The 60948-nt window shown below is 39.7% G+C and overlaps 2 protein-coding genes and 5 long non-coding RNA genes across 8 annotated transcripts; 5 read left to right on the plus strand and 2 right to left on the minus strand.

Annotated features, from left to right (window-relative positions):
- Window positions 1-4810: 4810 nt before the first annotated feature.
- On the minus strand, window positions 4811-5977 carry LOC121712296. Its single transcript, XR_006032577.1, has 2 exons — window positions 5883-5977; window positions 4811-5264 (listed from the first exon to the last, which is right to left on the minus strand). It is a non-coding gene; the product is annotated as an uncharacterized LOC121712296 (long non-coding RNA).
- A 10664-nt stretch (window positions 5978-16641) lies between these two features.
- Window positions 16642-18334, plus strand: LOC121712297. Its single transcript, XR_006032578.1, has 3 exons — window positions 16642-16698; window positions 16838-16890; window positions 18049-18334. It is a non-coding gene; the product is annotated as an uncharacterized LOC121712297 (long non-coding RNA).
- A 2163-nt stretch (window positions 18335-20497) lies between these two features.
- On the plus strand, window positions 20498-25556 carry kcnk13b (potassium channel, subfamily K, member 13b). Its single transcript, XM_042096436.1, has 2 exons — window positions 20498-21173; window positions 23253-25556. The coding sequence occupies exons 1-2, from the start codon at window positions 20837-20839 to the stop codon at window positions 24185-24187; spliced, it is 1272 nt and encodes a 423-aa protein (XP_041952370.1). The 5' UTR covers window positions 20498-20836; the 3' UTR covers window positions 24188-25556.
- A 6585-nt stretch (window positions 25557-32141) lies between these two features.
- LOC121711071 lies at window positions 32142-32884 on the plus strand. The gene is made up of 2 exons (XR_006032239.1): window positions 32142-32457; window positions 32792-32884. It is a non-coding gene; the product is annotated as an uncharacterized LOC121711071 (long non-coding RNA).
- Window positions 32885-34886: 2002 nt separating this feature from the next.
- Window positions 34887-47718, plus strand: psmc1b (proteasome 26S subunit, ATPase 1b). The gene is made up of 11 exons (XM_042094318.1): window positions 34887-34967; window positions 35866-35919; window positions 36342-36438; window positions 36566-36690; window positions 37117-37302; window positions 38431-38559; window positions 38731-38827; window positions 39515-39704; window positions 40822-40973; window positions 45424-45578; window positions 47391-47718. The coding sequence occupies exons 1-11, from the start codon at window positions 34965-34967 to the stop codon at window positions 47523-47525; spliced, it is 1323 nt and encodes a 440-aa protein (XP_041950252.1). The 5' UTR covers window positions 34887-34964; the 3' UTR covers window positions 47526-47718.
- A 1741-nt stretch (window positions 47719-49459) lies between these two features.
- On the minus strand, window positions 49460-59600 carry LOC121711064. The gene is made up of 3 exons (XR_006032231.1): window positions 59497-59600; window positions 58128-58323; window positions 49460-50468 (listed from the first exon to the last, which is right to left on the minus strand). It is a non-coding gene; the product is annotated as an uncharacterized LOC121711064 (long non-coding RNA).
- Window positions 54988-56944, plus strand: LOC121711066. Of its 2 annotated transcripts, XR_006032233.1 has the most exons (3): window positions 54988-55268; window positions 56002-56061; window positions 56649-56944. It is a non-coding gene; the product is annotated as an uncharacterized LOC121711066 (long non-coding RNA). The 2 variants fall into 2 exon arrangements; XR_006032234.1 differs by lacking the exon at window positions 54988-55268 and having other exon boundaries at window positions 55926-56061.
- Window positions 59601-60948: the final 1348 nt, after the last annotated feature.

Genomic DNA, 60948 nt, shown 5'->3' on the forward strand with positions numbered 1-60948 from the left:
TGTGAAGTTTATAGATACATGGGTGATTCCTGTTATCTATAAGAGTCTTACACTGCAAGAATTAGTTTTAATCACAGCTGATGAATTTTGTTTGTTTTGATAAGAATTTAAATTTCCCACTGATTGCCTCAAACTAAATTGGAATTTAGAGGAAATTTGTAGTTAAATTTAGCAGCGGTGCTTGCACCACTCAAACAGAGAACACACCTTGAGGAGAGGCAGAGCACTTTCGTGGACACATCACCCCCCCACCCCCGCTCAGTGTTTTAAGTCGCATCTGTATTCATGAGGTGTGTCTAATTTCAGCGGAATATCACAACATAGCCAGAGTTTCTGCCACAAATGAAATTTTACGCTCGTATTGAATTCTCAATTCCATCTAAGCAAACAGAGAATGCCTGATGCATGCCGTAAGTCCTCAGTCAGAGGCACGCCATGAGGGACAAAACAGGATTTTCCACATGGAAACCAAATGAGATTATTTTACTATCTAAATTATTCAGTGAACTCACAAAAAAAAGTTGCTTAACCCTTGCAAGTATTTCTAAGATGACTTCTGAGCTATAACAGAGAGTTTTCTTGATCCTGTTCCTTATCTGTGACAGAGTGCATCACTGACAGTTTGAGACTGTCATGTGTGTATGATGTATATGACAGCCTGGACTTAGAGAGCTGTGCTGGGATGTTAGCCTGGGAATACCCAGAAGAACCTTTGGCATATTTGGGATTTGCGCTGCAAGTCCGTCTGGCCAAAAGGCCATTGAAGCCCATTTCCAATGTCCCTAAAATATGGGCACAGAAATACAATCGCTAATCAGGCATGGACGTGTATTTTTTTGGAATTGAGTAAACAACTGCATTTAAAATCTTTGTTTATGAGATTGCTACACTTCTGAAACGATTTGGTAAGAGTTAAATGCACCAATTTAAGTTTAATTTCACTGCTAGTTACGCCCTGGAAGTAGTAAGTCAATGAACCTTTTCCAGACCCACTCTCGATTACAATTGAGAAGGTCTGCTAACTAGGTTACTGGGATGTAGGAAGTCATAAAAAAATTTGTTGTTTCTCTAGATTTTTTGGATGAATTCTGAGGATGAAAAATATAGCACAACCTCTTTTTTGTTTTTCCATTACATTCTGGTTCCCAATAAAATGTAATGTTCACTAAAACTCAAAATTCACTCAGTGTGTGCATTGTGATATGAAGTGATAACATACCATCAAGTCAACTCAGGCAGGCTCTGCATGCAGTGTCTAATAGGCCAAGCCAACCTGGCTCCAAACCCTCCTGCTGGATGCTCCCAGGAACTTGAGATACAAGTGTGCCTCAGACAAAACAACAATACCCAGCCAGCCAAAGCAGTTCACACTGATATCAAACCCTCTTTGATGTGTAATGCATTACTGTGAAAAGGTTTTGTCTGAATGCAAGCTGCCACAAGGGCAATTTTTGTGGCTGATGTCTATCATATTAGAATAGCGATTGAATGCTTTTGTTGTAAGTTTTATCATAGGCTGTTAACTTAGTCCTATTAGTGAAGCCATAAAAAAGTTCTCTACATGACTAAAAAATGCAAAAGAGCAAAGACCTGTTTTAGTCAGCCTCTTGGCCAGTAGCCTCTTCCTTAAATAACATCCTTGTGTTTTTATATATTATGATAATAATACAATAACATATTAAATAGGAAACTGAGGTTAGTAAAACTATTATGCTTTGTGTTTACTTCTATATTACTTCAATAAACCAAGAATGTCTATTCAGAGAGAGAGAGAAATGGAGTGAAAGAAATGGAGATGTGTGCAACACTGGATGAATGTATGCCACTGGAACCTGTAGCCAACTGTGCAAAAGGCAAAATGACAAAGAAGATGAAACAGCGATAACATTATTCATGAGTGAATTTCCCTCATTGCTCCAGTTCCCCGAAGCCTCACCCTCTAAATAAATTTGAGAGATAAGATCTTAATCTTCTCACAGCTGGTTTGTCATTTAGGCTTCTAACAACAACACAGAGGGGAGAATGCAGAGAAGTGCTTGGAATCTCACTCAAATTCTTTTCACCTTCAAGTTGAGTGTGCCACCTACTGGTTATTTACAGGACCAGCCACTAACAGCCATGGAGTCGTGACATCACGCGGAGGGACATTATACTGGTGCAATTCTGGGAGGTTTAATTAAATGTTTGTTGCATTTTATGGTATTTTAAAGAGGGTGGAGGCTAAAATTGATGAACCTGAGGGGAATCAATTCTCAATTAAGCACTGACTCAACTCTAGGAGTCACTGAAATACAAAAGCCTCAAGACATCAATAGCAGGAGATTAATTAAAGGAGGAGATGTAAGATTATTTATCTTGAGCAGAGGGTAATGATGTCCTTTTTGGATCAATTGTAAATACAGAGGACAAGAGCAATACAACAATACCATTCAACAAGGTCTTCCTAATGCTCTTCTCCAGCAGCGGCCATGACCCTGATGTCTTAATCACAATTGACCCCAAGATGGTGAGATTGCCAAGAAGATATCACATGGTCAGCAGATTTGGAGTACCCACTTATAAGGTCCAGTCTCTGTGCTGACTAAGTGAAGTTGGTGAGGCTGGGTCGTGATGGTTTATAATAGACACAGACATGCAGATTATTCAAACTGATTACACAAACAGCAGTTTGGCTGAGTTTACAGTAATGAAGACGTTAGTCATTCATCAACAACAAAAAAGCAAATGTCAACACAATTTTCAGAAGATTAATTCAAATATTTGAATTGCACCAATATGTTTAGGTATTAAATATGTATAAAAATTGCCATATTTCATCACATATTTTTGCATACACACTACCATTTAGAAGTCTAAATAATTTAGGTGTTAGGATTAAGCTTGACCAGCAGATGGCGCAATCTGTGCTTTGCTCTTGTAAAGATGTTCAAACTTCAGTGTGCCTCCCACAGATCTGTCTCAGACCTAGTCTGCCATACACTTACCCAGACCAGATTTAACATATGCAGCTTTTCACAATGTATATGTATATATTAAAAATATTTGTAGCCTAGACCTTTAACAACAGGGTCACAAAGTAAGCCAAGCAAGGCCTTATTGTGAAGTATAGTGAAACACACCATGCATATGAAATATGATGTGGTGAAGTAAGAATGAAATAGAATAGAAAACCAAGGGAAAGAAAGGAAAGGAAAGGAAATAAGATACTACGTAACATACATAACATTGAGAACACTTTATGGCCTAATAACCTCTTCATCTACCTCTTCACCTAGGAAGAATGGATATATCTGTAACAGATGAAACAGTCAAGGAAAAACCCCTTACTGTCTGGCAGCTCGTTCCATGTGCAATTCAATTTCTATGAGAGCCATTTTGTTAAATGGATCCTCTGCCAACAACTGAATTAAGATCAAAAGGCAAACTGGATTAAAGGAAAATACATTCAGACTCAGCAGCCCTCTAGACAACACAAGTGCAAGGTATGATCTTCAAGAGCGTTTGTCCATCCTGTGGTAGTACGTGTTCAATCACTGGAAGAGTATAACAATTGCTAATGAAAGACATTTGACTTCTTTGCTATTGCAATGTTAAACCCATTTTGCAAGTGGTCATAAGAAGTGTGAAACGGAATGGAATTTATTGATCTGTAATGGATTTGTAGCATGGGCACAAAACCCAGAGGTTTTATTTTATCCATCAATTCAGTTTAGAGTGTTAACAGTTCTATCTCTGATATGCATTAACCATACAAATGGGTCTTGTGCAAAATGAGAACATGCATCTTTGTGTCACGCGTCTTTTGGAACTCTGCTGTGCGACTGGATCAGTATATTAAGTAGATTCATCATCCTGGTCCCCGTTTCCGCATGGCTCAAATGGCTCTGCTGCACTGGCTTCCCACTGGAGGATGAAGCTACTCTCATACTGCTCTTTGGGGTGCATGAGTGAGGTCTGTGATTTTACTTATTTGTGTGTGTGTGTGTGTGTGGTGTGCGTGCGTGCGTGTGTGTGTGTGTGTGTGTGTGTCCTGTGACCACATATGCACACACACGGATGAACCTCTGGCTATTCCTGCTGGCCAGGTTCCGTTGTCCATCTCGCACCCTTACAGCAGGCCAAGCATATTCACCATTTTTCAGAGAGGGACAAATCAATATGTCAATATGTCAAGGATCCGAGCAAAAAAAAAAGCAACAACAACTGGAATAGTAATATCTAAGCTCAGCAACAGGCCACAGTGAGGGGGCTCACAACAGCATATCTCCATAAAATGTCCTGTTTTTTTGTTACAAAACACAATCATTTGTATGTGTTTGAAATGCATTTAAAATTATTTCTTTTTAATTTTGCTCCTTGGGAGAAGATTTGTTTCTTGGTGTTTTAAGCCCCCAAAGTTGTCTTTAAGGCAGCGCTGCCTGGAATGCGTGTTAGGCATGGGTTAAGGTTAGGATTAGGGTTAGGGTTAGGATTAGTCTTAGGCCTACAATGTCAAAGTGTATCAATTTACAACTGCCACAATCGATCGTAGACTAGTTAATTCACCAAGGGATTTCCGATTTTTTTATTGGTTTATGTTGGTTTGTGTATGTTATTAGGTTATTTGCCATGTTGATATGAACCTAACCAATGAAGTTGCACGTCTTTATTACGTCAGACGTAATTTCAATCCACTATTGAAAGAAATGAGTTTGGGGGTCAGTTCTACTCATATACTAAGAGCTAATCTTGTCAAAATAATCAATAACTGGGAAACTAGTTGAGTGAACTTAAAACGTTTGTGGTGCCTGCACAATATGGCAGCTTTGAGTACAGCTCTGCAATTTTATTGAGTTTACAACACTGTTGGGGAATACAGTGCAAACAAGGGAATAGATAAGATGGGCAGATTGTCTTCCCTCCCCCCAAGGGTGAGCACTGTCCTCACCCTTCTTTATCCATAGGTCCCTCTTCACGGTGGCGTTCCCCAGGCAACATGGGCAGAGAGTGGCTCAGACACGGCGCATCCTCCTCATGTGACCCTCATTGGGTGATCCCTTGTTTGTGTGCGTTCATGTGATAAAAGACCATACTCACTCACACTTCACTCTGCTATTATCTTGTGGCTGCTATGGCAACAGTGCTGTAGAAATGTATTGCTGATCTATACTGTAGATCTGAGGTTTTGCCGTTGATTGGTGTTTTGTGGTCTACAGAGAGAGCATCCACATTTGGTCACATGTCCGACTCCCTAACCAGTAGGCCACGGATGCCCAGGATTGGACCTGTGAAGACAAATCATGAATGGATAACATCAGATATGAATAGCCTAAGAAGGACGGCTGAGGCCGTGGGGTTGATGGGGGCATGGTGAGGTCTTCAAGAGCTTGAGCTGCTAGGGGAGTTGAGTGCACAGGTGCTCTGATTGCCTCTCCTCAGCTCATCAAGGTCTTGAAAAGGCTCCCAAAATATCATGTTACAGTGAAGCTGTGTCTATTTTTGTAAATTTCAACTGGGTCATTTTCCAAGGATGTCCATTTTCCATGACACTCTCCACATGACATGACGTTTGTGTAGAAGAAGCATTTACATGCATTCAAGCCAGTATGGACACACTCTGAGATTATAGTATGTGACTACAGCTGTTATGTTAAAGCTTTGTGTATTTTTGGGGGTTGACTCTTAGCAAAAACCCATTTTTTCTTTCAAAAATATGTGCTCATTCATGTGTATTACTTCCACCAACAAATCAAAGTATTCTCGTAGAATCTGCCATTCAAAATGGACACAAAGGGGAATCCCTACATCAAGTTATTTTAAATGGGTGCCGTTTTAGAAGGACTAGCAACACAATGGTTTTTAGTTTTACTACACATCACAATCACAATCACATTTTACTGAACTGTTGCAGAGGATATCTTCTGCTCGATGGTGTTTTAAGCCTCCAACGTCGTCTTCCAGGCAGCGCTGCCACCGTTGACTTAAAGGCACCTAATCCTAATTGTTTGCAAGGACTGCTGCGCACCCGGATGTAAGCAGGCAAGCTGCAAACAATCAGTGAGATGATCCATCAATCATCATCAGACTGCAAGCCTTATAGCCTCTATCAAACAAAGGTAAGAACGCGCCATATTTATTTGTGTACCGTCTTCCAGCGGGCAGACCTCAGCTAAAATGTAGGCTATGTAAGAGAGACCTTTTGCGGGCTAGCTGCATGTTTTAGCGAGTTAACTAAAGTTTGTTGTCTGAGCTGTCAGCCAGCCAGCCAGCCAGCCTGTTGTTGCACTACTTTAGTGGAAACTGGACAGACAAACAGTATGGTTTAGCATTACCAAAGATCATTTTATCAACCGTTTCTGGTGTGGCCTACTTTGGCCGCGCAGGTTAGACACCAAAGCAACGTTTCATAAGTGGGAAATCAAACATATGACACGCACAAACAGGCAGCGCACTTTTAAAATTTTTATTGGTAGCCTACCTAGCTGCCATAAGCTATATGGTTCGCATTAGCGGCTAGATGTAATGCAAAGTAACACTGCAGGGTAATTCTTCAACTATGATACTTTTCTTGTCCTTGGAAGAAATAAGAAAAATTAAAAAATATTTAGGCTACTTTTGTTTTTGGTGGTGGAAATGGCATTGCCCTAAAAACACAGTTTATTTGCTTCATAGTAGGCCTACTAAAGAATCTAGTAGAAAAAAAACATCAGAATTACATAACATATGGCAGGGACACATTTTTTTTGTTTGTTTTAAATCTTATTGCTTTTAAATCTTAAATTTGTCTATGTATGTCATGTCATCTCCACCACACTTTGTCATTTCCATCACAACACATATGTTAAGTTAAACATGTAAAAATAATACAACATACAACATTTCTGGAAAATTAATAAATTGAATATTTTGGCTGATATGTGTAATATTTAATAAAATACATGTTATTTTTGCTTGAAAACGTTTTGTTGTGTTTTGGAAACATGTGATTGGGCAGTCGTGGCCTACTGGTTAGGGCTTCGGATTTGTAACCGGAGGGTTGCTGGTTCGAACCCCGACCAGTAGGAACGGCTGAAGTGCCCTTGAGCAAGGCACCTAACCCCTCACTGCTCCCCGAGCGTGGCTGTAGCAGGCAGCTCACTGCATTAGGATTAGTGTGTGCTTCACCTCACTGTGTGTTCACTGTGTGTTCACTGTGTGCTGAGTGTGTTTCACTAATTCACGGATTGGGATAAATGCAGAGACCAAATTTCCCTCACGGGATCAAAAGAGTATATATACTTACTTACTACTGGAAATGACAAAATAAAATATATATTATTCAAGTGAAATCTTTACAGCCACTATTAGGGCAAGTTTCTAGAAAGAGTAGATAATTAAACCATGCAAAAAGATTTTTACTGAAAGATGTTACATCTGTCTATTTACTGATTGCTTAGTAAAGATATGGAGACAGCTGGTGTTCCACTATGCTCATAATGAGCAGAGAGCTGGTGTCGGATGCCTGTGGGAATACATCTAACTGGTGAATATATCAGCAGCTCATGAGATGCACGCTGGCTCTCTAAATGGGATTCTCAGAGCACGCCTTTGACTGTACTGCAACAACTAACCTGATGGATTAACAGACAGGACAACTTGATCATTCCTCAGTCGACAGAGAAGCGAGCGAGGTTATTGATATGTATGGTGATGTGATTTGGCTCGAGCTAATTGTGCAGCAAGTCAATGAGACTGTGGCAGCCAGGACAATTAGAGGATGAGAGAGGATAATGGCTCAGACATGGACAAGTCAGGAAAATCTTTTCGATTACAGAACATTTTCACAGAACTACCCGTCCACACAGTACTGGTGGTAGTAATGTAAACACTGTTTCAGATATGCAACACACATGATTCCATTGTCTACCTACTCTAATGTGCACATAAGAATTTGTGTGCACATGTGTATGTGTGTGCTGCTTCTACACAGCTTGATTAGCAGCAGAGCATATTGATTTTCCCATATTTTGGTGTGATTCTTATATTGCTTTGGAGTAATGCATTTGGTGGGTTATGTTATGTGTGTGTGTGTGTGTGAGTATACACACCCGTGTCAATCCATAACAATTTGGCACTGGAAAGAACAACAGAGGATCAGGCTGGCAGAAATGGCCCTGGCACACAGTCAGCATGAGTGAGCTGAATTGATTGAATCTGTTTGGACCACACATATCAACCTGTGGGTCTGCAATCACCCCCCCCCCCCCCCCCCCCCCCCACACACACACACACACTACCCCCCTCCTCTGAACTGCTCCTTTGAGGAGACGGACCATCATCTTCAGTAATTGCCTTCCAAGGACACCATCTCTCTCAGCTCTCCTGTTTCCCAGGCTGTGCTTGTTGAGGCCTCTCCTTGGCAACAGCCTCAAAAGGCTGCCTTACGTAATCAGAAACATAAACAGCAAAATATGTTTTAACTTTGAAACACAACCATATTACACTGCCATGGAAGGAAATGGGGACCCTCAAGAATATAATATTGACCTCACCTCCCAATAATATTAATAATGTTCAAAATGTTCTCATTCAAATATGGACCCACCTTGTCTATCCATTCCCCCCATACCCTGGCCCTAATTCATCCACATCAATATTTCATGACGTACACAAAGCACATACATATAAATTGTTTAATCATGAACATTAAGGACTGGTTTCACATACATGGACATACAAGAACATTTTAATCTGTTGTGTGCCTTCCAGCAATTGTGACCACACATCTTCGACGCTCGCAAATGTGCACCATTGTCAGCATTGTAAAATGCAAATATAGACTGCACCACAGATAGACAGGTCATCTGCTGGAAACATTAGGCCTAGTTTTTGGTAAAAGTTTTCTCCATGGATTCCTGGTCAGAACCCCTATTGGAACAAATTAAAACTTGGGGCATGTTGAATTTTGTCCAAAAATACATTATGGCCGCTGTATTCCAGAATGGCACATTTTAACACACTTTTTCCTATGCTATGGAGATATTTCCAGTAGAAACAGTGTCATTTTAGCAAAAAAAACTGCCCTTTTCTATCAAATACATATTTACAGAGGTTAATTGATGATTTTAAAACCCTAAGTATTTTTCTAACAATTTTGAATCATTAAAAAAAATCATAATTTTGTCAGATATTTGTCAAATATCAGAAATAATCAAATTTCCTTCAAACATAAGCCTCTTACAGGTTAAATACAGTTCAAATAAATTGGGTACCTTAAATTAAACATTAACAATGGCATTTAGACATTTTCCCAAAAACTCAATATAAATTCAATAATATCCCCAAAATGGTGAATTTTTGGGTCAACACTTTTGGCTAAGCTAGAGGTTTTTTTCTATTAATGTTATGTTCTATTATTTTTTCTATTAATGTTAATTGATATAAGAAACAAGATGGGTCCATAAAGGTGATGGAATTACAAAAAATACTATTTTATCACTCGGCTAGATATATTGTTACTATTACTATATTAATGATAGTAATACTTAGAGCTGCTGAGAGAAAATGACGTAAATCCAGAGATGGAAATGGTCTTAGCTACCAGTCTTTGCTATCATCTTTTTCATTCACTGTTACACTTGCAAAAAAGACATTCTATCAGAGCAAGATTGAGAGCGCAACTGACAGTAGAAAACTTTTTCAACTTTCAAGTCTCTTCTCAACCACTGCCATCAGCTACTTCACTGTCAGCAGATGACTTTGCAACATTTTCACTGAAAGTTGCTTCACCTTCCTGTTGTGTTCATTTTATGTTTACTAGTTTTGTGTTCCCGGTCAAAAATGACAGCTGCATTATAACTTGTTATAAATACACAGTAACACACATATTATTATCTAATGTTGTGATAGACCTTTGTATCAACTTGTGTTCTATTGGATATAACCAGTTTTAAACTTCCATTTGGTATTTATGGCCTGCAGGCCTCACTGACCTGAGCTCATGCAAGTAAGAAAGGGGAAGATTCCATTGGGGAAAGGTTCCAATGGGGGCTGGCATAGAAGCAAAGAGGGGGAGTGAGGGTGTGTTTGTGTGTGTGTTTTAATGCACAGAAGTGTATACAGTCCATCTGATCAATAAGTATGTGCCTGGACTCAATTTTATACACTGACCATTTTTTTCACCCATTAATTTCTAATGGGTAGTCATTTTTGAGCGAAAATACACATGGGTGTTCTATAAAACAGTTAAACAAGTTAAATAAAACACTCATTGTTGTACAAAACACCGGCTCTCTGCTCATCCGACACCAGCTCTCTGCTCATTATGAGCATAGTGGAACACCAGCTGTCTCCATCTCTTTACTAAGCAATCAGTAAATAGACAGATGTAACATCTTTCAGTAAAAATCTTTTTGCATGGTTTAATTATCTACTCTTTCTAGAAACTTGCCCTAATAGTGGCTGTAAAGATTTCACTTGAATAATATATATTTTTGACATTTTATTCCAAAAGTCTAACTGTCATTTCCAGTATAAGTAGGTATATACAGTATACTCTTTTGATCCCGTGAGGGAAATTTGGTCTCTGCATTTATCCCAATCCGTGAATTAGTGAAACACACTCAGTACACGGTGAACACACAGTGAGGTGAAGCACACACTAATTCCAATGCAGTGAGCTGCCTGCTACAGCCACGCTCGGGGAGCAGTGAGGGGTTAGGTGCCTTGCTCAAGGGCACTTCAGCCGTTCCTACTGGTCGGGGTTCGAACCAGCAACCCTCTGGTTACAAATCCGAAGCCCTAACCAGTAGGCCACGACTGCCCAATCACATGTTTCCAAAACACAACAAAACGTTTTCAAGCAAAAATAACATGTATTTTATTAAATATTACACATATCAGCCAAAATATTCAATTTATTATTTTTCCAGAAATGTATGTTGTATTATTTTTACATGTTTAACTTCCAATGGGGGCTGGCATAGAAGCAAAGAGGAGGAGTGAGGGTGTGTTTGTGTGTGTGTTTTAATGCACAGAAGTGTATACAGTCCATCTGATCAATAAGTATGTGCCTGGACTCAATTTTATACACTGACCATTTTTTTCACCCATTAATTTCTAATGGGTAGTCATTTTTGACCGAAAATACACATGGGTGTTCTATAAAACAGTTAAACAAGTTAAATAAAACACTCATTGTTGTACAAAATATCAAAATTTGTTTTGTGTGTTCAGATGCCCTGTGTTAACAAAGCCAAGAAGCCTCATGGTAGTGAGAATAAGTTAACAATATTTTTTAGAGAGAAGAATTATCAATCGGTCATATTTGACTGAAAACACAACAGGATAAGTGCTCAGTTTGATGAGCCCATTAGGAGAGCTTTGCCTGTGAATTGTTGGACTCTTTCTCTCCTCGTCCAACAACATGCCCTTTGGATCCTGTCCTGTCTATCTATCCTGTCCCGTCACCTACAAGTATCTGGGTCTCCACCTGGACAATAAACTGGACTGGTCAGCCAACACTGATGCACTCTACAAGAAAGGACAGAGCAGGCTGTACTTCCTGAGGAGGCTGCGGTCCTTCAATGTGTGCAGCAAGCTCCTCAGGATGTTCTATCAGTCTGTTGTGGCCAGCGCCCTCTTCTATGCAGTGGTATGCTGGGGAGGAAGCACAAAGAAGAAGGATGCGACTTGACAGGCTGGTAAGGAAGGCTGGCTCTGTAGTGGGAGCTGAACTGGAGTGCATCACTTCAATATCTGACAAAAGGACCCTAAACAAACTGATCAACATCTTGGACAATGAATGTCATCCGCTCTACAGCACTATCAAAAACCAAAAGAGCTTGATCAGCTGGAGACTTCGCTCACTGCCATGCACAACTGAAAGGCTGAGGAAGTCATTTGTTCCTAGGGCCATTGAACTGTTCAATGCCTCACTAAAGTGAAGAGGAGAGATTCTGCTTAGTCTGTCTGCCTCTCCATGTTTTGAGTACTGACTGCCCACTACTGCTTTACTACTGTTTTACTAATGTACACAGCCTAATGTTTTCACTACTGTTTTACTGCTACACTGTTTTTCATGCTATATTAGCACACATGATCAATGGCTGCGGTCAGGCTTCTGCTACAATACTGAATGAATGAATGGCTATAACCCTATTACCTCAACCTGCACTGAAATAGTTTTTTTTATTTTACTTTGTCTACATTATACTTTACTCTCCTATTTGTCCATATTATTTATGCTGGTCTCTAGACCTTACTCTTGCACTGTTGCACTGTTAGACTAATGTTGGACTACTTTTTGCACCTTCACCATGACACTCACTCCCTTTAGCACCTTACCAGTCCCGGCCCTGTCACTACAAGCGTCTTATGCTTGATCACCCTCAAGTACATTGGACTTTCTTATTTAATTTATATAGTGTATTTAGTTTTGTTAGTTTTCTTATCTTTCTTATCTTCTACTGTCTTTATTGTACAGTGGAGTTTAGTTATATGTTTACTTATGTTTACCATTTCTGCTGTAAGTGCATGTTGTGTGTGATGTCTGTATGTTACTGAGACCCTTGAATTTCCCCTTGGGGATCAATAAAGTATCTATCTATCTATCTATCGATCTATCGATCGATCGATCGATCGTCTGTCACACCTGCTGTTCTGCCAGCAGTCATGCATGTGTTTAATAGTTCCTTATTCTTTTAAACAGGCAAGGGTTATGTCTTTGCTAAAAAAAAGTACACTTCATATTGATTCAATTGATGAAGAACTACAGACCTGTCTCCCTTCTTCCTTTCTTGTTGGCTTTGGAGGAAGTGTTCTTCAAGCAAGTCTATGACTTCCTGTATCAGAACAAACTGCTAGACCGTATATGCAGTCTGGTTTCAAGTGTGGTCATTCTACTGAAATTGCTCTGTCTGTGACTGAAGCATTGAGAGTAGCTAATGTAACCTATTTACATTTACTGTTACTGTTTAACCTGCGTGGTTCAGCCCTGCACACGCCCGGACTCAAACCCGTAAACAGCAGCACCTCATCAGGAGTCTGCTCAGTCATAATTCTACTAGACTTACCTGCAGCCTTTAATACTGTAAACCATGACATTCTCCTTTCTACACTGTCTGAACTGGGAATTTCTGGGAAAGATCTTGGTTTGAATCCTACCTTAAAAGGCGTTCTTTCAGTGTGTCTTGTATCAAAGTATCATGACCTCACCACACATTTGATGATTTCTGATATTTGACAAATATCTGACAAAATTATAATTTTTTTAATGATTTAAAATTCTTAGAAAAATACTTAGGGTTTTAAAATCATCAGTTAACCTCTGTAAATATGTATTTGATAGAAAAGAACAGTTTTTTGCTAAAATGACACTGTTTTTACCGGAAACGTCCCCATAGCATAGCAAAAAGTGTGTAAAAATGTGCCATTTTGGAATACAGCGGCCATATTGGATTTTTGGACAAAATTCAACATGCCCCAAGTTTTAATCTGTTCCAATAGGGGTTCTGACCAGGAATCCATGGAGAAAACTTTGACCAAAAACTAGGCCTAATGTTTCCAGCAGATGACCTGTCTAATATGCTACAGTACCAAAGACCGCAAGGCCAGTAAAGGTTGCACTTCAGTCTCCAAGTTGCATTCACCACTGGCAGGCTAGTAGTGGAAGTGAGTCATGGAGAGAAACAAATCAGACTGACAAGGTCTAAGGGAACATGCATTTGGTTTTCTACATCATTAGGTGGGTTTCTACATCATTGGGTGGGTTTCTACATCATTGTTTTCGGATGTTTCTGATTCGCTGTCCACTTAATCATATAAAGCAAAGCCAGAGTTTTCAAATGAAAACGGGACTGACAGCGTTTTCAAATCGTTTTGTTTCAGAAACTCAAAAATGCTCAAGTAGTGTTGATAGGAGGCAAAAACTTAACAAAGGTGTTTCAGATTTGAATGAAAATGGAATGGTGTGGATGTAACAGAGGTTTATTCCATGTACAGGAATATGTCCATCATTTTTTCCCACTCCTTTCACTCCTCCCTCTCTCTTTTAGCTTATTTGATTCTGTCACATCTGCCTACAGTCTTTCTGCCGTTGACTCCACTAATGATCACAGTGTCAATCACTAACAATGGATAGAGTCAGTGGAGAGAAATGTAGAATACTGTATCAAGGCAGGATCTGCACAGTGGATCTGCTTCAACCCCCTCTGGTCTGCACCGTTAAACCGTTAAATATGTATGGTGCCACTGTTCTTTTTCCGCTCTATCATATGATTTATTGTATGCTGTATTTGTTTGTCACATGCCTTGTTTGCATCCTATTGTTAGGGCTTCAGGGTCTGCTTGTTTATGTAGCATGGTTTTAATGCTTTGCAGTACTGTATGGGTGCCATAGTAAAAAACAGTAACTACATGTATGACATCCGTGAAAACCATGGCAACCGTAATCCACTCGGTCCTAGCAGGACTCCTCACCTCCCCCTGTTTAATAATGCATTTCAGAATCAGGCAATAGGAGCGGGCTCTTTTCATTGTGTTGTGACCTGGAGTACATTTTAACAGTCACAGACAACATGGCATAACCAATGAATAAAAAAAAATATTCCTAATCAAATGAACAAGGGACATAATTGTCTCTTAACTCCAATTACTGCTAATGCAGACCTTTTGCCATAATAACTGCATTAGCTTGTTGAACCGCTAAAGTGGATAGGCCTAAGCTAAATACTGTACATAGAAATGAGTGAGTAAGTGACAGGGTATTGTAACCGCACTTTGAATGCAATTGATTTTTCAGAGGCGGAGTAGTCGAGGCTTGCAAGGAGAGAACTGTAATAACAAAAAAAGAGCAATACGCTACTAAAGCGTCTGCGTCCGAGACCTTGCTTGGCAGAGAATAGCCTAACTGACCGTGTAAATGCGTACGTTTAGGATAGCCTATTTAATGTCAAAAGCACAATTAAATAATTCAGTGGACATCACGTATTGTATTGACTGCTTTGAATGATGCTTTCTTAAACTAGCCTACCTTGTCACAGATTGAGTGGGCCATAGAATTCTTTGAGAATCACAAATGTAATTTTCTATTTTAACGCGGGTTCTGCAGCTGTGGGCCAAGTTAAACTTTTGCGCTCCATCATCGGAAGGGTGAATGTCGGAAGGCATGGGTAGTCTATTGGAATCATTTCGGTGCACATTTGGAAAATTGAATAAGTGATGCTGACCTGCAGTTGGTGAAACTACACTTGAATGATCCTCGTGGGTTTGTGTCCAGGAAAACGAATGAAGTTGCGCAGGAACTGCTTTGCGCAAGGCAAACACGCACCGACCGACCCGATATGCTCTGCGTGTCCAACGCTACAAAAACTCCAGTCGGAGAGCGTGTGTAGCCTATTAAAAAAATATTTTATCCCAAATGCCATCAGCATTCTTAACCAAACTTAGTGACAACATGCATACCCGGCTGAGCTTTACAGCTATATTTAAACTTATTTATTAGTTGTCTATAGGCTATGTTTAGATTGATTACCCTTTTTTGTACTGTACTTGTTTTAATTATATCTTCAATGTGTCTGAGATGTTGTTTGTCCATCTGTCTGGTGAGCCAAACACAAATGTCTATGGTGTAGGCTAGCTAGCCTACATTAAATATTTATTTTATTCTATTCTAATCCACCATGCGTAATGTAGGGATGGAGAATGTTTTTCAAGTAGGCCTAGCCTATATTTAGGATTCAGCTGAAAAACTCTAGAGCTCTTGAAAAACTCGTTTGGAAAAGAATGGATAGGCTATCGTGTGATGTCGTGGTCTTATCGCCCTCTCACGGTGAATTGTACGGATGAATATTACATGATTTTGTGCTTCTTTGTCAATCGGACCTTCGTCAAAATGAAACGCCATTGTATGACAAGTGTAAAAATAGCGGCCTGATTGAACATGCACTGAAATAACCGAACATAATTAAACATAACCTGAACAAAACCTACCCCCTACCAGGTTAAGTTCATAGCCTATGTTACCATAGTTACTTACATATCCTAGCCTGATCATTTTTGAGCTTTCTGGAACTGAAATCCCATGTTTACCGTTTACTCTGGGTTTACATACCCAGTTCAGTTCAGAGCCTATGTTACCATAGTTACTTACATAGCCTGATCATATTTGAGGATTCTGGAACTGAAATCCCAGGTTTACCGCTAACTCTGGGTTAACATACCCAGTTAAGCCAGTAAACCTGCTTTCTGGAATACCCTATTATACAGTATGTCATGTTTTTGTGTTTATGGTAATTATTATTATTCTGTTAAATTCTAGTCTATTGCTAATATTGATATATGTCATGTTTTTGTGTTTATGGTAATTATTATTATTCTGTTAAATTCTAGTCTATTGCTAATATTGATATTTTTGTTTAGGCTATATGATTTTACTTTACACTGTTAATTTTAATGTAAATGCAATGTTTATTGATGTCATTGTAAGTGGCTTTGGACAAACATAAGTGAGCATTGACATTTGACCTTCCTCATCATTTAAAGTATCTATCTATCTATCTAAATGAAGACCCATTACTTTGAATTTATAGACTTGGATTTTGGCAGAAATGCAGGATAGCTATGTTAACAATGGTCATAATTGGCATGCACAAATTCTGAATTCATCACCTTCATTAGGCTATGCAGTCGGAGATCACACGGGGGCCATATTTCGGTCATTTGGTAGAAGACATGAGTCAGGTAAAGCATCCAGTCTGTCCAAATAACTCCCACTTCAGCAACATCCACAACTGCACACATGCATACTCTCATTTGTCATTCAATATCTTCCTATGACATAATTTTCACTGTTTCGTTGTTCAACCTCACCCTTTAACAGCAAAGCAACAGCGTTTTCCCCCATATGGAGAGTGACAGATGGCACCATTTCATGTTTGTATTCATTTGCATTACTGTAACTTCCGCTTTGTATCTCTATTGCTAGGGGAGAGCCTGGACAATTGAAACACGGGACGAATGAAACAATCCAGTTTTCTCCGAGTGTAATGATGATAGACCGATGTCCTTCGGTCAAAACATAGAGCATGTTAACCTCCTTCTATCAGCCAAATATCTTCCTGCTATGTCATTTTATCACGGAGTTACTGGCGATAAACGAGTTTTGATGCGCAGAAGTAAACTTCGCGGTTACATTTTTTCGATTATCAATGAGTGTTTTTCATGTAAAGGTTTGACTTAATGCTTATTCAGTAGACCATTTAGTGTTCTCCACAATCCCAGACTTTCACATCGCATGCTTGTTTACATGGAAATCAAAACAAGCTAAAGTGACATATGTCTGTGTCGGGACAGTTGAATATTTAAACAATCATTTATGGAGGTAAGACATAGAAAAACAGTTTTAGGAAGATGCAAATACATTTGGGCCCACCAGGTAGGGGGTTGAGTTTTCCTATGTTATCCTATGGAGACTGACAGCCGGTGGGTCGTTAAGCCTACTTATTTGGATGTGCATTGGCCTAACCCACGTAAAAACCTAGTGAAACGACATTTTCAACAATTTAAACATGATATAAATGGGAAAGCTTACCGTTCTAGCTATAAACATGGCAGAATCATCCACAGGGCGACATTTCAAAAACCGCTTACACGCTTCATGATGATGGCAATGAGTTGTAACAGACATGCACAAAGACGTATAGCCCTGCAACAATCTATCTAAAATAAAACCTTTTGGGAGTACCATTCATGATATGTAGTAAAATTTCGAAGTTGTTGGACGTTTATATGGCTTAAACTGTATGTTTCATTCCCCTTATGTTGTTTCAACTGTCCCGACCAGGAGGGACGAATGAAACATTATGCACGTCCCACTTTTGTTGTAATAATTCCTGAACGGTTTTGTTCAAAGCTGAAAATGCATCTGTATTTGACAGAGGACAGGTGTAGGTTACTAGTGACCAAATATTAGCTTTCAGTGTGGTACGATCGCTTTGTAAATTACGTTTAATTAAAAAGTGTTTCAACTGTCCCGGCTCTCCCCTTTAACATTTGAGCAGATAATTTTACTTTTTCTCTATTTTGCATAAGGCCTCCATAAGTCCACAAGGCGAAATGGACTGTGACGCAGCTTCTTCACAGCCAATTTCAGCTGGCTCATATCGGCAAGAACCCCCCCCCCCCCCCCCCCCAAAAAAACAAACAAAAAAAAAAAACAATAGCACCCTGACTATTGACAACAATTCTGACAACAGCTCTTGAGTGATGACGATAAATTACTCAAGAACAGGCCAAGACTGACAGAACAGAAGGTTGGAACAAATGGCCACATCATCTATTGTCATAAAGGCACAGTAAATAGTCACTGCGTCTGAATCATTTTAATGGGGAAATATTCATTTTAGTCTTTACAAGGACCACAGAAGCCAAACGATCTACTCTGACGACAGTAACCTCATTCAAATGGATTGCCATAGTAAACACACTGGTACCACTTTCACTTAATTAATAGAAATTTTAGCCCAACATCATAATTTATTGATAAGCTTGCAGTATATGTGCATGGTGGAAGTTTAGAGCTTTGTTTAATAATAGGTACTTAGACGAGCATACCCTATGCACTCTGCACACATAAAGTGAGACTTATATTTCAATGCAGTGACCATGTGAAATTAGGCTACATCTCTGATCTCTAGGATCTGAATCTAGGATCTCATTTATATTCCAGCTAAACAGACGTTCAAGCTATCAATAGCTCCTTTTCAATGTCACATACATAATTCAATTTCTGTTTTGACACCAGCTGTGACATTTGCCAAAAGTTTCGTAGAGTGTCTCAGGACAAATTCAGCAATCCTCTAACCAAATCTGAAAGGTCAGGCCTTATTGATCACTGCGTCTGACAATGTCTGCTCCCCTCCCAAGGCACCAAACGCCAAGCGTTACCAAATGTTGGAATCATGCTTAGCATTCCTGTTGCTCAGATCACAGTGGTCACACCCTGTAGCATGGGCTTCAATATGTCTCTGTGAAATAGGATGTATTGTCACTGTCATTGCACAAACATTACCATCAATTGAAATGAGAAGAGTTCATTGTCTTGTATTGTGCAAACCGTCTGACAGAACATACATTATGTGGATAGGCTTTCCAGTCCTCACTTGGCTTCAAATGTTTAAAACAATTGTGCCTTAGGCCTTGCATTTTTGTGCTTTGGACCTAGTGGACTGATGAGAACCGGTCTTCATTGAAACAGTCAAATGATTGTGCCAAAATGTATGGTCGTGTGGCAGTGATTTTAACACTTTTTTGATTTCTAGTTCCAAAAACTGATAAGGTTGTATAAGTCACAATGTCGTGCCACAGCAAATTGATACTGTCACGATACTTTGCACAATAACAATAATATCACAACACATCAACTCTGCAATACTCGATACATTGCAAAAGATGAATATATGATACGTCACAATATCTGTGTAAATAAAGATGGAATTATGTATTTATTCATTGGATTTCACCACCGATTTGAAACAAGGATACAAGGAAGTTTATTGTCACATGCATATAGTTACTGGAAGTAAGAAATGCAGTGAAATTATGTCTGGTGTCAGCCTATTTGTGCAAAGTGGGGGGGGGGGGGGGGGGTAAAAAGTGCAGTAGAAGAGGGGTTTAGTAGATTAAGTGGCAAGGGCTGCATAAGAAAGGTGGTGGAGGATTGGAATTGGGGGGGAGGGGGGGGGGCACCAACAAGGAGCACCCAAGAGCAACAGGGCAAGGAAAAACTCCCTTACCAAGGAGGAAACCTTGGGCAGATCCACGGCTCAAGGGGTTAACCCAACTGCCAGGGGTCTTGGTGTGTGTGTTGGGGGGATGACAGGGGAGATGTGATAGTGTGCTGTGTATGTGGGGAGAGGGCAGTGTGCAATATGTGTGTTAGAGAAGCTTCCTCATGAGACAATCAAGAAACTGTGTACAAAGTGAATTTTAGCTTAGTGCCTCTTAAAAATCTACAGATATATATTATTTTTAATGAGCAAAATATTTATTTCTGAAGAAATAAACAGATTTTAAAGCATATTTCAGTGTTTCTAGACACAGTGTTTGTGCTTAGGTTTATGCATGAATTTGATATTAGCAAAGAAAAATGTATCGATATTTGTTGGTAGCGTATAGATATTGCAAAAAAGTTATAGAATATACAGCCCTGCTGTGTCCTTATTTTGTCCCACCCCATTCTATCTACTTCAACTAGCCATGTCATGCTGTCCAATTTTTCAGTTTCATGTAATATCTTTAAACAGTAGTCTACTGTTAGCCTATAATCTTTTTGTTTCCACTGAAAAAGTTAAGTTGTATTAGGCTACATCTACATTAGGTGATACCTGAAAGATTGTAGGAGACAGTCAGAGACAATGATTTGTTTTTTGTTTCTTGTGAAAAGTAAATGGAGAGTCGAGCAAGGTGTAGGCAGGTCTTCAACCCATCCTGAGGAGAACTCTTCTCTTGAATCCTCATTCGCAGGGGTAAGGTTGGTATCTCTCTGAGGCTTCGAGGTTCGATGGAATATTGAAGAGGAGGAGACCAACCAGGAGATCGAATATAAGTAGCCTACAAATTCCCTGAACAGTCTGCGCGATCTCCAGCACGAAGTGCGTCACGCACACGCACTCAAATGGTTTATTCAACTATGGATCAATTCTGACATATCGCACCAGATTGGAAGTCCACGGTTTAGGGGCGAAGAGTAATCAACCACGACGGGGAAGAATGTGAAGCGAATGAATTTTTTGTGAACATCTTTGTTTCAACTCGCTGGTGTAGAACCTGCGAGGATGTGGAGACGCTTCAAACACACCTGTTTGACAGTCACCACATAATGGCTTGTCGGAGTGGCTGCTGCTGCAGCTTCGGTCCACTGAATGAAGACAACGCGAGATTCCTTCTGTTGGCAGTGTTAATAGTTATTTATCTTTTGTGCGGCGCCGCTGTCTTTTCAGCCCTGGAGCATCCGAAAGAGAAACTGGCGAAGGAACGGTGGGTGCAACGGTTTGAGCACTTCAGCCAAAAGTACAACCTAAGTAAGAAGGAGCTGGGCAACTTTTTGAGGAACTATGAAGAGGCAAATGTTGCAGGTATCCGGGTGGACACCACGCGACCGCGGTGGGATTTCACCGGTGCATTCTACTTCGTCTGCACGGTGGTGTCAACCATAGGTAAGAATGGGTCATTTATTTATTTTTTTGTCTTGTGTTCACAGTCATGACTTGGTCTTGCACTTGGAAATTAAATCTTTAAGAGTGATTTTTGGTTTCTTATCCCAATTTATTGGGCATAGTGTTGATGGTGTTTTTGCATCCGATTGCCATAATACGATTCGATTGTCCTGGCCCTTTTTATTTTAGATAAATAAATCACCTTTAGTGGCGCACTGATTTTTATTCAGTGATGCCAATAGTGGAACATCAGTCTGCAATTAGCTTCTGACATCCCCTCCCCCCCATAGCCATAGCCTATGACTAGATCATTTAAGCAGCAATTATCAAGAGAAATATTATATCCTTCCAGTTGGTCTTCAAAAAGATTCAATAGAACGAGTTGAAGTGTTGTTTAGTGGTGAACACTGCCGATGATTTGCTTTTATTTTCACTCACAACAATAAGTGTAACCATGTAACAAAATAATGAGATGGTGATGATGGTGAAATGTATAGAAACTAAATGGAAATAATAAGGTATGTCATCCCCATAATTAAGCCTAAACTTAGATATAATTGCAGGATGCAGCCATTGATTTGGAAATGGTGATGTTGCTTGGTCTTAAACACTTAGATCTTCAATAGTCATGTCCCTCAATCAAGGGGTTATCTCATTCACAGACACATCTCCACTCCTTCAACATACTACTCATTTGTATGCGTAGCGTGAGATCAAGAATCCCCTCTCACCAAGACATAGGCTTTGAATTTATTACATCACAGGGAAAACAAACTGGCCAGAGATTACGGATTAGAGATTAAGAAGATAATTTCATGCAAGCATCCAGTGTGATGTAAACCACCAAGTCCCCCAGCTATCCTGATACATTTTTGAGGTGGTCGTGACACATGCACCCACAGTGATCCTGTATACAATGCATTCAGACATCAGAGCACACTGGTCATGCATCCGAAGCACTTAGCATCCATTAGCTCAAACTCCGTCTCAGGCCCAGGACATGGTAGAATACACAGGACCACCTCTCTGCGGAGAGATCACAGAGCAAAGACACACACACACACACACACACACATATATATATACACGCACACACTTACACACCCTGTTTAGGTGCTGAGGTGCAGAGCTAAAATAAAGAGACAGACAGTCAAAGATCTGGGTGTCGTCACCAATGGCAACCCGGCTCCCGTGGTGCGTTTGAAGCACGACCTGAAGTAGGAGGGGTGTTTACACGGGGGGGGGGGGGGTGGAAGTGGTTCACATGTGGCTCACATGTGGCTCATTAAGGGGCAATTAAGAATTGGACTCTAATGAGCCCCGGAGCCTTATCTCCCAGAGTGAAGCACCAAGCCAGAGCAGCTGGAAGGGGATTGCCCAATATAAACTCACGGCAGGGCACGGCTGCGTGAGTGTGTGGGTGGACGGTGGAGGTCTTCGGGGGCTGTGCATGCTGCTCTGCATGAATCAGTGAGTGGATATTGCTCTTTTGAGGTGTCATGGCATGGCTCATGACATGAATTACAAGGGAATTTGTATATTATGAACAAATGTGGCATTGAATGTATATACAGTAATGTGATGTGTTAAAAAATCATGTGAGGTATAAGTTTAAGTATAGTATATATACATATATAGTATATATTTTTTGATCCCGTGAGGGGAATTTTGGTCTCTGCATTTAACCCAATCGGTGAATTAGTGAAACACAAACAGCACACAGTGAACACACACTAATCCCGGCGCAGTGAGCTGCCTGCTACAACGGCGGCGCTCGGGGAGCAGTGAGGGGTTAGATGCCTTGCTCAAGGGCACTTCAGCCGCGGCCCACTGGTCGGGGCTCGAACCGGCAACCCTCCGGTTACAAGTCCAGAGTGCTAACCAGTGGGCCACGGCTGCCCCTGCACCAGGAGCTGTAGAGCAAAGAATTGACCATCTGTTCATATTTATGACCATCTGTACATATTTTTTAGAGGTTTAATATTCCTTTTATCAATGGTATCAGCAAAAAAGTATCCGGCATTGTAGATTATTCTGAAATAATTGTTTTAAAAACCGTTATTTCTTTTGCTGTCACAGGGTTTGGGATGACAACCCCTGCCACCATAGGAGGAAAGGTGTTCCTTATCTTCTACGGGCTCATAGGCTGCGCAGCCACCATTTTGTTCTTCAACCTCTTCCTGGAGCGCGTCATCACCGTGATTGCCTTTGTCCTGAAACTCTGCCACGAACACCGCCACCGCCGTAAAGCCGTTCTTCCCCAAATCGGCCGGCCGCCCCATGGCTTCGCCCACGGCCACAGCCGCACAGGGCTGGACGGCTCGGCTGGGTGGAAGCCCTCGGTGTACTGCGTGATGTTGATCCTGGGCGCGGCGGCCATCTTGGTGTCCTGTTGCGCCTCGGCCATGTACTCGTCGGTGGAGGGCTGGGGCTACCTGGACGCCGTCTACTTCTGCTTCGTGGCGTTCAGCACCATTGGCTTCGGCGACATGGTGAGCGGTCAGCGCGAGGCCTACGAGTCGCAGGGCGCCTACCGCCTGGGCAACTTCCTCTGCATCCTCACCGGTGTCTGCTGCATCTACTCGCTCTTCAACGTCATCTCCATCGTCATCAAGCAGGTGCTCAACTGGCTGCTGTGGAGGCTGAAGGCGCTGTGCAGCCCGGCCGCGTGCCAAGGGACAGCGGCCGTCATGAGGGGCGCGCACCACTCGCGCCGGAACGCTGTGGGCCCAGGGCGCAGTGGCCCACGTCACCGCGACCCCTCCGTCGACACTGATGGCGCCAACGAGAGCGAGACGGACGGGCGGCGCATGTCCGGCGAGATGATCTCCATGAGGGACTTTCTGGCTGCCAACAAGGTCAACCTGGCCATCATGCAGAAGCAGCTGTCCGAGATGGCCAATGGGCATCCCCGGCAGACGGGCTCCGGCTCGCGACACAACGGCTTCTCTGGAGGGGTCGGGGCACTCGGCATCATGAACAACCGTCTGGCAGAGACCAGTGTGGACCGGTAAACAGGAATATATCTGACAGTTGTTTGAAGTGACCTATTTGGGTTGATGTGCTATCCCGAGAGAGAGCGAATCCTCACTTGTGTCTAGTGATTTCTTCCACCCCTCACAACACAGAAAGGAGAAATGCGTTGCAGAAATGTGCGACTCCCAAAGCATTCCCTGCAGTCTCCCTGTGGCTCACACACAAAGCAGAACTTGTTTGCTTTAATGAAGCCTCGGGTGAGAGCAACAAAGAAAACACCTTTGAGAAAGAGATAAATCTGTCTCCAGACATGGCTTCTTTTTCATATGTGTTCTTTTTCAACATTACAGCTCCATCACAGAGGTGCCATTCTCATTATACCATTATATGTTCACATCCTGCAGAAAGACATCCTCTTCAGACAATTGCTTTTTCTTTTTCTAGAATCCAAAAGGGTAGACTTCCAATGTGTACAAAGGACGAACAGCTCTGAAATACCACCTGAGGGGAAAAAAGTGGGATTTAACAAGCCAGAGGCACTTTGAAATTGTGCAGCACAAGCAAGGCACTTTTAAGAGTATGAGTCGAGGTTTGGTGTCAGTGTTATGACAGTCAGTGCTTCGCATCGGCTTCTATTTGTAGTACAGACACAAAGATGTAGATACGATACTTCCCTGCGTAGTTGCTAACTCCAACCCCAGGTACGGCCCATATGCTACCCACATCTGGCCCAGATTCTGCCATCAGGGGCTTTTTGACCTTCTCCCAGGTGTTCCAGTCTCTCTGTCTACAACCAGGCAGCTCCAAACGATCAGCTCCGTGAAAGGATGCCAAGTGGAGAACCGAGAGCTGACTACTCTGTAATAGAAGCTGTGAGGATACCTCTGTCTGAGCCAGGTACAGTTTGGCACGTGGCCCCATTCTTTCCCCAAGGCACAATGTCACAAGAGCCGTGACGATCATGTCTTCCCAACCTCGTCACACACTACCATTCACACGTTACTGTTATGATGATTGCACAATGAGTGTTGCACATGAATAGGCGAAGAGATTGCTGATATATTTTTGTACAAATCAGTATGCTCTACTGAGGATTTTAAATCACAGTATATTCTGCCACAAGCTGGGTTTTCTTTTCTGTCTATAAGGTATTGTTAACACAGTTCATTGTATATTGCTTTTAGTTGACCTTCAATCTCCCTGGAACAATAAATAATTCAAAATAGTTAAGGTATAACACTATATTATGTGAGGATTCCTTCATAACATTGATGAAAGGCAGTCAACATGTATGAAGCAGTAACTACAAGAGTTATTGGTTTATTCATGTTATAATTATGCATTGAATTATGTTATTTGGGAAGCTTTTGTAAATCATAATGTATGAGTGAACTGAAAGAAAACAGGTTTGGCACTTTACTTCATAAATAATGTTTAAGATAATGTTTTGCTGTTAAGTGAATGCATTAGTGTTACTTACATCTCAATGTAAAGTGTTATAACATTGTGTCAATAAAACAAATAAACATTGAATGAAACATTCTATCATTGTTTTGTTCATTTTAATTGCATATTTATGATTATATTATTAGACCATGCATTCAATCTTGTTTTAAGCTCCCACTTAAATGAGTAAAATGGTACATTTTATTGTCAAAAATAAAATAAATTGTACTGTCACAGATAAAATCTTGGCTTATACTGCCCTACAAAGCCAAAGTGCAGTATCTACGAAAATTCCAAACTGAAAAAAACAGCATTGTTGTTTGTCTTTCACACTGTATTTTAGCAGATACTGTAAAATAAAAATCCCTATATCTTCAGGAAATGTTTCGGGTAGAAGTGTTTCTCCACGTTTAAAATATCTTAATTCTCTGTTGGTAACAAAGGAATTGGATACAACAGGAGAAAAATACTTGAACCAGAATGATATTTTTGCAAGCCTAGAAATGTGTTTTTGTTTTGACAGGGAAAGCTATGTGTTGCATCTAAAACAATCTCATAAATAGTACTGCAGGTATTTATATCATGCTAATTGTTCAACAGTAACATTGACGAAAACAATACATAATCAACCTCATTAGTGCTTTGTGTTGCAAAGTTGTCATGGTAACAGCAACACTTTTACAGTAGCCTAGGCACACATGAAACCAGCTGGCACAGAGAAACAATGCATCAGAGTTGTTGTAGGCCTAATAGAGTGGTAGGGTGAGCTCTGGAAGATGAAGACTTAGGGACTTGTCTGTGTCAGGGCTGCCACAATTAATGGATTAATCGTTAGTTGTCAACTATGAAATGAATTCATTCATTTTGGAAATTGGTTAATTAGTTTGGGTAATTTTTATGGAAATTTGCTGAATTTGCTGGTTGCTGCTTCTTAAACTTTAATATTTTCTGCTTTAGGCCTACTTACTCCTGTGACAGTGAACTATTTACATTTGGCGTGTGGACAACAGAAGGCATTTCAGGGCAAAATCTTGCTTTCAACATTTTTTCACCATTTATTGACATTTTATAGGTTGAACAACTATTGATAACAAACAATTGATCAATCAAGAAAATAATCAAGAGATTAATCAACTATGATGAAAACTGTTTGATTTGATTGGCAGCTGTAAGGAGCAGTGGTGAGGGTTTTTACAGAGTCACGACTCTTTTATCCCCATATATTACTGAGTGCACTTGTGGAGATCTGCACTCCATTTGGGGGGTATTTGGCTCTAGAGGTATTTCTTAGTAAAAGTTGGAAACAGGACTTTTTATCATAATTAGCATGTTCTGAATCCAACTAGCCCTGTTCCCAAGCCGAATCTTGAGTTTTTGACCATCTAATTAGCATAAACAAAATGGCTGCCAAAATGGTGATTTGGGGCACTTTCTTCAGACTGGCATCATTATACCATGTAAATACATTAATATTGTTCATGTGTGCATCTCAGAAATTTCCTGGTGGCAATAAATAAAAAGTCAAGGTTGTGAAAGAAATTAAAATGCAAAAAAAAAATACCATACTCTTGATTATGTTTACGCTCCTCTTTGGCAAAGAGTCTGGGCCCACTTCCCCGATAACGACGGAGACACGCTCTTAAGAGGGTTTTCTACGATTCATCTTACGATCGTTCGTTTGGTTTTTCCGACTGTTTCCCGAACATGATCGTAGCGTGAACGCGCATGCACTGCTCTTAAGGTGCTCTTAAGGGGAGCTGTCCACGTTAATAGTTCTGAAATATCCTCTGATTTGACGGTGAGGTGACTGCACGTCACAGCTATAGGCCTACCATTTAAACTTCGGATCTACACATTAATTCACATCAATACGAAAATAGAAACACTTTGACATCTGCATGTAAGCATCCCAAGTCGGTTATATACCACACAGAGACATACATAATTGTAATTATTTTAAGATTAGATTGTTGCACCATGCAATAATTTTTCGCGGTGCCACTTAAGAACACGTTTGAAGATAAGAAAGAAGTCGAGTAAGAAAGAGAGGAAATGTGTAAGCTTAGATTTTGATGCAGTAGGCTACAGACTAAACCACATGTTGCTTTCTCTGCGTTTTACCTCATAGGCCTAATAAAATATTCACTTAGCAAAGATAATGTCAAACTATTCTGGCAACGTCTCGTTTCATAACTTGATTGCATTTTTGTCCGCTTTTCATCACATTATTATGACCATTAAATGTAGGCTATTTTGCACGCTAAAATCTGATTCATCACAGGTAAACACAATAAAGAATGGGAACGTAAATTGGATTATGTAAATTGTAATTCCTCTGTATGTCATGTTGGTGACCTCAGTGAGAAGTACTGTTAAGACGCTCTTAGCCGGTAACGAGTACTCTGGAGCACTCGTAGATCTACGAGTGTTTTCACGATGCTCTTAAACTACGATGGTTTCGGGAAACAGTCGGCAAATCTTAAGACGTTCGTAAGAGGGACTTTACGACGCTCTTAGGCTTAAGATGCTTTCGGGGAAGTGGGCCCTGGCCTGGCTTCATTGACTAACGTCTTCTTCCTGCTGCACTTGTTTAAAAGAGTAATTGGAGTTCCTTTTAACCAATCACAAACAACCGTTAACTAACAATCTAGCATCATATCCTTTATTCCAAATGGGAGAGATGGCCAGCAGTCACACATTTCATTTGATTAGATTATTTTAGATTAGATTAGATTCAACTTCATTGTCATTGTGCAGAGTACAAGTACAGAGACAACAAAATGCAGTTTGACTCTAACCAGAAGTGCAAAAAAGCAGAAAGGTGCAAGGTAGAGGTCTGCACTCCAGCGGTAGACCCTGACGCAAAAGAGTGCGGCGCGGGACAACATTTGAAAGCTCTTTGCGGGAGCGGGCGGGATGAGAGAGGTGCGTTCGCGGGTGTGGGACAAACCGATGATTCACTGCACTCCCGCAAATTAAATATGTGCGTAAAATTAAATATGGAAATGTAAAAGTAGTGTTCATAACTATAGTTCAGCTGGATGTGCTGTTAGGCAGCATTAAAAAACGGGGTTTAAGCATAACTGACGGATAGCAGGCCTAGGCCTATAGCCTATTGTCGTTTACGTGAGTTCAATTAGTTCCTGCTGCTCATTGTCAAAACTAAAAAATCGAAAGCATGACAGAGGAAGAGGGCACCAGACTAGGCCTACTTCAGTTGTTAGCCTACATTCAGAACCAAGAAGCTGACATCTGGAGTCTTTCTGGCTCTGTAGTGGGAGCTGAACTGGAGTGCATCACTTCAATATCTGACAAAAGGACCCTAAACAAACTGATCAACATCTTGGACAATGAATGTCATCCGCTCTACAGCACTATCAAAAACCAAAAGAGCTTGATCAGCTGGAGACTTCGCACACTGCCATGCACAACTGAAAGGCTGAGGAAGTAATTTGTTCCTAGGGCGTCAGTACTGTTTTTTGAGTACTGACTGCCCACTACTGCTTACTACTGTTTTACTACTGTTTTACTATTGTACACAGCCTAATGTTTTCACTACTGTTTTACTGCTACACTGTTTGTCATGCTATATTAGCACACATGATCAATGGCTGCGGTCAGGCTTCTGCTACAATACTGAATGAATGAATGGCTATAACCCTATTACCTCAACCTATTCTTGCACTGAAATAGTTTTTTATTTCACCTTGTCTACATTACACTTTACTCTCCTATTTGTCTATATTATTTATGCTGGTCTCTAGACCTTACTCTTGCACTGTTGGACTAATGTTGGACTACTTTTTGCACCTTCACCATGACACTCACTCCCTTTAGCACCTCACCAGTCCTGGCCCTGTCACTACAAACGTCTTATGCTTGATCACCCTCAAGCACATTGGACTTTCTTAATTTAACTTATATAGTGTATTTAGTATTTAGTTTTGTTAGTTTTCTTATCTGTCTTATCTTCTACTGTCTTATTGTACAGTGGAGTTTAGTTAAATGTTTATACTTATACTTATGTTTACCATTTCTGCTGTAAGTGCATGTTGTGTGTTATGTCTGTATGCTACTGAGACCCTTGAATTTCCCTTTGAGGATCAATAAAGTATCTATCAATCTATCTATCTTTCTATCTATCTATCTTTCTCAGGTGTGTGTGCTCCTTTCGTGAGACAGAAAGAAAAGCTGAATAGGCTGTCCCTCCTGCATGCGGGCTTTAGCGGGCGGGAGCGGGACATCATGTTACAGATGCGGGCAGGAGCGGGACAAAAAATGACACATTAATGCGGGAGCGGGACAGAATATTGTGGGAGCTGGACTGAAAAATCAGTCCCGTGCAGACCTCTAGTGCAAGGTGATGTCGAATAAGGGGTGTGAGGAATGCGTTGGGGAGTTTCACCACCCTCTGCACTGTTTTCCGGTCAGATGCAGAGCAGTTGCCATACCATACTGTGACATAGTTGGTGAGGATGCTCTCAATGGTGCAGCGGTAGAAGTTCACCATGGATCTGAGGAGACAGATGGACCTTCTTTAGTCTACTCAGGAAGAAGAGACGCTGGTGAGCCTTCTTGATCAGGGAAGAAGTGTTGAGGGTCTAAGCGAGGTCCTCAGAGATTCAAACACCCAGTAACTTGAAGCTGGTGACATGCTCCACCTCAGTCCTGTTGATGAGGATGGGGTTGTGTGTGCTAGCTTTTGACTTCCTGAAGTCCATGATGAGCTCTTTGGTCCTCATGGTGTTGAGAGCCAGGTTGTTGTCTGTGCACCGCAATGTTAGGTGCTGGACCTCAGCCTGTAGCTGATGAGACCAATCAACGTAGTGTCATCTGCAAACTTGACAATGGTGTTAGGTACATACATGTACAGGTATGCAGTCGTGGGTGAAGAGGGAGTAAAGAAGGGCTCAGCACACGTTGGTGTTCAAGAGTTGAAGAGGTGAGGTCTGTTGGTTAGGAAGTCCAGAATCCAGTTTCAGAGGGAGGTATTGATAGTTCACTGAGTTTGGTGATCAGTTTGGAGAGCATAATGGAATGCTGAACTAAAGTCAATGGACAGCATTCTCACATAGATGTTGTAATTGTCAAGGAAGGCGGAGTGAAGTGCCGTAGAGATGGCATCCTCCGTGCTCCTGTTCTGACAGTAGGAGAATTGGTAGGGGTGGGTAAGCAGGTCTTGAGGTGGGCCAGGACCAGCCTCTTGAAGCACTATTATATAGTTATTCATCTAGCTATTAAAGGAACACGCCACCCAATGTCAGTAGTAATATATGTTCTTACCTTAACTTTCACGAGTTGAGTCATACCTCTCCCGTGTCGGTACGTGCACTCAAACGCTCTGGTGCGCGGCGCGAATGTGTTAGCTTGTTGCTATGCTAGCGGGCTCAGACGTAGCCATAGAGGGAGGAAGATAGCAGTAATCAAAAACATCCACGTTTTCCCTACTTAAATACAGTTGCACGAGTAGTTGATAAAAATGTGTAAGGTCAACATGAAACGTGGCGATTTTCCAAGCGAATAAACAGGAGAACTACAATGTGTGGCGCAATAGCACGTGGGAGTACTTCGACCTAGCGTAGTAATATTAATTAACACCTAATTGTAGATCCTTTGGGTGGCGTGTTCCTTTAATTCACAGAACATTCAATCATTTTACTAACACAACGGTTATGAAGAAATATGTGTAACATTTTACGGGAAAGGGACATGAAATATCATGAATTCATGCATGAATTAATTCATTATTTATGCATTACTTCATTCCTTTTTATCTTATGAATCAGGAATTGACATGAGTCATTATTACATTACATTACATTTGGCTGACGCATTTTTAGCCAAAGCGACTTACACATGTCAATTATATTACAAGGGATTACATTGTCCCCAGAGCAACTTGGGGTTAAGTGCCTTGCTCAAGGGCACAACTAAGCCAGGAATTGAACCGACAACTTTCAGGCTACTGCACGCTAGCCCAATTCCTTAACCGCTACACTACCACCTCCCCGTAATCATTATGATTTCTTAAGCATGATCATCATGATTACATGAATGTAAGGTTAATTGCTCATGCGTTCATCATTTCTGTGTCACAGAATTTGAGCAGTGATGATCACACTTTTAGCAAAAAAAGAAATAGTCATGATGCTTAATAAATCATAATTCATGATTTCAATGATGTTCCCCACTGTACACTCTAAAAAATGATTCAGAGGTTAGTAGATAAAACTTAAAATGAAGAACATTTTCGACATAAAAAAATTAAGTTTGCTACTTGTACATGTATAGGTGAGTTGACAACTTATTTTAAGGAGTTTGTAATACTGAAAAAGAAAGAAAGCTGTCTCAACTTATTCATATATGGATTTTCAACACACAGTCTTGCTTTCACCTAACAATAGAAAGTATTAAGTTCCTGAAACTTGTAAATCTCGTGACCAAACTTATAAAGCTAATAACACGATTGAACGTTCAGGACCTTCCAGACCACGCCTGAGAAGTAACAGAAATTATGGCACAGGATCCTGTAGCCTGCTTCGAACATCACAGGTACGTGCAAAGTAGTCTAGCCTACTATTTTTGTGTTTGTTTTAAAAGCAACAGCTATCAAACAACGGCACACAGTGCATCAAAATCTTTGTCACGTGACACTCAAATGAAATTAACGCTACAGCTTGCCCTTTTGCTAATTTGAATATTTGAAAAGATGGATTTTAGCTATCTACAGACAGTAGCTATCGTGTCTTCCAAGCTAGCTGCTGCTTGCACGGTAATTAAACCATTTGAAAAGATGACTTTGGTAGCTGGCGTCTTCAAAGTTACCTGCAGCCTGCCCTTTGATCATTTGGAGTTAGTAAAGGTAAATTTAGCTGTCTGGTGTCTTCAAATTTCACCGTGGCAGCTGTATTCCGCACTTAACATTTTAGCATTGCTAGTTCTAACACTGCACGTGTTTGAGGATCATATTTGGTCGTCCTAGTTAAGCCTAACATTGTCACTATTTATGAAGGTTTGTGGGCCATTTGACATTCTTAGCTTAACCTGAACATAGGCCTAATAGGTAGGCCAACATTTATTTATTTTTGAAGTTTGAGAAATATTATGTGTCAATCCCTGCAAACCATGTAGATTTTGTTCATTTTGTTGTTTGTCTTGAGGTAAATTTTCTAACATTGTGCCTTTCTTTTATACAGATAAATGACGAATTCAGACGGATCTCTACATTCATTCATTGCACAACTGGACCAGTTGCCATTGCTTTAAAAATAAACAATGCTTTCAGAAAATTTTAATTGCTGTGTGCTTTTATTCAGACAGAAGTGAAGTAAGTTACTATAACTTAAAAAGATCCATGCAAATTGTTACCTTAATTTTTTTAAGTCATTTCAACTCAAGTTGTTTTTTGAGTAAATATTGTGAGACTTTTATAGTGAGAAGAACTCAATTAGTTTAGCACAATCAACCTGATTTGTCCTCTAAAAGCTTAATTAAGTTGAACCAACTTAATTATATTAATTTGATCATATAATATAATTCAGTTGTTCTAACTATATAAGTCTCACAATATTTACTCAAAAACGGCTTGAGTTGAAATTACTTAAAAAGATCCATGCAAATTGTTACCTCAATTTTTTTAAGTTGAGTAAGTGTATTATTTTTTAGAGTGTACCTAATGCTTTAGGTGATGCGTTATTCATATGTTATTCGAAATGGGTATATGTAACTGACTCATGCCGAGACTACATACATTACCAACCTAATTCACTTCCAATACCACAGTGTAGAGGACGAATTTAGCTCGTAGATAACTAACTGTGGAACTTCAGTATAACCAAAGATCCTTGATTTTTTATCTTTAACCCTCTCTGGTATAACATAGCCAATTATCTCATCTTAGTTGTAGGGAATACGTTTGTATTTCAAGTAATAGAATTAAGGTATGACTTATGTTTGTGGATGTTATAACAAGTAAAGTGAAGCTTGCCAAACCCACAGGCAGCTTGATTGTGACTTTGATTGTGACACTCCTGTTAGTAAACTGGAAAGAGCTAAAAATATAAATGTAATGGTTGTCGTACTTACCGAGCCCAGGAGGTATCATTGCAAGATTTTTTTTGTGTATCGAGAGAATGTGCATTCATTTTAGTGAATTGTGCACTCATTTTACTAAATTGTGTGCATGTTTAATAGTGCGCTCATTTTTACTAAATTGTGGTCTCATTTTACTAGATTGTGTGCACAATTTAGTGTGCTCATGTTACTAAATCGTGTGCACATTTTAGTAAATAGTGCACTCATTTTACTAAATTGTGGTCTCATTTTACTAGATTGTGTGCACATTTTAGTGTGCTCATTTTACTAAATCGTGTGCACGTTTTAGAAAATAGTGCGCTCATTTTACTAAATTGTGGCCTCGTTTTACTAGATTGTGTGCACGTTTTAGTTAATAGTGCGCTCATTTTACGAGATTGTGATCTGAATTTAGTAAATTTTACATTTTACTCAATTGTGCGCATGCTTTACTATATTGTGCACAGTTTTACTAAACTGTGCCACGCCCTCTGTTTGCTGGTTGGCTGGTGGCTCTTGGTAGATTTTCTACACAAGAAATCCAAAGAGAGCTCATCTGTGCCAGTCTCAGTAGTGAAGCAAAACAAAACTGAGGTCTTGAAAAGCATCATGAATTGCTGAAGAATGTGGGCATTGGTGAACTCACAGAGGAAACAAATCTTCAGAAACATTTGTCTGTAGAATTTACAATGTGCACAGAACAGACTTGGTGATACATTTGGTCATATAGTAGAATGATGGAACTTCTAATGAGACAAAATTCAGACCATGTGGATTAGTGTGTACAATTTAGGATTATAAATTAACAATTTTAAACTTTACATTACATCACTACACATCTTTCTTGACCCTCAAAAAACGTAAGTCAATTGCCAAATATGCCTGCTCAGTTATAAAGTCTTTTCAGGTAATTAGCATAGGCATAAAACTAGATTTTCTTTTCTTTTTTCCACAGAATGTAGGTCTACCTCTAGATTTCTGAGATGCACACATGCAAAAATAGTATTATTTCACATGGTATAATGACGTCCGCCCAAAGAAAGTGCCCAAAATCGCCATTTTGACAACCATTTTGTTCTTATTAGATGGTCAAAAACTCAAAATTCAGCTTGGCAACAGGGCTAGTTGGATTCAGCACACCTTAATTATGTAAAAAAGTCCTGTTCCCAAGTAAGTAGTACTAATAATGCCTCTAGGATGCACATATCTCAAAAATAGCACTTGTCTAATTTGAACGCTTTGTTTGTCTAGTACTACTACCCGTAGTTTGACGTAGATCTTGAGAGACGAGCAGCTATGGTAAGTGAGCAAGCATTTTCTTTGTGGGCGAAGTTTTCACGTTAAAAACGAAGCATAATTAAATTGTTGTGGTGTCTAATTCAAGATCACACAACTGGACTCCAGTCCTATTCTGAAGGGTTTTAGACACATACAGATTTCTTTATTTGATCCAATAATTCAGTGAAGCAAACGACTCCCGATTATGGGATCTATATTAACGTTAGGTAGCTAGCATAATAACGAACACTAATTTACATCAGGGACCACAACAACAGCTGTTTGAAACAGCCTACCCGAAAAGCGTTGTGTTGGATCAATCTGTTAGTATATGTTTGCTTTTTAATTTAGAGGTTTACCAGTCCTGACATGTTATTTTGTTGTTAGCATAGCAGTAGAACTAGCTGTTAGCCAACATCTTGTTTAGCTGAAGTCGTAGCTGGCCTTAAGTTATATCACACAGACTGTTCTGCTTACAATCTATCTATGTTATATTAGATGACTTAATGTTGGTGTTATAGTACAGACACTTATTCGATTACTTGTTGAGCACTTACTTTCTTAGTAGAAAAATAAACGTGAAACATGATTTTACCTTACTAGCTAGCACAATGTCATAGTAGTGACTCAGGTTAGTAACGTTAGGCCTAGATCATGTCATTTATGTCGACTGGGTTCTCGTACCACTGGGTAAGGGACTGGACTTGAGGTGAATCCATAGCAGGTGTGTAAAGGTAACCTAGATCAGGGAAAGAGCTTGGGATCTGCATTGTTGAGCGCCAACAACAACCGTTTTGTTTGTCGATTCAAAAGCTTCACGCCAGAACAAGAAAACGGTACTGTTATCGTTAGTCGTTTGTTTGGTTAACTGTTTATTGCGGTACTTTGCGGCTCACTAACTTTATTTTTTTTTCTACAGGGACAAAACCAAAGTGGAGGTCATGGTCCTGGAGGTGGAAAGAAGGACGATAAGGTAATCACAGCAGTTTTTTTTTTTTTACCTTAAACAAGGCTGCACGATTCAGGGAAAATATGTTGCAATTTTTCTGACAGATATTGTGATTTGGTTTGTTATAATTTTTGAAAGGCAAGCTTCAGTTCAATGTTCCAAATGGTGCTTTAAGTTGGGCCACTTTTTAGAAGTGAACATGTGCTTCATTGTCACACAAGGAGGATGAATATAAAAGTAATAGATGTGACCAGATTAACTATTGGGATAGATTTGTGAGCTGCACGATTCATTTAAGCCTTTGCTATTAGCTAATTGTATTAGTTCAAATAGGATTTAGATTAAAAATCAATTAATTGTGCAGCCCTAATTCCAGCCCACACAATTTCAACATAACCTGAGAAAAAGACTTATGACATCTATGTTGTATTGTGTTCCTGTGACAGGATAAGAAGAAGAAATATGAGCCTCCCATTCCTTCCAGAGTAGGGAAGAGGAAGAAGAAGTCCAAGGGGCCTGATGCTGCTAGCAAGCTACCTCTGGGTAAGACATCTCACTGGAGGATATTCAGCCGAGCACAGTTCTATAAACACGACCCTGGAAAATATCGGACTCTCCGGTAAACACGACCCTTGTAAATGACCATTTGTTTTCTGTGTGGCCTCCCCAGTTACGCCACACACCCAGTGCAGGCTGAAGCTTCTGAAGCAGGAGCGGATTAAAGACTACCTGCTGATGGAGGAGGAATTCATCAGGAACCAGGAGCAGATGAAGCCTCTTGAGGAGAAGCAAGAGGTACATGCCATCCCAAAATTAGCTTATTGATAATTAATTGACTTTCTTTCTTCTAAAATGGGCTATTAAGTTTTCTGAGCTACTATGTTTTCGCAAGGTTTGATTCTGCTTTCTAATTTTGTAGGCTATGATGAGATATGAGATCATATCATGCGGAGATATGTATATGTTAGGAATAAACTGTACTGTACTGATTTAATCAGGAAACAGGAGTGGTGTTTTAGCCAAGCTTTGTTTTTGGTGTAAGGAGAAACCCAGTCTTGGTGTTGTCAGCCCACAATGCAGTAGATTTAGCTGTCTACAGATGTGAACTCTTGTCAAAATTGCACCCACAGAACTATTCCTATTGTCTCTTTGTCAATAAAGCCTCATTATAGCAGCTCCATCAAAACCTTTTCTCACCCCAGTCATGTGTCTTTCCCATAGGAGGAAAGGTCAAAGGTCGATGACCTGAGGGGAACCCCCATGTCAGTGGGGAATCTGGAGGAGATCATCGACGACAATCACGCCATCGTGTCCACCTCGGTGGGCTCGGAGCACTATGTCAGCATCCTGTCTTTCGTGGACAAGGACCTTCTAGAGCCTGGCTGCTCCGTGCTCCTCAACCACAAGGTGTGAACTTCTAGCGCTATTAGAGTTGGTCAGTGAACCTGGCAAGGTGTGAACTTTTAGCGCTATTAGAGTCAGTGAACCTGGCAAGAGGTTGTTTGTGTTTGAGCCCAACTGTGACCAGTTTTTTGAGACCATTTTTTGAGACCTAGCGAGTGTTTTTTACAACTACTCACGCATGTGCGATCTGAACATTTTCCCCATTTTGAAAAAAACGAGGGAGTCAGTCTGTCAGTGTAGGCCAATGTGTCCCGGGGTGATTAGTCCAGCGTTTCTCAACTGGAGTGCCTATAGCGCTTATCTGCCGCTGGCTTTCAGGTGCCACCACCGCTATGTTTATTTCAGTCTTGCACGGCAGACAGCAAAAATATAAACCTTGAAACCTAAAAAGTCTTGCGTGAGGCTCTCCGTTTAATCTTACGTAACGCATGCAAGTGGCAAAGAGTAAACAAACGTCAAACGTCTCAGTGGATTCATTTAATTTGAATAGTGTTTTCTTCGCATGGATTTTTGTAAATGTTATCGAGAAATATGTTAGCCTTTTCTGCTTCAGCTCCAGACCATAGTTGCATTATTAGGCTGTTGGATCCTCCTGCAGAAGTTATCGGACAGGAACTTCACTGGTTAACCCATTTTACTTTAGCTGCAGGTTGTGAGCAACAGGTAAACACAAGATACAGTTTCAGTCCAAGAAGTTGTAACTGTAATAATGTGTCAATGACCAACGAAGCATAAGTGTACTTTTATTTACTTTAGTCACCAGATTAGGCAAATGACTGCAATTAAAATGGAACTATCTTAAGACGTATAATAATTTATATATTAAGTCACATTTTGTGTGAAACTAGGCATGAAACGGCTGAAGGAGTTTACACAGCTTACATATTGCATATATAATTTAAAGTTCATTGTAATTTCTGTATTTATTACCAAAGCATTTATAATCAATACAGTTGAGATGGGGGGAAAATGTGAATAATTGCGTTGCAGATCGATCTGTTTGTGCTCCTAAGATGTTCAGTCAGGGGCTACTGTGCTCCTAGTTAACTAAGTCAGTCTGGGGCCCGGTTGTCATTGAGTAATCGTGGGTGTGCTGACCTGATGAGGTATTTGTGTTCTGTTGGCCTACAGGTTCATGCTGTAATTGGGGTGTTGATGGATGACACTGATCCACTGGTCACTGTGATGAAAGTGGAAAAGGCTCCTCAAGAGACGTATGCTGACATTGGAGGACTGGACGGTCAGATTCAGGAGATTAAGGTGAGTGTTTGAATATGAGTGTCTGTCTGTCTGTTCTGTCATGGTCAACAGTAAAATAAGCAATCAATAATCAGCTGTAATCTGTGTTATGTAGTTTTCTCCATACTCCATACATGTTATTGCCCTCTCTTAAAAGTTTGGGAACTGATGTGTGGGTCCACCTGTCCACAGGAATCAGTGGAGCTGCCTCTTACACACCCGGAGTACTATGAGGAGATGGGGATTAAACCTCCCAAAGGTGTCATTCTCTACGGGGCACCAGGAACAGGTTGGTTAGGCTTTAATCTTTTACCTTACTTCAAGGTCCCCACGGGTCATAGAATTTCTGGAATATCAAGGAATTTTGGAAAGTTTATTCCAGACATGGAAAGTCAGGTTTTTTTTTTTTTTTTTTTTTTCATTTTGGGGGCAAAGTCATGAAATATCACAGAATTTTGTAGTAGCAGTTTAAATTTTCCAAAAAGAATACATTAATATAAACATTACAAACTAATATATTTCCACACAGAATTGGTGTATGTCTGATTATTAGCTTTTCTGCTTGCTTGATTAGTAAAAAGTTAAAGATTCTTGAACAATATGCGGCATTCATTATATAGTAGGTCATGGATATTCAGGTTTTTTGTCAGGGAAAAGACATGGAATTTTACATTTGATCCCTGTTACTTTACCTTACAACAGTGGTGTGTTTTTAATATCAGGATTTACAGCAACGTTGTCTTTGCCCATTGTTTTCAATAAATTGTATTGTAATCAAGGCCCTTAAAGAATAGTTTAAATTCAATGTTACAGTGACCGTTAACCTGACTTGGCCTGCACTCATCTCAAATTGAGCTAAGAGAATTAGGAATTAGAAAAAATTATATGTGCTGGCTTTGGTCAGTGGGTTGATGGTCATTTGGCCAGTATTCCCAGTCCACAGCATCACATGTTAACCTTCCTCTGTGGGTTAAAGGTAAGACTCTTCTGGCCAAGGCTGTGGCCAACCAGACGTCGGCTACGTTCCTGCGCGTGGTGGGCTCTGAGCTCATCCAGAAGTATCTGGGCGACGGGCCCAAGTTGGTGCGAGAGCTCTTCAGGGTGGCGGAGGAACACGCCCCATCAATCGTCTTCATTGATGAGATTGATGCCATCGGCACCAAGAGGTTAGTAAACATTATCAAAAATTCTATATGTGTGGGCAGAGGTAGACGTTGATGTTTGGAGATTTCACCGTGCATACATTTTAAAATGTTTCTGCTTTTAGAGCTGTTACTCTGAAAGATCTCACATGTTAGAGTGATTACGTTAAAGGAGAATTCCGGTGTGATATTGACCTAAAGTGTATTGAAACATGATACCGAGTGTGAACGTATGTCTCATAGCCCATCTTGGCTTGTCCCCTGCACTCCAAAATCTGGCGCTAGTTAGCCGATGCTACCAACAGCTTTTTCAAAAGTGGTGCTTCGGCATGATAAATCACTGTTTTACACCCATTTACGAGGCTCAATGTATCTCCACACTTCATTGGTAGACTTCCGAGGGCCCTGACATTTAAAACGAGACATTGAGAACTTTGAAAAAGCACTGGTAGTTTACTTACAAGACGATTTGTACAGACAGTACCTTCACAAAGTTTAGCATTTGCAGCCATCTTGAATTTAGTCACGATAAGTCGAGCAACGAGTAAGAATGAACAGGTATGATAAGGGATCAGATTCCAAAAATAATTCAGTGGAAATGCATGGATTCCAGTTGCTGCTACTGGAAGAAACTGGAACTGGAGCCTCGTAAATGGGTGTAAAACAGTGATTTATTTGCATGGCTAGCCCGATGCCGAAGCACCACTATTGAAAAAGCTGTTGGTAGCATCGGCTAACTAGCGCCAGATTTTGGAGTGCAGGGGACAAGCCGAGATGGGCTATGAGACATACGTTCACACTCGGTATCATGTTTCAATACACTTTAGGTCAATATCACACCGGAATTCTCCTTTAAATTGCATAAGCCAACACTGCACTTTTTGAGCAGTGCAGTTTAAGTCATGCTCCCTATCAATGGAGCTCTGTCCCTCCTTCAGCCAGATCACTGGTCTGAACTTATACATTGTATTCACTGGACATGAATTATTGATTAAAAATGAAAAAGTAAATGTTATAAAATATGTTTCAAATACTGAATAAATGAATACTTTTTTTCTGTTTCATAGTTTTCCTTTCTGCTGCACTGATTACTAACTTGTGTTTTGCACACACCTGGTGTGTTGTGCGATGTCCTCTGAAGATATGACTCCAACTCTGGAGGTGAGAGGGAGATCCAGAGGACCATGCTGGAGCTCCTCAACCAGCTGGATGGATTTGATTCCAGAGGAGACGTCAAGGTTATCATGGCCACCAACAGGATCGAGACCCTGGACCCCGCCCTCATCAGACCAGGTCAGGACCAGAGGCAGAGCACTACTCCCCAGATCAAAATACCTATACCCTACCTGACTACCTACCTACCAGTGTTGCGCGGTCTGCCCGAAATGAAGCGGTCGCCCGCAGATGACCGCGGTCACCCGCGGCTATGAGTCATAAACTAAATATTTTAATGATATTCGGGTCATTTGCGGACGGGTCAGTTAAAATTAATTAAATATATATTTTCTACAAATAGGCCTACTTAAAATATCACGAAAAGGCTAGCATCAATACAGTAAAGAAGCTGAAGACGAGAGTTAAAATAATAAAGACAATAAAGAAATATTGGGAAAAGTTCTTAAAGAAGATGACAGTAAGTTATGGTCTATGTAGGCCTACTTCTTGCAAAGCCATTTAAAAGTTTGACAGCCAAAACGGGCAGCCTGCAGGAATAAATGTTATGGCACAGACTACACAGCCATATCTACCAGTATGTATAGGTTCGCGCATGCATAAAAGTTACAGTTCGTTGTGTTTGTGACTTTAAACAGTGGATGTGCTTTAGTAAAGCTTTGTGCTTCATTCAGCATTATAAACTAGTTCTTACGCTAACGTTTTGACCAGCAATGTATCTCTCTTGCCTACCTTGCCTCACCATTTCTGTTTTCGAAAGAAACATGTATGTCCATGGCCTTCAAATCTTATCCTAGTATTCTAATCCTTGGTGGTTGCGTGCGAGCTTGCGCTCTTATTCTCATTCTCTCTCCTGCGCAAACATTATGTCCTGCATGCCTAAATAAATTAGTTTGTTTTACGGAAATGGCCTACTGTCACACTGCATGCAGGCTATAACCAAAAGCACACATTTTGTAAACTAGATGTACCGCATAGCGGTACAAAATATGACCGCCGCTCAGTCCTGTACATCCGTTCCGCGAAAATAAATCACACTTCAATTTGTCTCCATGTTTTACTCCATGCCCCACTCTTGAAACTTTTGTGTATGCTTGTTTGGCATGCCTGAGTGTGTGTGTGTGTGCGGCTGCACAGAAAGTAGCCTACTGGTGCTGAAAAGGTGAATAGATTGTAGAATAGCCAAAGAAGATGTAGCATTGTTATAAAACCTTTAAAATCTCTAAACAATCACAAGTAGGGCAGTTCATCACAGTTCATCCATTGCAACTGGATTGATGAAAGGTCACTTACACCTGTAGGCTACATTGTATTTGGGAAAAGCAAAAGGTATCAGCATGTTTGTTTATTTATTTATTTATTTATTTATTTATTTATTTATAAACAAAAACATCTCTGTCAGTTCCATGCCGTTTTCAACAGCTATCAAAAACTAAGGTCATTTTTGGATGGATGGATTTTTTTGTGAATGTTTCTTCTTCTACATTCTACAAGATTTTAGTCATCTTTAGTTCATGTAATATAAGTATTGTAATTATTCATAAGTATTGTCAATGCACAAATTAAGTAACAGTAGTCTGAAACGTTATTGTTAATGCACAAATTAAGTAACAGTAGTCTGAAACGAAATGCTGTTTTACATCTAACCACTGGTGCAAATAACTGACCTGTCCAAATGGGCCTTGATGAAATGCGTCGCTACTGTTCATTCACATTTTAACGGGCCAAAGTTAAAGAGCTGTTGTCCGTTATTGTTCGTGCAAATATAGGCTGATTCATGTTCCCTTGCATTGTGTAACTGAGGTCCATGGCTAGTCTGGCTTTCACCAGACCAAGCTCAATCTTTTAAGAAATCAAAAAATAAATAGCGGGCAGATCAGGCTGGGTTCACCCAGCCTAGTCCATAGGCACCCGATATTGTTTAATTTTCCGATTGAGATATCCACGCTCTGGCTATTCTAAATGCAAAAATGCATCAGGGAGTTATGACAAAACTGTAACTAACAAACTAGATCCTAATAGAAAGCTGTTAGCTTCCCTAAGCTACAGGTAGGCTTATAAGGTAGGCCTATTTACAACATAAATTGTCAATAGGCTATGCTGGCAACACAAATAAAATCTCCTTTGGAAACCAATGGCGTACGCCTTACAGTATCAAGCGGACTTAAACTGCCATATCGTGGCAAAGCTGTAATAAAATTCACGCAGCTCCATGAGTCAAGGAAAGCGTGAATGAAGTAGCCACTTCTAAATGGGACCCACTACACAGTAGCTTAAGGTGTGTTGCTAAAGCAGCCATAATGAAATGAAGGTGTCATTGTTTGGATACTTCACACACGCATGCTTTTTAATTTCACAGACTACAACTACCAAGCTGGAATCAAAGCACATCAATTCCCCTCTCACACCCTGCACGCACTTAAAACAAAATAAACAGGCGTCTCAGTCTCACATGTATAGGCAAAACTGTATCAGACCGGTGTAACGTTGGTAAATCTTCCATTGCACAGAATGATTTTTGTAGCACGTGCAACAAATGACAGTCGAAAGATACAATTACAGTGCTGCTATCAATTTGCTTGGTATAACCGCATTTATAGTTTTCTACAAATGCAATCAATCAAATTGGCCTCCATCACTCAACCAACGCTAACGGTAACATTACCTAGGTCCTTATTGATATTATAAGATTAACGTACCTGCAGTAAAAACCAAGCATGTCCGATAAACATCCTCAGATTTATTTCGGCTTCAAGAAGAAATGGGAATTACATTTCATGTGAACATCCTATCCTTATTAGACGTTCTCTGTGGTAAACTACAGTCCTTGTAGGAAGCGTCCATTGTTTTTCCAACCCACTTTTAACTTCCAATAAAATTACGTCTCACTGCAACGATGCGGCATCTAGTGGACAAACGACTACTTATCGCCAATACTGGAAATGCAGCCATGATGATGAATATTTATTTTGGCTTTCTTTTAATCCTACTGAATTTGTAATTATGTATCGGCCGTTCTAATACCGATAGTATGTGGGTGCCTGTGTGTGTGTGTGTGTGCATGTGTATATGTGTGCACCGCCATCTACATGCCAATGAGTGTACAGTCACTAAATGTACACATAACCTAATTTTTTTTAGACCCCCCCATGGATGAAATTCTACGAAACTTGGCATACCCCCAGAGAATGCCAGGTCAATCATACACATAGAATTTGGTGCAGTTCTGAACATCTTAACTGAAGATAGGGGCGATTAAAGCAGAATAATATTGCATTTTCATTTTTTACCGGGGGGGACTTTGACAATCCCTATATGACCGCTTCGCTAGCAGCGGTCATAATAAGCGGGTCGGATTGCGGGTCGGGTATAATTTTGTCCTAATTATTATTCGCGGTCCGAGTTGCGGTCGGGTTGATTAAAAGTAGTAGTGGTAGTAGAAGTAATGGTAGTAGTAGTGATATGGCATGTACAGAACAGAAGATAATAAGATAATAAGATAATGAATATTCACAGCAAGGATAAAAATGCAACTATGAGATGACATATATATATATATATATATATATATATATATATATATATATATATATATATATATATATATGTATCTATATATCTATTTCATAGCTGAAGAAATTGTGCAAAATCAATGTATAAGCCGCAACTAATAGTTGGGAAATTACAGTATGTTTCATCGCTACATACATTATTGTTGCAATGCATCAGTGATGCATATAACCTATGTATATCTCAGCACCTCTATGGGACAGTTTCCCATACATGGATTAAAGTGTTAAAAGCTAACCTCCACAACCTTGTTAACTCCTGTTAGGCAATATAACTCTGCCTCCTCTGGTTTGCAGAGATGCTCATCTAAGTTGAGGAGTCCCTTTTGGTGTGTTACGTCAAGTGTTTAGTCAGGTGATCAACAGAGCAGTGATTTTCAGCAACTCTTACAGGAAGAAAACAAGTTGTAAACCCATTTTCTTATTGCACATTTTGATTTGAGTTGAATAAGAGATGCCCGATTAGCACAAACTGAAAATGAGTCACCAATAGTGTGGCAAAAAGTTTACACTTCTAGAGTGAAGATATATATGCATTAAAAGCTGAACGTTTAAATGTCAAGATGGAATTTCTCGATGGGTGAAAGCATCGCTCAACAACGCAGGTTTGAGTGCAGTGCTAGCAGATGAAGAATCAGTGAAAAGCCCTCAAAGCGGCATATTATAAGGCTAGAATGCAAAACAATAGAGGCTCTAATTTGGCCATATTCACCTATTTTGCAGGCATGAATGAAATTCAGGGACCGAGACCGTTGAGACGTCATGACTCCGATACTGCTTCTACTGCACGTCACTGCTTTATTTCAGCATATGCTGATTAACATGTAAATGAGAGTATTATGTTTCTGCTACACATGGAAACATTGTATTCTGAATATTACCATAACCAGAATATGGTCCTTAATTGGTATATGGTGTGCATGGAAACGTAGTCAGTGTCTCTCCGTGCTTGCGTGACTGACTGACTCACTCACTTCTCCCCACTGCGTGGCTATTTCCAGGACGGATTGATCGTAAGATCGAGTTCCCCCTGCCAGATGAGAAAACAAAGAGGCGCATCTTCCAAATCCACACCAGCAGGATGACTGTGGCCGACGATGTGACCTTAGATGACCTCATCTTGGCCAAAGATGACCTCTCTGGTGCTGACATTAAGGTAAGTTGGAAAAAGAACCATATTTATTTGTAGTGTTGCGTCACCCTTTTTAGCTTAGGGGTTAGGGGGACGTAAGCAAATATATATATATATATATATTTACAAAATGGAACAACAACACAATCCACCAAAACTAGCTATTTAGATTGGAACTAATTTACCTAAAAACTAAAAGACAGAAATAACAGTAGAAACCAACCTCACTCCCTAACTAACCAAAAACAGTAGAATACAGTAAAGGTTAAACAAAATGGCACTCAACCTCCCTACAAAGCTTCCAAAAAGTATATGGCTATTTAAAAAAACAGGTATGTACAAATATATTTACACTTAAGATACACTGCACAAATGTGGTACAGTCTAATTTTAAAAAACTTACCACACAAGCACACACAACACAAAAAGGGTGAGCTTACAGCACACCACACAACTAACGGCATCAGCCACACAAGAAAGCAACAAGAGCAACACTTTAACTACCACAAGCAGCAACAACAACTGTCTGGAGCAGGAGAGGGGAAGGTCTCTCACTCAGTACATTTAAGCACAGATAAGTCAAGCTATGGCTATAGCTCAACTAGGTCATTTTAATTGGACTACTGTCCTTGTCCCTGTATACAAGTATAGGAGGGGAATCGACTTATTGAATGAAGTATTTCCAACTCCACTATAATATGCCCCCTTTCAGCTTGTTAGGATCTGGCTCCATCCAGTTGACCCGTGTATCCTATCCACAGAACAAAACAATTGACAAACAATTGACATAACGTATTAGTACCGTCGAGTGGTCAATTGAACAAATTTACAGCTTTGTATATTTCATGTGTGCTGTATGCTTTACAAATGAGATGCATGTTATCCCTCATGGTTATGGTGTTATCTGAAGGCAGACGACTACTGTATGCTTCCTCTGTTACTTCCGGGTCAAAGCCTGCACAGAATGCCTAGGCTAGTGTGGGTTCAGTTGAACGTATACATGCAGGACCAATTTGACTCCCAACCATGTTATCTGGGTTTGGTGATTTCAGTCAGACTATCATGCTGAACAGGTATTTTAAAAGTTCTGTTTTAGTTGGACTAACACAGAATTGCATATTTTTCTAACATTATGCACACATACTGAGTGGGGAGGGCAGCCAGACATGTATCCATTGCCTCTTGTCTCTCTGTACACTACTAAATGGGCCAGTGTCCTTCTCCATGCAACATTAAGGGCCTGCTGACAGGAAGGAGCAGAGAGACACAGAGACAGAACATGGCACATGATAGCAAGAGGCACAGTACAACTCACAGGCAATGCATCCGAAAATGTCAACTTAATACCCATTAAGAAAAAAACACAACTAAATGAATAGGTCTTAGGACGTAACAGTAGTAGCTACAGGTTAAGTTGTGTCCAAACTATTCAGGTTTCCTTTGAAGGGATTGTCTAGGAGTGAGATTAGAATGTTTCTGCTGCCCCCTTGTGGCAGAGGTGTCACACAAAAGCTTGCAACGCATTCAAACATTTTTTTTTTTTTTTTTTAACAGAGACTGTAGGGTATATATACATACTGTTATGAATATCTCTGATCTGTTAATTGGTGGATGATTTATTTTCAGCAGTGTCTCCATTTCAAATGGTGACTCTGTATGTAAACCTATCTTTTATTTCCTTCCCCCTTCCCCTCCTATCTCTCCTTCCCTTCTTCCTTTCTCTCTCTCCCTGTGTACCTCCTCTCCTCTCTCCTTTTCTCTCCGTTTGCCTCTTTCCTCTCCTCTCTTATTTATTTCTCTCCTTCCTCTCTCCTCTGCCCCCCCCCCCCCCTTCAGGCCATCTGTACTGAGGCCGGGCTCATGGCCCTTCGGGAGCGCAGGATGAAGGTCACCAACGAGGACTTCAAGAAGTCCAAAGAGAATGTTCTGTACAAGAAGCAGGAGGGCACGCCAGAAGGACTTTACCTGTAACCACAGAGTTGGTTATTTTGCAGCCACCTGCACCCCTACATCCTGTCCACTGCTCCTGTGTGTATGAGCGCGCACGTGCATTGTTTCCACTGAATGAACCCATTTTGATATATTGTTTGCATGTAGTTTTTGGCCACCAGTTTTTTTGCCTCATTGTAATATATGGAAAATAAAATTCTTGAATATACAGTCATATTTGTTAGCTTTCTTTTTATTCCACCTTCTGTTATGCCAAAAACAGTTTGTACATTTGGTGACTTCCACTTTAAACAGTAATGTCTACCCTCAATTATTATCATGGTTTCCCAACATGATTTTTGAAGTGACTATGAAAGTGTGTGTGTTTAATTAACTCCAGCTATGGTCTTATACCTTCCCTTTGTAACGACGTAAGTGCATTATTAAACAAGCCATTCAGTCCTGAAGCCATAGCTCATCACCACCCGGCTAATCACTCATAAAGTTGCTCTGGTCTTCTCTCTCTGACTCAGGCGCTCAAAATTGAATGTGAGGAGGTCGCTAATGCCACAGAGGTGTGTGGCATTTCTACAGAAAATAGGAATGCTTACATTGAGCATTTCCCCAATGCCTTTGTATTATTATAGACCAACGGCAAATACAAAAATATTCAAGGAGTGTTTTCACAAATTTTGCTCAGTCTTAGAAGATCAGCCTGCGACTGGTGAAACGTTAACACACACATACTGTACACACACTTGCTGCAAGATAGTTATCCACAGCAACAAGACATAACATCGCTTCCACTCCCAAATTAAACCTTGAAAGACAAATGTTTAAATTGTTTTTCCTTATATTCACAACAAGGAACTGAGTGAATTAAAAGTAACAGTAACAAAAACTGCTAACAGGAGCGATCTGGCCCCAGCTTTGCAGTTTGTGTTTCTCATTAAGAGAGTGCTACAAACATGCACTACTGAACACTGGCAGAGTAAATCCTGAAGTATATTTACAAGAGGATTGTCTCAATATGCACAAATAATACTTTATTTAACAACTTTGGCACTCAAAAGTGCACTTAAATACATATTAGTAGTCAGGATACTCTAGGAGTGGGATGTTTGATGCTTATTGTTTTAATACCATAGGCCTACACAATGGATGGCTCCTACAAAGTAGATATGTGGTACCTCTCATCAAATTGTAATTGTAGCAAGTTCTAGAGCCTAGCTGGTCTGAATAGGTAAACCTCTACTCTGGCTTTATTTGGTGGCGCAGGCCCATTTTCTTAGTCGCATAAATACGCAGTAGAACACCTTGAGAGCACTCGCCTCAGTTTAGAAGGTGGCTCATTCCATGTTAAATCTGACCAAAATAGTTGCAGCACTGTCTCAGATTGTTTTCTTGTTTTCTTTGCCCTAAGATCTTGGAAGCCCTGTTTGGGCATTGGGGGTCCCTGACAAAGTTTGCTGCAAAATATGAAATTGTCTTATATGGCAAAAAATGCTACAGTATCAGTATTTGATCTGCTGATACGTTACATCAATACGTCAAAACACTTTACTGTTAATTAACCGCCAACAAAATGAATGTTATGTGAAGCAAACACTATGTGTTCAACACAATAGGCCTACATTTGACAAAGAAACAACAATCCTTAAAAAAAAATCCTACATACTGTCAAAGTTTGCTAACATGACTATTGTGGTATTAGCACTCTATGTTTTTAAAATACATATAGCATAAGCATCTAACAGAAAAAAAGGCTCTACAGCTACATGATTAACTTAAGTTTTATGTGTTGCGATTATGAGGGGGTCCTTGGAGAATTTTCCACTCCATGAGGGGTCCCCGGCCCACAAAAGTTTGAGAAACCCTGGTTTACACAGTCCAGATGTGTGATCTAACTTATAGCAGTCACCTATTCACTTTTTATTGCACCCATGTAATGTTTAAAAAAGGAAATGCATCCTTGATTGGTGTAATGCATATTTAATATCATTATTTAGACACACACAATTACATTCATTGCAATTTAGCAATAAGCCACGAAAAGCCGTAGTTTACACTGATTTTGGAACAGCTAAGGGGCATTGTGAAGCACGATGCGCAAGCGGAAGTATAACACAGAGAATAATGCAGTAAAAGCTTGGGGAAGCTTTTGGGAAAGGGATTTGAACATTATGAGTATTGTTTAAATTAATAGTGCAAATTGACCACTTTATATATTAAACATCCATAGTGCAAATGTAGGTGAATGGTATGTATGACAGGTTAAATGAGGACAGATGAAAGAGGAGTTTAGAGTCCTGATAGCTATATCGTAAAGGGTGTTTATGAAGCGTTTGCTGTCGTAACCTGTGGCGCCTCCCTGATAGAAGGTGCTGAAAGAGGTCCTGAGCAGGAAGTGAGGAGTTGGAGATGATCTTCTTTGCTCACTTTCGAGTCTGGTAAGTTGTTACACAATTTGAATAAAATTATTTACCAAGTACCATAACCAAAAAATATTTATTTCATATAGTTAACTTATGATAGGATAGGAGGATCATACGACCATTTCTTTAATTCCAAATAGAGACAAATCAACAACAACTTACTACAGATTGTTTGTCACCGTTTTGGAGTCATTGGTGCTGTTACTATGTCCCATCGGCTTCCGTTGTGTTTCAATTATCACAATAATAAAACATACTACAACTATCAGAGCTACTGCACTAATTAAACCACCAATCCAACGTGTTCTGCTGCCATTGCTGGATGATGGTGGTGGTAGAGGGGGATACTCAGCTCCTAGATCTATTAGCCGATTTGTTACTCTTTTCAGTTCTTCATCATTATGCAAGCACCTCAGGAGCCCCTGGGTTTCGTGGAACAGGATGTCAACAATAACAACATCTGGGAGGCTTACGAATCTACTACTGTCTGGCACAACATAGTCTACGTTAAAGGTGTGGTGACAAATCACAAGAATCACAGGTTTGCCCCCTATAAAATGAAACAAAGACAAGATTACAGATATATGGTAAATGCAATTTGTAATAAAATACTATATACTTATACTTACTTACTTAAAATGTAAACAAATCATATTTAACCCTTTCAATGCATTAGTGACATTTTTCTATAAATGTCTATCACACTGCTCTGCACATAAAAATAAATAATGCTACAAGTATACCCAGAGTGTCAACAAGTGGCAAAAGAGCATTAGGCATTCCTGGGTGAACAGTGCCAATGACAGGAACACAATTCTGTCAATGTACCATCAAAATGAGTTTGAATATTTTAAGTTAAAAAGTAAAAAGTTTATTTTCTAAAGATAATGAAATTCAAGAGGCGTGTTCACTTAGATAGCTTGGTAACACTTTCTATGAAGGTTGTATTTATAACGCCCTATGAATGCATTCATAATGTTTTATAAGGTGTCTATAAAGCATTGTAATGCTCATTATTACCATCTACTGTAGGTATTCACAAGTCGTCATAACCAACTTCATGATGCATTATGACAGCTAATTATGAATGATTATAATTTTAATCTGAATAATGCATTATAAATATGTCAAGATCTGCCTACTCACTTGTCAGTTTTATGATGCATCATAACTACTTTGCTTTGCCTTCTACTGTAGTCCTATATATATCTATAACTATAAGTATATTTAATAAAGTTATAATAATTTATACATCTCCCTATAGCACACAATTATAAACAGCTATGCAATATCATAAGTGTTATTTGTCAGCTCTAAGTAAAGTGACAAGAATATGACCATATTATTATGACCGCCGCGCAGCGAAGCGGCGGTCATATAGGTTTAGTCAGATTTTTTTTCTTTTTCTTTTTTCTTTTTTTTCTTTTTCGCATGCCCAAATTTCCGTCAATGATTCCCGGGACACTGAAAGACCGGGGTACACGAAACTTGGTGGACATGTAACCCCACATGGATAGCATGGAACCATCGTTTTTCGTTTTGATCTGTAGCCCCCCCACTGGACTGGACCCCCCGAAAGGAGGGTAGGGCAGACACAGTTTTCTGTGAATATCTCGAAAACCGTAGGGTTTAGGAGGACCTTTTTTTTTTTTGTATGTTGATCTCAAGGGGCCATGTCAACCCATTCCATAACCACTCATTTCATGTATAGCGCCACCTAGTTAAACACAAAAAAGTAAAAATGAGGTGTTGTAATTGAAGGTATCTGTGACCTAACATAGTCAAAACTGCACGAAATTGGAATTGTAGGATCATTATGACACCCTCTGTATGCACGCCAAGTTTTGTGGAATTCCGTTCATGGGGGGCCACACAATAAATTAATTTATGTTACTATACACCAACTGGCCTGTAGGTGGCCGGAGACAGTTTTCTGTGAATATCTCGAGAACCGTAGGGCCTAGGAGGTCCACATTTTTTTTGTATGTTGGTCTTAAGGGGGCATGTCAACCCATCCCATTACCACTTATTTCATGTATAGCACCACCTAGTTAAAAATTAAAAAGCAAAAAATTAGGTGTTTTCATCGGAATATCTCTGGCTGACATGGTCAAAACTGCACAAAATTGAAAATGTAGGATCATTATGACACCCTCCGAATGCATGCCAAGTTTCGTGGACTTTCGTTCATGGGGGGCCTTACAATAAAATAATTTATGTGTACATTTAGTGACCGTACACCAACAAGGATTCCCGGGACACTGAAAGACCGGGGTACACGAAACTTGGTGGGCATGTACCCCCACATGGATAGCATGGAACCGTCATTCTTCGTTTTGATCTGTAGCCCCCCCCCCCGCTGGACTGGACCCCCTGAAAGGAGGGTAGGGCAGACACAGTTCTCTGTGAATATCTTGAGTAGGGCCTAGGATGACCAATTTTTTCCGTATGTTTGCCTCCAGGGGTCATGTTAACCCATTCCATGTGCACACATGTGCATAAACAGATACACACGCACACACATACATTTACAGTAATCATACGTATGACACATACTCACACAGTAGACATATGTACGCATGCATGCACATGCACAAACACACATACGCAGGCAAACACACAAGCACGCACATACACACACACACACACACACCCACACACATAAACATAAATTTGTACACGCACACATGCACACAATTCAAGAATTTTTCCAGTCATCTACTCCCTGAATTTTTGGTCATTGATACCCGGGACACCGAACCACCGAGGTACATGAAATTTGGTGGGTATGTAGCCCCACTAGACTTTTACGGAAAAATTTCATTTCGTCCCCGGGGACCAACAATGTAGCCTACAGGTGTAAGTGACCTTTCATCAATCCAGTTGCAATGGATGAACTGTGATGAACTGGCCTACTTGTGATTGTTTAGAGATTTTAAAGGTTTTATAACAATGCTACATCTTCTTTGGCTATTCTACAATCTATTCACCTTTTCAGCACCAGTAGGCTACTTTCTGTGCAGCCGCACACACACACTCAGGCATGCCAAACAAGCATACACAAAAGTTTCAAGAGTGGGGGATGGAGTAAAATATGGAGACAAATTGAAGTGTGATTTATTTTCGCGGAACGGATGTACAGGACTGAGCGGCGGTCATATTTTGTACCGCTATGCGGTACATCTAGTTCTACAATGAAATGAGAGTCAAAAGGAAAGACAAAAGGAATGCATTTAGTTCACTTTGTTTTCATTTGTCATTCCTTTTGTCTTTACTGTCCAGGCCCTCATTTCATTGTGCCTCATATTTGTTTATAATAACCTTATATCTATTTATAACAACACCTCATTTGCTCTATTTTACCTAAAGCTGACAAATAACACCTATGACATTAACATAGTGATTTATAATATTGTGCATATGGGGTAAAGATGCTAGATTCGATACTTAGTTCATTGCACCCTTTAATTACTCAGTGAACTTATATCTGTTAATAATAGGGTCATATTCTTGTCACTTTACTTAGAGCTGACAAATAACACTTATGATATTGCATAGCTGTTTATAATTGTGTGCTATAGGGAGATGTATAAATTATTATAACTTTATTACATATACTTATAGTTATAGATATATATAGGACTACAGTAAAAGTCAAAACTCTTTATGCATCACTATACGCATTTAGCAAAGCAAAGTAGTTATGATGCATCATAAAACTGACAAGTGAGTAGGCAGATCTTGACATATCATATTTATAATGCATTATTCAGATTAAAATTATAATCATTCATAATTAGCTGTCATAATGCATCATGAAATTGGTTATGACGACTTGTGAATACATATAGATGGTAATAATGAGCATTACAATGCTTTATAGACACCTTATAAAACATTATGAATGCATTCATAGGGCGTTATAAATACAACCTTCATAGAAAGTGTTACCGATAGGTTAATAGAGGTTTAGTCCATGATTCTGGAGAAAGGTTAATGATAGCCAATTTGAGGGCAACAGCCAGTCAAATGACAACAATTCCTTCCAGTCTCTTGGAGGAATATAGCCTTGATTGGCTACAATGGCGCAATAAGTCAGAGTAGGCTATATGTAGACCCAAGACAGTGAACACCCGACTTTTATATCATAATTTGATTAATTACACATTTTGATGATTAATGAACAATTATCCCAGGTAAAAAAGTAGTATACTTTAGTGTGTTAGAAATATGGTTAAAGTACATGAAGTATAAAGCAAGTATGCTTACTCTTTTTGTACTTTATGTAAAGTATGTTTAATGTGTACTTTTAGAAAGTATACTTCAAAGTAGATGTTATTAAGTTCAACTTCAGTGTACAAAAAATTAAATATACTTATTGTGCAATATTCAAAGTGTTTTTGTAATGTACTTTTTAAAAGTGTACTTTGTTGTTAGTGTATTTTAAATGGTAAAGAAGTTTATTTAGTTTTAGTGTATTAAATTGCTAATACGAGTTGTAATATAGTGTACTTATGGAAAGTATATTTTTTTGGTAGGCCTAATACATTGTTTGTATAGTTTATTAGTCATAGTATTAAGTTCAACTTCAGTGTACTAAAATTAAATATACTTATTGTGCAATATTCAAAGTGTTTTTGTAATGTACTTTTTAAAAGTGTACTGTAAGATTAAGTGTATTAAATTGCTAATACTTAGAGTTGTAATATAGTGTACTTATGGAAAGTATATTTTTTTGGTAGGCCTAATACAAATTTGTATAGTTTCATAGTCATCTCATAGTCATCTCATCTTTAATGAAATACTAATGTGTGTAGCTTTTAGGCCTGATATGTCAGCCGCATGGATGGCAATGTGCAATAACCTAGCCTAGACACACTGATCTATCAGTTTTGGTCATCAAATAATATTTTTTCTTTTGTTGATTTTGTGTCTTTGTGATGTAGTAGAGGTTGTGAGAGGATGAATGTGGCATTTTGTTAAATTTATAGGCAATACAGTTAAATGTATAGGCACTGGCAGTCCAGTTGACCAATAACATGGCTGTTTGAATTTGAAATGGAGTGGGCGGATCTGTGCAGCTTTCGAGCAAAACGTGGTGTGAGCAAACATTAACGTTATTTTATACAGTCTATGCTTGTAACTTTATTTGCAAGACAGATGGACTGTAGAGACCAGAAAATGCATACGTTTACGGTCCGTATAAGGTTACAGGTGTGTCCAAATTAAAGATACCATAAATTCTAGTCATGCCAGAGACGTTGGTCCTACAGAGCCAGAAGGACTCATCATATTGGATAACAAGGGCTGAAGCCAGTTGTATCTAAAGTGCCAAGTTATTCGTTATCAGGTGAGTCCCAAAGCATATTGCTAAATGATTCTGATGTAGCTTACTCTTTATGACCTAAGGTAGTCTTTGGAAAAGTTAAATTAATGGATTAGCAATCTTTCAAGAGTTTGTTTTTATCTTTGCTAGCACAAGCTAGCAATGATCACGTTAGCTTAGCTAACGTTAACGTCATAAACGTCGAACAGATCCCATCAAGAAGAAAACTACATTAGCCTGCTTTGTGTTTGTGGGATTATTGACAAGCGTTGGCTAGCACTAACGTTAGACAAACTATGATGGAAGAAATTGTGTTCTTTATTAAGCAACGTTTGCCTAAAGTTCACCAATGTTCTTTAATATTATGTGTGGTGTAGGCTAAATTAACTCACAGAAAGGAGGATGGTGCTAGGCTAGTCACACTTCACACTCATTAGGCATGCTAATGACATTGTAGCTGTTTTTTTCTTTAATCGTGGAGACATCTTTTAAAATGAGTCTACAGGACAAATTACATGCATTTTATGAAGTAAAACGTTTTTTTTCCCACCATTGATATTAGAGGGGGAATTAAACCTGTTGTTCTACTAAGTTAGTGCTATGAAGCTTAGGCTACATAATTGATATTATGATTTGGTTTATGCGATAGATTTAGATTTTTTTAATTATTTGTGTTTGACAGAGCATTCAAGTTCATTTCATGGTAGTGTTTGTAATTTACCTAGTTTTAATCTGTAGCCTAACTATGTTTTTACAGGTGTTCCTGGACAGTTTTGAAACCGAGATGTCTGAACGCCTCAAATAATCAGCAGTAAAGGTAAATATTCTTCATCCAGGACCTTGTCCCATTACTCTTAAAGCATAACTCAAGCCAAAATGCAACCTAGGGTCTTTTTGTGAATGTACCTGAGTCAAACTTTCGTTTGAAAGCATAATTAAGTCAGAAGCGCCACCATTAAGCTTGACTGTATTGTCGTTTCTGGGTCAAATGCCATTTTGAATGGGAGTCGTAGGGGCAGAACTATTTTGATACATGATGATTTTGATTCATACATCAAAATAGTAGGCTAGTGCCCCTACGACTCCCATTTAAAATGCCATTTGACCCGAAAACAATAATACAGTTGTATTGGAAACAAAGGAATCTAAGGTAATCAAATGCAGAAAACAGGGTGGTTGCACTCATATCGGTGCCAAGGTGCACAACGCTTTAAGGAAAGACTACCTGGCCAGGTCTACCCATACCAGGATGGCAAACAGATGGTGTCAATACCAATTTGACCCATAAAAAGTAAATGTCAAATAGGTACAGATAATCTGTATTAATCTCATCATTGCCAATGGATTTCTGTGTAAAATATTGTTTATCTTGTAAAATGTTGTCCATCTTCTTTCTGTTCACAGACAACAGAGACAAATTCTCTAATACCAAGGTCAATGCATTTGACTGCTGTCCAGCCCCGGGTTGCCACCGAAAACGTTATGCATCTTGGACTGGAAGATGGTGTGCTAGTAAGGAAGTTAGCTACCACAGCTTTTGCCACCACATCTCAGTGTTGGGAGGGAAGTTCACTCACTGCACAACTCTACCAGCTGTACCTTTCCTCCTCAGCCATGATCTGTAACCACCATGGTTTTCTTTCTGGGCCAGAAGACTTTGCAAACAAATAAGCAATAAATGATCATGCATTACAAATTTAGCCATGTTTGTTGGCTTGTAGGCTGGGTGTCCAGTAAACAATGTCAAGCTTAGAGGACAAATTCTCTCACCTAGGAGGGTAAACAACTTTTGTTTTTCATGAAATCTGCATTTTCAATTGATGGTCTACCAATGAGGCTGTAGAGTATTGCGACACAATAGTGGCAAAAACCAATTGTGCGATGAAACATGCATTCGGGTGTATTATATTATATATTATTTCACACACGTAGATATTAAATGTGTGCGCGCAAATTCTCTCTGCGCGTGCGCACTCAGAGGAAACTGCTCCCCAAACATGGAAGAAAATGCTGTGAGCGAGGAGGAATCTGACCAGCGCTCCAAACAGTGAAATAATATAATACGCCCAAATGCATGTTTTATCGCATTACCACATCCAACTTGAAAAGACATGCTCAAGAGATCCATAACTTTCAGAAAAATGTTTTACTTTTGTTATGGATGAATATTATGTTTTGTTTTCATTCATGTCTATAAAATGTTTTTCTCATAATCAAAGTGTAATTTGTCAGGTAACAGAATAGGTAGGAGAGTACTAATAGTAACATTTTAAATCACGCTAATATTATACTTAAATTGCATGCCTTTATAATGCTTAAAGTATTTTAAGACTATACTTTTATTAACACAACTGCAAACTTTCAAGTCACTTATTGTAGTCAGGAAGTACATTTGAAGTTAATTTAAAATATTACAGAAGCATGCCTAATGAATAGAAAGGATGATAAGAGTGTATTCAAAATACACTACTACACTATTATTAGTTATACTGTAATGCCTTTTAAGTACATTTCCAATACACTTGGGATGTTACAAAATTGTACTGTGACTGTGTTTCGAATGCTCATAAAATCTCTTTTTGTATAATGTACTTAAGAACACTTAAAGTTTGAAAAAAGTTGTTCCATTTTAGCACACTAATTACACTCAAAGTATAGTCAAGTTGGTATTAAGTTGAACTTAATACATAATTCAATACACTTAATTACACTTGGATTTGATGAAAAAAGTACAAACTGTACTTAGTACACTTTCAAAAAGTATACTTTTAATAGTTTTCTTTTTTACCTGGGTATTTGTTACATAATTCTTTTTTACACTGCTCTTAGTCGCCTTCGTTCAAGGTTCTGTTAAACTGCACACAGCACAAGATTTAGGCCTACCTGGGATCTCCTTGACAGCAGCTTCAACATCAGTTCCAACTCGAGAGGTGATTGTACAGAATGCAAGAATGGTATCAGAAGCACTATGATTGGACTCTTGCCGGACATGGACCCGATTAGCTATACGTTCTTTAAACTCCTCATGACAATCCAGATGTTGTCCAGTGGTGTGCATGTAAACATTCACCATCGTTAACTGTGAAATCAAAGTCAATTAATTTACAACAGGTACAAAATGAACCAACACATAATCCACATTACAATTACAATTGTGGAACAATTATATAATGTTCTGAAGCAATTCCACTGCAGACCAGATTAAGATCTTCCAGAGATACAGTTTAGCCTATCTGAAAATACTTAGGTAGCCTACTGACTGATCAGCCATGAAAGGTCTGTTATTCTACACTTTATGTATAATTCTGGAAATTCTTTGTGGTCATAACATTAGCAGGCTATAGGCTACAAGGAAGAGGCACGGACCAGTTTTGCTGCGCCGCCTTCGCAAGGTGCACGAACGCGTTGACCATTGGAAATAAATAGGGCTATGTGCGGCGTGGTGTTTGTCGCGATAATAAATCAATGGACACGAGCCATAAGTTAGTCACTGCATGACCTGGATAAATTAAGTCAGGGTAGTAAAACTCTTAGGCTAATATAACCTTATGGATAGCTTCATTCACCTAGCAAAACAAAGGCACAATGTCTCTTTTTTAGGAGGATTAACTATGTCCCATAATCGGAGTTTAGTATATGGACTGCATCTTAGGCTAAACGTTAATATCAGTAGGCCTATAGGATGGGGTGCACTATGTTAAGGCTCAAGCTGTTCAGTTTGTCCCCCCTTCACATGATGCTTTTCCCAATTAGGCTACATAATTGCTCATAATTCATAATGGCTATTGTAGGCTACTTGGAACACGCACATCTGTGTTGAGCAATGCGAGCTTTGGTGGAATCCTGTGCATGTAAATTGGCACGCACCACTTGTCCTGTTCCCTCCGCACAGACTTGTTTATTGAAAGTCCGTCATAATAGCAACGAGCTAAGCTATGTGCAAGCACTCTGGCTCTTATAGGGAATGGGATACTATCGTTGGTTTAGGCTACTACATAGTACCCCAAAACACAACCATGACCTATTAACAAACTTAATTAACTTACAAATAACTTATATTTAACCTAGCGCGCAGCCTATTAAGATACCGCTGCCAAAGTAGCAAAATACAGCCACACCCATGCACGTATGCATACTTTATTCGTTTAGATCGCTAAAATTGGGACCAAATAGGGCCCACAATTCATATTTAAAGTGATTATGTACTTGTATTCTATTTGTAACCTTTTAAAATCCGAAATAACAAGCCTACCTGGTTGAACAATCCCTTTGTCGCGTGGGTGAAACTTACTGCTACGTGTCAGAGTTGCTGTATTTGTGCAAGATACTTTCACTTTTGATGTGAACAACTGTAGGCCTAGTGTAGGTAGCCTAACATTACAGTTAGAGCTCCTTTTGCGGCCCCGCAATACGTTTTGCGTTCCCGCACAATAGTAGGCTACTTTTGACTTTATAAAGGAATGCAAAATCATAGGGATTATAGGGAGGGAACTCAGGTAATTTTTTTTTTTTTTTGCTTTATTAAAGACATAACACACATATACAAATGAAGATAATACAAAAGTGAAACAGTACGGTTACAATTATACAAAATTAAATTACAAGTTGCACAAAACAAAGACAACAATTAACTAGATATAGGCCTACCGCAGAGCGGTACAAAATATGACCGCCGCCCTGTTCAGCACATTTTTTCCACAAAAATAAATCACTCTGAAAGGCCTATATGATTCTAACTGTCTCACTATATTGCATTATCCACACTCAATTCTCACTGGTATCTGCTAGACAACAAGGCCGTAGTCATGATGTCAACATGGGGGGGGACCAAATCTGTGGTGGGATCTGAGAGACCCCCAAACAGAATTTCAATACATTTCCTACAGTACCATGCAAAATTTTTATTAAAAATCACAACAGTCAATTAGGGTATTCCAAACTTTTGACAGACATAGGCATGGCATGGATGGATGGATTATGAACCCCTGGGCACAGATGTCCCCCCCGTCCTCCAGATAGACGGGTCCTGAGGCATTCTCCCAGGAAGATTTTTTATTTTTTTAAAAATGACCCTTTAAATGATGACTTCTGGTAAGTTTTGTGAAAAGAGAAGGGTGGAGAAGGCCCAGTAAGCCCATTCAGTAATCCATCCCTGGACCTGTATTATGACTCCATTTGTCTTAAAAATGTATACTTTAAAAGGAATTACAAACTAGAGTATCTTTGTTAAACGCTATATTACACAGAATGTGGTTCTTTGACTTACTTACACTTTTTTTTAACTAAGGCTTAGACTCATAGGTTTGGACCTATAGCCTAATAAGATTTTGTCTTTTAATTGAGATTTTATTATGCTGGCGGCTAATCAGACAATTTTAACGTAGTTTGAAAGGGACAGGATTCAGGAATAGGCTACTAAGACAGGCCCCTCTTCTGTCTGACTCACCTCATGTTACCCCCTGCATGGCTTCTGACAGAAATGATGTTTTGTGCCAACATGTAGAAACACTAGGCCTGCTACAGCCTTTAAAGCAACACCAAAGAGTTTTTTGTACCTTAAAATAATGTTTCCAAAATCGTTTCAGTGGTTCATCAACTTGTAACAAGGTGAACGGCACTTCTGCATTCGCTTCACAGCCCTCTATCGGCTATAACCGCACTATCTAAGTTTGCCAGATCGGGTAGCGGATCTGTAGTTTGATGG

The sequence above is a fragment of the Alosa sapidissima genome, chromosome 6 (assembly GCF_018492685.1).
Source record: "Alosa sapidissima isolate fAloSap1 chromosome 6, fAloSap1.pri, whole genome shotgun sequence".
In the NCBI taxonomy this organism is placed as follows: Eukaryota; Metazoa; Chordata; class Actinopteri; order Clupeiformes; family Clupeidae; genus Alosa; species Alosa sapidissima.

Bases quoted from the DNA above. Each gene is read 5' to 3' on its own strand.
- kcnk13b (XM_042096436.1), top strand. From the start codon at position 20,837: ATGGCTTGTCGGAGTGGCTGCTGCTGCAGCTTCGGTCCACTGAATGAA. The intron at 21,174-23,252 runs GTAAGAATGGGT...TTGCTGTCACAG, and splicing joins CACGGTGGTGTCAACCATAG to GGTTTGGGATGACAACCCCT.
- psmc1b (XM_042094318.1), top strand. The intron at 36,691-37,116 runs GTACATGCCATC...TCTTTCCCATAG, and splicing joins CTCTTGAGGAGAAGCAAGAG to GAGGAAAGGTCAAAGGTCGA. The intron at 37,303-38,430 runs GTGTGAACTTCT...GTTGGCCTACAG, and splicing joins CCGTGCTCCTCAACCACAAG to GTTCATGCTGTAATTGGGGT.